The 69,835-nt window shown below is 53.6% G+C and overlaps 2 protein-coding genes across 5 annotated transcripts; both read left to right on the plus strand.

Moving 5' to 3' along the window:
* Positions 1 to 7,928: 7,928 nt before the first annotated feature.
* Positions 7,929 to 49,079, plus strand: Crhr1 (corticotropin releasing hormone receptor 1). 4 transcript variants are annotated; one of them, XM_015507179.2, is made up of 13 exons: positions 7,929 to 8,214; positions 24,755 to 24,842; positions 31,638 to 31,757; positions 36,127 to 36,212; positions 43,406 to 43,512; positions 44,252 to 44,372; positions 44,554 to 44,707; positions 45,004 to 45,064; positions 47,037 to 47,109; positions 47,381 to 47,466; positions 47,612 to 47,747; positions 47,905 to 47,946; positions 48,386 to 49,079. In XM_015507179.2, the coding sequence occupies exons 1-13, from the start codon at positions 8,179 to 8,181 to the stop codon at positions 48,524 to 48,526; spliced, it is 1,251 nt and encodes a 416-aa protein (XP_015362665.2). In that variant the 5' UTR covers positions 7,929 to 8,178; the 3' UTR covers positions 48,527 to 49,079. The 4 variants fall into 4 exon arrangements, with proteins under 4 accessions (XP_015362665.2, XP_048642292.1, XP_048642300.1 ...); XM_048786335.1 differs by lacking the exon at positions 47,905 to 47,946; XM_048786339.1 differs by lacking the exons at positions 7,929 to 8,214; positions 24,755 to 24,842 and having other exon boundaries at positions 31,678 to 31,768.
* Positions 49,080 to 56,968: 7,889 nt separating this feature from the next.
* On the plus strand, positions 56,969 to 59,044 carry Sppl2c (signal peptide peptidase like 2C). The gene has a single exon (XM_015507181.1). The coding sequence runs from the start codon at positions 56,969 to 56,971 to the stop codon at positions 59,042 to 59,044; it is 2,076 nt and encodes a 691-aa protein (XP_015362667.1).
* Positions 59,045 to 69,835: the final 10,791 nt, after the last annotated feature.

Here is a 69,835-nt window from a genome sequence, read left to right on the forward strand (position 1 = left end):
TGTTATCGTAAACCCCCATGTGCTTATTACCCAGATTCAACAATTAACAATTCATGACGAATCTTGTTTCATCGATATCCTCACCCACTTCCTCCTTCCCGGATTCCTCAGTGTGAATCCCGGACGCCACATCATTTCGCCTATAAATGTTTCAATTTGTGTCTCTAAAAGATAAGCACTCATTGTAAATACATAACCACAGTGCCATCATCACAGTTTTCAAAATTAACAACCATTCCTGAAATCATCCCATGTCTAATTAGAGTTTATATTTCCACTTGTCTATTTATAGATTTTGAGCTTTTATTTCAATTTGTTAAAAATCAAGGTCTCCTTAAGGCCACGTAACGTATTGCAGCTGGTGGCTATGTCTCTTCAGTCTCTCTCTGTCTTGTTCTGTGACTTGTAAGTGGCCAGTGAAGGCTGGGGTGATTATCTGCGTGGCCTTCCCTTGGGGGGGGGCAGTGGAGGAGGCTGGAGGGGGATCCCCAACTGCCTGGGGTTCTGCTTAAGGCCTGAGAGGAGAAGTCGGTCCGAGGCTCATATGTGACTTCCCACCAGGAAGAATAAATTGCCTGCCTGGGCTTGGGTGGGGAGTGTCCCCCTTCACGATTGAGGTGACATCAACCCAAAACCAGGAGCACCTGCCAGGTGGTGCTAAGATTCCAAAAAAAAAAAAAAAAGTGTGCCTAGTGAAGGTGCTTCTAGGGGCAGGAGCCTGTGTGGGAGGCTGCTCTGAATGATTCACATTCTCCGTTCCGAAGCAGAGAGGCTTTGACCATCACTACATCTTGTAGTTGAGAAACTGATGTGACTCCATTTTTGAAAACAGCTTCTAACTCAAAGCCTGTCCAAGGAAGGGGGCGTGACCCTTGTCCTTGGAAAAACCCACAGAGCACTCCTAAGCACATACCCACCCTGCTGAGTTGTTTGTCTGCAAATAACAAGAGAGATCTGTGGCTCCAGGGGTCCCTGACTCAGTTAGGCTAGGTGAAGACCCATAGCAACCCCCTAGCAACCACCAATCAGCATGAGACAGGGAAAATACCTGGAATGCCAGATGACCCCCAAGTAGTTTATGGTGGTTGATAACATGTTGGGAAACCATGTAGTTTATCACGTACACCCCTCGTGGCCTAAACCAATCAGTTCAAATGAATCCCCCTCTTGTACTAAGCAATCACCCTTACCCAACTTGTTCCCACCAGTGAATGTGCTAATCAATGTTAAGAGTTGTTGTTTGATTTTCTCACGGTATGGAATGATTTGCTGTGTGATGTTGTGATGCATAGAGTATCCCCCTAAAACCTATAAAAATCTCACTGAACAAAGGACCGGGACTCACTCCCTGGGACCACTGTGTCAGAAATGGTTGTGAGTCCAGGCTTGCAATAAAGACTCTTGTGTGATTGCATCAGATTTGGCTCCTGGAGGTCTATAGGGGTCCCACGAATCTGGCATTACATAGTGACCTGGACATTGCCCTGGTCCTGGAAGTTTGAGGATGCGTCTTCAGACATAGGCATGTCCCCCCATGGATTGAGCTATGCTCACTGTTCCTTTGTGATATTACCCCTTTGCCCTGTTTGGGATAGAATGGTCATGAAAATGCCCTTTGCATGTCCCCTTCTCTTGCTCTGCCTTTGGGTGTAACCTTCCTAGATGCCAGTCAATATGCTGACAGCAGGCATCACAAGCTAGACTCAGCCCCCTGAAACCTGACCCCTTGCCTCATTTGAATGGCTTCTCCTCAATAAAAGGGTTCAGCACATGCTCGCAGGAGCTCTCTCTCTCTCCACGGACCCCTAAGGTCAGAAAAGGAGCCATCACAGGACCCCAAAGGAAAAGGAATCTCTGTTTCTTGTGTGGTTATTTTGTGCAGCCCAGTTCACCTGGAGTGACCCTGAGGGTTTTAGTTGTGAGGAACGTGACAAGCCTGGGTCTCACCCCCTGGTAAAGCTGGCCATTGACTGAAGGCATTGAGTTGCATGTGGAATCAGTTGAGACCCGACTTTGCCAGAGGCTGGGGCTGTGGGAATGAACCAAACCACCTTTGCTCTCCAGGAGCAAATAAGCACACTGTGTATTTAACCTTAAGGCTTCAGTGGACCTCTCTGTAAATTGGAAAGAGCAGCACCTCATCTGATAGAATGGTAGGTTGCTGAGGGCCTCCTAGCTCTAAAATGGGATTTGATGAAGAGGGGAAAAGGGGACAAACTATATCTCTAAAAGAGATGGGGGGTCTGAGCTGGGCAATAAACTGGGGAGGGGTGGGAAAGGTTCTCTGAAGGGTCTCAAGCCCTGGCTCTCCCAACTACCAGCTGGTGGCCTCAAGCAGGACACCGCCCACCCCCATTGTCTCCCCTGGGGTCCTAGTGGTTGGAAATATTGAGGTCGGGAAATGTAGCCAGGGGCTCTAGCCTACCTGCAAATTTCAAGCAAAATAGGATATCTAGGTTTGGATCACAACCTAGCCCCAAGGCCAAGTTTCTGCTGTCCATGGTACCAAACTACTGACTCAGCCTGGTTTCCTATGGCCGCCTTGAATCAAATAATTCTTTTTTGTGGAGGCTGTCTTGTACTTGGTAGGATGTTTAGCAGCATCACAAGACCTACTAGATGACAGCAGCACTTCCCCAGCTGTTGCAACCAAAAATCCTTAGTTATTGCCAAGCCTTCCCTCCTCGTGAGGGGACATAAGCACCCTGGGTTGAGATCCTCTGGTCTAGGCTAGAGGAATGCTATTTCTCTATAAAAATAAGTGGTGTGTTTTCTTACTTTCTGATTTGTTCTTCCTTCCAGAATGTTCCCAAAGTGCCTTTCTATCACCCAACGCTTCTTACTTCAATGCACTTCGTTTTTTTAGTTGTCAATGAACCTTTATTTAATTAATTAATTTATTTGTGGTGCTAAGACTCAAACGCAGTGTCTCATACAAGCTAGGCAAGTGCTCTACCGCTGAGCCACAACCCCAGACCTTCAATGCACTTCTTAAAAATTAAAAAAAATAACCACCACCACCAACAACAAACTTCAGTGGCCCTCTCAGCCACACTAATAAACGTGAAAACATGGTCTTAGTGCTCTCACCCATGAGTGATACAAACTCAGACTTGGGGAGGGGTGGAGGAAAGGCTGATAGGTCACCTCTGTGGCTGAGTGGCTTCCCTTTGCCTGCTGTCATTGTCAGCTGCTGTCCCATGGCTTGCCTCCATTCCTCCCTTTTGCCTACCTGCTGGGAAGAGAAAGAAGGCAAGATTCATCTCAGAGCCAGGGCCTCCTCTAGGTCACAGCGTCACAGCTCAGCTCCCTGAGGTTTAGGCTCAGGTCGCCTCTCCACCGCATGCTGGAAAATATCGGGAGTAGGAGTCGGAACGGGGCTGCGATCCCATCTGGGTGCAGGCCAGTGGTGTAACCTTGGGCAAGCGGTTGCCCTCTGAACTCAGCTTCCCCATCTGTAAAGCGAGGCTGTTAACACCTCCATCATGGAGTTGTTACAAGGATTAGATGGGAAAATATTTGTGAAAGAGCTGTGGAGTACAGGCTGCCACACAAATCCTAACCACCAATACGATCTGTCCAAAACCAGAGAACGAATAAGGTCAAGACCCCTCTCCAAAGGCTGGAAGGTCCACATCCTGCTCCCTGGCAGCTGTGCCCGGCCCCACCCAGTCCTTGTACCCCCAGCTGTTGTCCCATGGGCCAGTCTCCTCTCCTGTCCTTGTCCCTCGGGCTGTCTTTGTAAGGGACCCTCCTACCTTGAAAGTCTCCCTCTCTCACCTTCCCCTGTCCACATCCATCTCCTTCAATACCCAACTCCCATCCTATCTCTTCCAGAAAAGTCTTTCCTCTGACAAAGGGGGTGGGATTAAAGCCAGATGACCCCCTTCTCTCAACTGACCCCTATAGCCCCATGCCAAAGTTAAAGGCAGGGCTGGGCATATCTCAGTGAGCAATAATAATGACAACAATAATAATTTATCATATTTAATAATAAAGCTAACAAACACATTGGAAGCCCTTTCTCAGTGCCAGGCTCTGGGCTAAGCACTTGACATATTTTAATTTACTTAACAGTGCAGGGTGCCCTCTGGGATTGAACAGGTACCTGCCTCTCCACCTCCAGACCCCAGCCCAAGCATCACTTCCTTGATAGACCCTTCCCTGGGAGCCCCAGGCAGAATTAATATTGCTGCCTCCATGCCCACAGTTGACCTAATTTTGCTAGCTTTTAATTATTTATCAAAGTGGTTTTCTCCCATTCCAGGCAGTGAACATCTTGAGGGCTAGGAACCTGGTATATTAATCGTTATTAGCCTTGGTGTCCAACAGTGACTGGCACATAGTTGCTGCTCATTAAACGTTTATTGAATGAGTGGAGTAATTAACACCATATCCCCCAAGGTTCATGGGATTTTAAAAGCTGCTCCCTTCATGGGATCATTTTCCTGGCTTCATACATCCAGAGCAGTGCTACCGTGGGCATGATCTGCAGCCTGGCACTTGCCTGCAAATTCTGTTGTCGATCTGTGATGAAGTAAGTGCAGAAATTGAGAGGGGATATTTAGAAATTTTAAAGTAATCTGATAAAGTAGTTTTAGGCCCACTGAATCTACGGGTTTTTTAAACTGGGCTTTTATTCTGTATGTCTTTATTTTTTATTTCATTTCCTAATAGTTCATTCCTCCTGCATTTTGCAGTTGTATCAGCTGAAAGGGATGAGAAATTTAGAAATAAAGAACCTGTAGTTACTGCCCGTGGTCTGAGAAATGCTGTTTGTTCCATACTGTCCATCTTCACAGGGCCTGAGGAACCCCTCCGGCGGGAAGCTTCGACGCGGTCCTTCTCCCTGGACCCCTTCATCATTTGGTCTCACATCTGTCTTGCCTATTGTTCAGAAGGGCATGTGATTGGCTTCTATTGCTGTTTGGATTCCTCCTATCTCTCTTTCTTCCAAAATGGCAGGTTAAAAGAATGAAAGGTGATTCCGGTCTGGGTCTAGGCAGGAAGAGGAGAGGGCAGGAGAGAGATCAATTGGAGGAAAGTTTGGGAAAGGTCAGTCTGGGAAAGAATATTCAAAGGGAGCTGAAGTCTGTCCTGAGGGCAGTGAGGAGAGGCTGCCCACAGAGACCAGCCTGAGCCATCAGGCTGCTGGGGCTAGAGTGGCTGGGCAGAGAGGGGAGGAGGGCATTCGAGGGCAAGAAGGGGGGCCAGCGTAGACACCTGTATCTTCAGTAGGCAGAGCAGATTGGAGCCAGGCTCTTGAAGGTGAAAGGAAGCCCTTCCCAGGCAAATGAAAGGGGATATGGAACCTTTTACAGAAGGCTGTTCAACAGGAGCTCCTTCTAACCCCCCTGCAGCTGTCAAGGCCAGAACTATAAATAAGTAAGTCACGGAAAGAGGCTGAAGCCCCCTACCCCCATCTGGGGGGCAGATGGAGGGTAAATCAGGGAAATAATATACCAGGGGGAATGTACTAGCTGTAGATGCCACTTCAGGAAGAGAGAAGGTCTTATACCCAGCCTAAACAGGCAGGAAGAGCAAGACTTGATTACAAAGAATCGATGGTATTAGCATATTTAAAGATCATGTCAAGGGGAGAAGGATGGGCTCAGAGAGGCAAAAGTTAATGGTGTTTATTAAGCAAAGGGAACCAGAATCTCAGAAAAGTGCAGAAACTGGAGCTTTCTGATCTCTGGAGCCCATGCTCCAAGGTGAGTGGGGAACAGACCTCCGCAGGACTGGCAGCCCTCCCTGATGACCAGCCAGCCTCCTCCAATCCCACAGTCCACTGCTTCTGGGGCCTTCCAATGGAGAAATTTGCTTCTCACAAACATTGCCTAGAAGAGAGACCAAGCCACCAACACGGGAGCACCTGGTTCACTCCATCTTGATGACAGCTAGGTGACTACAGTTAACCATCATGAAGCTATTGCCATGTGCCAGGCATTGAGCCAAGTCCTTTACAAATAAGTCATTATGCCCTAGCAGGTAGATGTTCTTGGGCTCACTTTATAGATAGGAACATTGAGGCACTGCTAAATAATTTAAATAATTTTTCAGGGTTAAGCTTGTAAGTGTAAGAATCAAGACTTAAGCCCATGCTGTCTGACTCCAGAACCAGATGCCAAACTACCCTGCATTCTGCCTTTCCTTCTTTCTTTCTTTTCTGCTTCTTGGAATTGAACTCAGGGGTGATCTACTACTGAGTCACACGCCCAGCCCTTTATATTTTTTATTCTGAGAATGGTCTCACTAAGTTGCCCAGGCTGGCCTTGAACTTGAAATACTCCTGCCTCCATCTCCAGAGTCCTGGGATTACAGACATGGGCCACTGTGTCTGTCTGCCCTGAACTTAATTTTCATTGCGAATAGTAAATTGGCAATTTAGTTGGTCTGTAAGTCTCTTCTGGGTTTGATTGACCAGCTCTGGGGCCCTAAGCAAATTGGGTTTTGCAAGGCTCAGAACTATGTGCTCCATCTAAATTATGACATCAATTTGGCTAAGCCAATGTGACCAGTTGGCTTCCTGGTCAATGACCTCTCACTTCAATGCCCCAAACTCTTTTAGGGCCCAGACCTCCAAGCACTTTGAGGTGGGAATCAGGAAGGGGAGGACTAGGCTTATCATCTATGGGGCTTTGGACAGGTCACACCTCTGTGTGTCTCAGTTTCCTCACCAGTAAAATGTGTGTTGGATAACACGACTGCCTGCAAAATCTCCAGCTCCAAATAAGGATCATTTGGACCCATGAATGCACTGGCTCTTGCTCAAAGTGCCAAGATGGGGGTGGAAGGGAAGAGGCGGGGGCCTGGTAAGATGAGGAATCCAGGGCAGCCAGGCTGTTTGATTTCAAAACCAGCTGTCCGCCACTCTGGGACCAGGCTTCGCCCAAGGTGCCTCTACATTTTCTGGGGCGGCTGCCATTGTTGCTGGGACCTACGCTTTGCGGGGTAGAATGAAGATTTCCCAGGGCCTCTTTCTTGTCCGTTTTCAGATCTGGCTCAGGAAGAAAGAGGGAGAAGAGAGTCAAAAGTTCTATCCACCTAGAAGGGATGGAGAAGGCAGGACCTGCTTCTCAGAGCTGGGGTGAGCTGGGTAGCTAGAGAACCAAATCAGATGAAGACCCCAAGATCTGGCCGGACTGCTGACCCTTACCCTGAGGATTCGACCGAGAGGGGGCGCTGTGGCCTCCTCCACGCCCAGCCGACTGGATTCTCAGCGGCATTCCCAGCGTTGCAGCACATTGCGCGCCGGCTTCCCCCTGGCAGCTTTCGGGTGCCAGCTAGTCCTGCACGGCAGGTCACCTTCCCTTTATTTTGAGGGGCTGCCCCTTGTCTGGACCAAACTGAGCAGGTACTCAGCTTGTAAAATGAACGAACGAATAAATGAATAAGGTCTCCTTCCGCAGAGTTCTCGTGTCTCAGTAGGCACCAGGCGTGTCAATGCCAAAGGTGCTGGGTGTCCAGCCCAACGCCCCTGCTCAGCTTAACTGGGGGCGGCGGTGACCTTCTGACCGGTTGCAAGGCGGGAACTGCCCAAACGCAGTTCCCAGGTTCATCTGGTTTCCGCAGCGGCTTAGCTCAGTCGAGCTCGCCCTGTCCCCCAATCCCCAATGGCCTTGCTCTCATAAATTCACCTGAGTCTCCCAGTCCCCCCCGCCCCAGATCCCTTGGACTCCCCTAGTCCCGACCTCCAGCCGGGCGGGAGGCAGAAGGCCGGAGGCTGCCTCCTTCTCCCGCCGCCTTCTTCTCCAGCCTGTGCGGCGGCCACCACCACTGCCAGTACACCCCATCGACTGCCGCAAACCGAGGTGCAAGGCAAGGTGGTCAGCGGGGCGAAGGCTCAGGGAGCCGGCCGGTGGAAGAGCGGGGAACCCAAGAGGCTGAGAGGGCGGAGGGGGTGGGGGCGAGGCGCGGAGGNGGTGGGGTGGGGGAGGGGCGCTGGGGAGAGCAGGGCACAGGTCCAGGGAGGCTGGGGCAGCCTAACTCCTTCTCCACGAACCTTTGCAGTCAGGCTTGGGTGGGTAGAGGAAGAACTCCGGGGAAAAAAGAAACCGTGTGGCGAAGCGCCGGGATGTTGGCGGAGGAGGGGTCCGCCCACCCGGGGAAGCCGCTCTGTGCCGAGATCGCCGCAGACTTTGGGGCCAAAGCTTGATTCCACCTCCCACTCCTCCCATGCAAACCCCAGCCCCGGCACTGGAGGCTCTGGAGGTGCGTATCCCTCTTCATCCCAGCACCCTCTTGGCCGCCCCGGGTCCTGGTCCTGGGCACTTTTTCCTGACCGGTCCCTCCGCGAAAGCCCCCAAGTCCAACAAGGTAATAGTCGCCTGCGCGACTGGAGCCCTTGATTAATATCGCAACCTCCGATGGAGCCGGTGCGCGGATGCGCCGGGTACCGCAGCCCCGGCGCGCAATGCTGGCTCTCCAGCCCGCCCTGCGGCTCGCGGTTCCGGCGCCGGGAGTTTAGGAAAGTCGCCAAACGGTGAATGCAGCATCCATTGGATGAAGTTCGGGGGCGGCGAGGGGCTGTCCGCGAGTGGTGGAGCCCTGGGAAGGACTAGGCTCTAGTGACAACCGCCACTTGCCGGCGCCGAGCTCATCCCTGAGCGCTGGGCTTGCTGGTTGCAGACACGTAAGCTGTTGGCTGCCGAGAAGGTGGGCGTGTGGGTGGGTGGACCTCCTCCCAGCCGCTGGGCAGCTCCACTTGCGACTCACCGGACTCACCCGGGGTCGCCTCGCGCGGGTCTCAGGACTCCGCAGGGTCAGCGTGGACTGCCTGGGCCACAAACACAGACATCACGGCGGCTGAGTTCAGGGTATTCAAAAGCGACTCCAAAGACTTGAGTGGATTTGGGGGAGGGTTATGGATTGACAATTTTCTTTTACATCGTTATCAACCAGCTGTGCAGTTTACCTGCTCACATAGCGGTTTGAGTTAAAACCATCAAGATTTAAAAATGCAACCTCTGTGGGTTCATCCGTTGTGACTATAAGTTACTGAGGCTTTCCCCGGCTTTCTCTCCTAGCCAAATATTTACAAGTTATTTTTTAAAATAAATGAGGGTTGGTCTCACTGAACACACATCACCTCCTCTACCCAATACCTGAGGGCTGAACCCAAGATTATTTTCTAGGTGATGGGTCACCGTCAAAGGAAGTAGGAAGAAAAACATCCACGGAGGTTGAATAGATGGCATTGAGTGGGATATTTTCCCAAAGCCTCCTGTGTCTGGAGGCTTAGTCTAAATTCACAAATAAGAATCCAATGTTTTAAATGGATTCTAAGGATTGAATAGTGGGTATTTTTTTCAAGTTTACATGGAAATAGAGAAATGTTCTTTTTCAGGCCTTTCTTAAAATTGTGTGCAAATTTCTGTTTAAAATGATCACATTTTCTTAAAAGAAAGTCTTTCTCCCTTCCCCCCTTTCTTTCTTTTTCTTTTTTGTGGTGTGTATGTTGTTCCCACTAGATGGTGGGTTGTGTGCCCCTGATGTCTGGCCTGATGGACTCAGTAGGTACCCAATAAATAGGGAATGAATGAGCAGCAATGAGTGAATGGAGTGCTTATGTATAGCATGTTCAAATTTCTGGGAATCCATCTAGCTGCTTTGTAAATATTAAGTCATTTCATCCTCATAACAGCACCAGGAACTCGGAATTCTACCTGGGGCACAGAGAGGCTAAGTAACTTGTTGAAGGTCACAGAGCTGTGAGGGACTGAGTGGCAGAGCCAGAATTTATACCCATGCATTCCCACCAAAGGCTTTGTTTTGTTAGCTCTTACCAGTAAATATTCTAAGCCACTTAAATCACGCTCTGAACCTGTGCCAGAGGCAAAAGCAGGTAGTTTGGACTGTTTGAATATCTGAATCTAGGGGATTTAGGATTAAGCCAAAATCCAGCTCTGTTCCCAACAAGTCAGCCAGTGTTGGGAAGGGATCCACTCTGGGGCCTGTAGAGTGGGCTTCACACTGTACAGGTGTGAAGAGCATGAGGGAAAGTGTTTGTGACAGGTGGGGTGTGTGTGCACATGTACATGCATGTTCATGGTTGAGGAGGAGACAGAGGAGACACTGTCCCAACCCCCAGGGAGAGATGGCATGAGCACCTCCATGGCAGCCACCCGCCAACTGCCACTCTTCCTGAGAGAGATCTGTGTTCTGGTGACAGGTGACCATGATGGGTGGAGAAGGCCCAGGCCTAGCTGGGCTCTTAAAGGAGAGAGAATGCCGAGGAGGCTGCGGGTTTTATTGCTGCCCTTATTATAAAAACAACTTAACAGCATTAGGCAAAGTTTGGAAGCCGCAGGGGGGAATTACTGTGCCCTCACTCTGCTAATTTAGCTGCTGTTATGTTATAGAAATGATTCTGGTGGGTCCTTTTCTCAAGCACAGGTTTGGGCACAGCTGTGGCTGTGGGGCGGCCCTCTCACTGCTGTGTCAGCTCAAATCTGTCCCCTATAGTTCCTGAACCTTTAGAGGGAGACTGTTCACGCCTGTGTATGGCCCGTGAGTGGACGTGCTTTGCCATCCTGTACGGGTGCCTGTTTGGGCCATTTTCAACTTATTTCTTTGCTTACATGGTGTGGAGCCAGGTCTCCAAGCGGAACACTGCAGGAGGCTTGCGTAGGGCAAAAGGTGCTGGGGGTGGGCTTGGGCTGCTGTAGGGTGTGGGACAACTGGCCTGGCCACAGACTAGGAGCAAAGTTGGGAAGGGGCCCGAAAGCAAGACCAAGCCCTTCTGATGTGACATGACCAGCCCTAGGGAGGGACAGCACAGTGCTCAGGGAGCATATAGATACTGACCCAGAGCCCGGGAGGATGAGCTCAATGGAAGGGCCACGTCTCACCCTCGCTATCATTTGGCTCCTTGGAGGGGAGCAGCAGCCAGCTGAGGTCAGCCACACTGAGGAGTTTGGGGTCAGAGGTACCCTTTGGCACCACCCAAGTGCCCATGATTCTTGCCAAACCCAGGAACCTGAGCTCCAGGCGTGGTGTGGACTAGAAGGAAGGGTTAGGAGCAGGGCTGAGGATTTCAACAGCTAAAGGAATGGAAAGACTATTACGCTGGGAGCCAGCAAAGCCGACTTTGGTTCCAGCCCCGCCTCCAACTGACTGTGTGACTTTAGGTAGGTCATCTTCCCTCTCTGAGCTGAAGTTTCTCTATAAACAGGGATTTCAAGCAAGACTCCCTGTTCACATCACTCCCTTTCACATCTCTCTGAAAGGTCTGTGTTTCCAAACACCCTTAGGGCTGTGATCTCTCATGGCAAGAGCCATGGGCAGCTGATTCCATTCCCAGCTCTGCCTCCTCCCAGCCAAGGGAGCTTGGTGCATGGTACTTGGACCTAAGTGCTCTTTCTGGGTCTCTCCTACTGTCATTCCCACTTCCCAGCACTGGGCCTGGTGATGGACCCTGGGACCATTTGACTCAGTAATCATAGAAATGAAATCAAGCCAGGCGAGCAAACATGTAGGCAAAGCTTTTATTGGGGCTTCCATTTAGGAAAGGAGCCAGCTCTGGCAAAAAGACATCAGGCCAGGTCCCCGGGCGGAAGGAGGATCCTGTTTTCTTGGTTAGTTGCAGGGGCAGGAATACTCATTGTGCTCAACTCAAGCATTTTTCCCTGGGCTAAAAGATAAGTCACTGCAACTGTCTATAAGCACATACCCAGGGTATCCCGAAATCAACGATGCAAAGTTGACATTGGTTGAGGGTGACACACACCAAGCCCCCTGGGGCTGCTGTCAGGCCATGAGCCAAAGATCAGAAGTTCCTTTGTTCCTATGGTGGTCTTTGTCTCAGGCCTAAAGATTTATTGCACATAGTAGGGTTTAAGAAACATTTGTGGACTGGACAGATGAGTTTTATTGTTACTTCCTCCATTTAATATTGTGTAATTGGAGCAAACCTATCACTGTCCCCACAGGATATGGATGTCACATCAAAACTGAGAAAGCTGAGAGGTGCTTAAACCACCCTAGCAGAAAAGCAATCTCTAACACAGAAAAGACTAGAACTCCCCCTTAAGCCCACTGTGGTTATTAAAAATGAAAAAAGAAAGCAACAAACAACCAGTTCAGCACCCCCAGTGATTTGGAGTCGCCCATGAGGGTGGATCTGCAGTCCTGAAGCTCCAGCCTTTCGCTGGGTGTGGGGAAGGGCAGGTTGGCAGGAGGTAGTCTGGGCCTTTCTAGCTCTCTGCTCAGTGAAAAGAGGACTGGGGTGATGTCTCCCCCCTGACTCCCTCCTAGCCATTCACAGTCTCAGCAAAAGGGAAGATGAGCCCATTTAGGAGGTGAGGCCAAGTGGAGATTTTAGCTGCAATTTTATAGTCAAAGAAAGAATTTGTTAATTATAAATGAAGTTCCTATCAGTAATACTCCTCTTGCCAGGCACAGTGATGTAGACTTGTAATCCTAGAGACTTGGGAGGCTAAGGCAGAAGGATTACAAGTTCAAGGCCAGCCTCAGCAATTTAGTGAGACTTGTGTCAAAATTAAAAACAGAAAGGTCTGGAATGTAGCTCGGTGGTAAAACATCCCTGGGTTCAAGCCTCAGTACCCAAAAAAGGAGAAACCTACAGGGAGGATAATGAGAAATGATGAGTTCACTGATGTGAACGATCATTTTGAAAGCAACTATCTGGAGTCTGATGGCCACTGATGGTGGACCACTTGTTTTCAGAGTAAGTGGGGTCTGCTCCAACACAGTGGTAAAGCAGGCAGGGAGGGACACAGAGGCGGCAGACTGTGTCAGTGTGGACAAGTGCTTCCTTTTCTGTGAAAGGGGCATGGCAGGGTTTTGTTCTGGGAGAGGGGTCCCTGCACACAGCCCACTGATTCAAATGCTTTAGCCAAGCATGTTCTTTGGCGGCTGCCCGTCCAGCAGCTAGAAGACTGTTTCTGGGATGAGGGAAGGTGTTTATGGGTGCTCTTCCCCATCCCACCCCCTGGCCCTGCTGGTGCAGCCTCCGGAAGTGCTGAGAGGTGGGGTCTGTGGAGTGTGCACCCCCCCCCCAGCTGTCAACCTGTTTCCAGCCTCAGCCAGTCTGGCTGTGAGCCAGCACACCCAGGTCAGAGCCCAGAAGAGAAACTGGCCAGACTGGTCCAGCGGCTCTTTCATGGCTACTGAAGGAGAGGTGGGGATTGTTCTCAGCTGCCTGGCTACAGGTTGGAGTCCACCCACTAGAGTGCTAAGAGGTATCGGGGCCATCGGGAGGCATAGCGAGAATCTTGGTTGAGCTTTTACGCACTGGAAGTTCCTGGCCTTTAGGAGAACTGAACAGCTATTGGTGAGTGTCCTGGTAGGACACAGAGCCAAAGAGTGAACAGCTAGGACCAGAGGGGGCTGTGACAGTGCCCTGGTGGCCTCCTCGGCAGGCTGCATGAAGAGCTCAGTGGTCCTCCTGGTTCAGAGCCACAGACACTGGTCATTTCTAGAGCTGCCCTGCACACTGTGGGGACAGAGCTGGGTGGGCAGCCTATGAGCAGAGAGGGTGGTCCTGGGACGAGGGGTGAGCTGTGCAGGCGCAATAGAAAATCACTGGGCAGGAAGGGACTGGCTGAGGGAAGGTCCCGGGCTTTCCAAGGCACGGCCCTCCCAAGGCCGGGCTCTCAGAAGCAGCAGCCTAGCCCCATGGAACCCCTTTCTCTCCATTTCTCACAAGAGCCCCCAACCCGCCATGCAGAGGCTGATTCACAGGGTGGAAGGACCCCCCCCCACTTTGCCCCTGCTCCCCACTGCCCCAGGGCTGGGTCCCCACTCTAGCAGCAGAGGACAGAAGCCATAGAGCCTGCTGCAGTTGTGGTCCCAACTGCTCCCTAGGGAGCATCCCCCTGTCTGTTTCACACACACATACACACACACGCACACACACACACACACACACACACACTGGGAGTAAGCTACTTCTGCAATGTTTGTAATAGCGTCCCTCCTTCTGCCACCCCTCAGAGTCCACTACGTGGTCACCACTTCTCAGCACAGTCAGCGCTCCGTGGGCTGCTGGTCCCTAATCCTGGGCGTGACCAGTGCCCTGCCGTCCCCCATCCTCCCCCTGCCCATTCCCTCCGGGCCGGACCAGCTTCTCGCCGCAGGTGCATCGTTTATGGGGTGGGGTGGCTCCCATTGCTGAGCCCGCCGTGTGACCCCACTGAGTCCTCTGCACCAACCACCCTATAGGTGAAAGAAGCAGACCCTAGAATCTTGCTGCCATCACTCTGCTCTCCTTCCTGCCCCAGCCTCTCCACAGGGAGGTTCATTTGGGCCTTTGACCGGCTGTCATTCCTGCTGGGACTTCTCTCCCTAGTCTCCGCACCAGGTCTCATCTGTTCACCACACCCACCAAAGTCTTCCTGAACCATCTGCTTCCTCCTCCAGGAAGCCCTTTGGTCTAAGCCACTTCTTTCCTAAGTGTCTCTACCTGTTCCTTGTCCCCTCCCCCTGCTGTGAGCCCCAACTCATGGGGAGCCTGGGCATTTAAGCCCCAGGGGGGGAGGCCTTAACACTCTGATTGACCAGACCCTATGAGGACCCCTGATTGCCTGCATCTAACCCAAGCCCCTATTCCCACTATAGATTCTTTTTTTTTAATTTTTTTTAGTTGTGGATGGACACAATACCTTTATTTAATTTATTTATTTACTTTGATGTAGTGCTGAGGATCGAACCCAGTGCCTCATATTTGCAAGACGGTGGGGTGGGCTCTGCCACTGAGCCAGGACCCTAGTCCCCCCACCATAGATTCTGAGCTGCGCCTGGGCCAGGAGGAGTCCCTCAAGAAATAATAGACCCAACAGATTCTGTGTGCTCAGCATCTAACCCAGAACTGTGCACACATTAGGTGCACAATATTTACTGAATTTAATGAAGGGTCTCTCTGTGCTCTAGTCCCAGATGAACATCCATCTGTGCACGTGGAAGTGCTGTGGCAACAGGAGACACACAAAGGACTAGCTAGACAGACAGGGCTCTCTGTCGCAGCACGTGGGATGACTCTGAGGCTTATCTAGGGTTAGGCTGCTGACACCATTTAGGGACAGTCAGAGATTCCAGGCCAGCTGTGTTCTGCCCTGGCATTTGTTACACCGTGCTTTGTGTGGGGCTCTGAGCAGGGTGGGGAGACATCATGGAGGGAGACTAGGGGCATTGAGACAAAGGGGCAAGAAACTTCTCAGAAGCTGGGGTCCAAGCAGGTTGGTGGCAGCCCAGAGCTCCCTCCGCATCACTGCCCTGGTGCTGCTGGCTACAGGCAGGAGTAGCCAGGCCAGCAGAGGTGGCCCGGGGCACCAGCATTCATCTCTCCTCCATGGTGCCTTGTGCTCCAGTCCATACCCACAGCCCTCCAGCTCCCTATGGGTGGCAGGGGGCAGTCTTTGGGATCCTTTCTGACGAAGTGGTTGGGCTCATGGCCTGACCATGAACGCTCCTGCCAGGCTGTGAAACACAGGGCCCAGGAGTGGCCTGGCTTGTGCTTACCCCTGAAGATAGCACCCTTGGAGGAAAGAACACTGTCCCCAACGCTGACAGGGCAGAGGTCCTGGGGTTACAGCCAACCCTGGCACTTCCTGGATGGGTGGCCTTTGGCAAGTCAAACAACCTCTCTGGGGGTTTCTGTGTCCTCTTTCTCGATGGAGATCAAAGGAGGAAATGCCTGTGGGGGACTTGCCCCCACTGAAGGCCAAACAGTGGGACCTGCCGCTTTCATGGGCAGGGTCCGCTGTCCTCCCCACTCTACTGGGGAGAGTGGGGGAGGCTAAGCCCAGCTAGCACTCAGACCCCCTCACCCCATGAGACCTTCCCTCCTGAGCCAGCTCCTCTGGCTGGGGGATGGACCAATCGGCCAAAGGCCACATGTGGTCCTCCTGCACAGCCACCCAGTGGGACTCGCCTGGCAAGTGTGACAGCATCTGAATTGGTCTAGACCCTGTTCAAGGAGATGAGTTTATTGACAACCTGCTTGGTTGTCACAGCAAGGACAAATTCACATCCAAGTTTCCAAATGCTTACCCTCAGCTGTTGTGCTATCACCGTGAGGACCAACAGCAGGCGGTTCACACCCGGCAGGCCTGACCCGCCAACTGGCCCTGACCGCCCTTTCAGTAGCCCATCTGAAACCCTCTTTTGGGGCCAGAATTCACCGCCTGAATCCCTGGTTCACTCTCCATGAGTCTGGCTCTCAGGCCACGTCCTTTGCATATGTGTGTCTCACTTCTGGGTCGTAGGGACTTGAGTGATGCTGTGATGGTGGCAGCTGAGGTGGGGCTGACTGCAGTGGTGGAGCCCATGCGGGGAGGGAGGACTTTGGTTTGCTCAGAATCCCTCTTGATGGCAGGATCTGGGCGAGACTCCTTCTTATTCTCTCATTCACCCTCACCGGTCACAAAGGTGGGGATAAGACTCTCTGCGTTCATGGGTCACAGGACCCTAGTGAGGCCAGGGGAGCCTCTCCTTGGGGGCAGGCTCACCAAAAGCTCCAAAAACCCAGCCCTGCATAGGTTCTGCCCCTTATCCCCAGGTTTTCCCAAGTCAGCTGCCTCCTCCAATATGTCGGAGCTGCCCGCAGCAGCCTGTGCTGCCTGACCCCCCAACTTTGGCTGTGTCCACAGGCAGATCTTCTCACCCCTTCCTGGTCTCCCATGCACACCCCACCCCAGAAAGAGCCTGGAGGTGCTGACCAGGCAGGAGCTCCCATCTGGCCAGGAAGAGTCCCTCCATTAGTCCCCTGCCCTCAGACTGAGCCAGGCCATGGGGAAGGACTAGTCCAAAGTCCTCTTGAAGGCTCCTCCTTCTTATTCTTTCATTCTTTCCAAGGTCTCCCCAAATGTCTTCCTTCCTCCCTGTGTGATGGGCAAGCAGGTGAGTGACTCCAGAGCTCTGCAGCCCTCCCCCAGGATTTCCCAGCAGCAACACTATTGACACATGGGGCCAGGTAGTCCTTTTGGGGAACAAGGGGTGCTGTGCATCATAGGATGTTTAGGGGCCTCCCTGGCCTCTAGCCATTAAATGCCAGTACCCCCCCACACACACACACACACCATTCATAGCCACCAAGGCTGTCTCCAGACATTCATGCCCCATGTTCCCTGGAAGGCAAAATGGCCCCTAGCTGAGGCTCACTGAGCTAGTTCCGTTATCCTCAATTCAGGCATCATTTCACAATCACCTGGCCGAGCGTTAAAAAATATAAGGACTCCTGAGCCCTCCCCCCCACCCACCCCCCGGGGCCTACTGAACTGAAGTCTCTGGGGTGGGGTCTAAGAAATGGAATTTTCTTTCTCCTAGGTCAGAGGCTAAGTACTGTCCAGAAATTTCTAGGTTTGTCTAACTCACTTTTACAGGCAAAGAAACAGGGCGAGGCCGTTGCCCACCTTATGATTGTTCTCACCTGTGCCCTGCATCTCTGCTCCGTGGACTTGGAGCCAGCAACCCCTTTTCAACTCCCTCCCCAGGTGTTGAAAGGCAGTCACTTCTCCAGGAAAAACAGCCACAAACCCTTTAGCGTTTTCAATCAGCTTCCCAGAGGCAGACAGATTCCCTCTTCCTTCCTGGCTCTCTTCAGATCTCTAGAAATGCAGCTGCTTCAAGGGCATCCTCCGCCCGCCACACCACAGTCCCCCCACTTTGCACTTGTGGCCGAGCAGCCAAGGCTGACAGCCTGCAAGGCTGGTGTCTCCACAGCTGTTCCCACACCTCAGCTCGGTCTCCCAACCCCTCAGGGAGGGTTTCCCAGAGGGGGAGCCACTCACGGGTCACAGTTGGGCAGCTCCAGGGGGAGGACCGTAGCCCTTCCTGAGCCCCCCTGCTGATAGGGCCTGACAGGCGGGTGTGTACCCCTCAATTCCCACTGCCAACTCTCAGGAGGCCAGGATGCAGCCAGGGGGCAAAAGAAACCCATAGCCACCTGACCTGAAGGATCCAGGCTGGGAAGAGGTGACCTTGGGGAGAGGAGGGGAAGCAGCAGGGCACTGCCAGGGGTAGGAACCAGGCCAACCCCAGGCCCTTCAGTTACCATGGTAACCCCAAGGACCAGTTACCATGCCCATACACATCAGCTTGTCATCTGTACAGTGGGGACATGGTGAAGGATCCCTCTGAGAGGGACTGAGAGGATTAAATGAGACAATTCACAGGGTCTGGAATTGGGCAAGTGGGAAGGAGGGAGGAAGAAAATGGAGGTAAGGGAGGACCGGGAGAAGACAGGGAGAAAGAGACGGTGGGTAGAAGAGGGGCAGGGAGGCCCAGAAGGCAGGAGCCATGGAACATATTGGTGTGAATCTGAGTGAACCCAACCAAAGCAGGTGGGGATGACTGCAGGAGAGGCTGGGAAGGAGGCCAGATGGGGTTGGCAGTGGGCAGTGGGCTCCATCATGGACGGGGAGGTATGTGCCATTTTGTGGGTGGCCGCCAGCTCCTAGGAACCGACTGGTGGTGGAAAGTGGTGGTTCATGCCCTGGGTAGACAGAGGACCAGTCAGAGCATTTGGGGGCAGAAGGGCTGAGTCAGGAAGGAAACAGCTTATCACTGGACAGAGGTGGCTTCTGTGGCACTTAGCATGCACTCAGCTCCAGTCTCTCTGAGAGCTTGGGGGTGTAAATGTTTTAGCCCTATGAGCCCCCGTTTGTGGATGGGGAAACTGAGGCAGGGAGACGTTAAGTGATTTGCCCAACCCCACACAGGTAGGAAGGAGCCAATGAAAGCTTCCAGTGTGGATCTCTCCCGCCCTGAGTTTAAAGGGCTGAATTTCTGCTCTCCTGTAGGTGCTCAGGCAGGGCAGAGTCAGACCTGGAAAAGAACCCTGGGAACAAACACAATGCCCTGGGCACGTCACACTTGAAGAAACTGAGGCAAGGAAGGGGGTGCCTTGGCATAATCTCAGAGCAAGTTTGTCAGAGTCACAACGGGACCTGCCCCCACCTACCCACCGCAGAGCACTTTTTCCTTTAGCACAATCTCCTGGGGGCCAAGGTGGGGGCCATGCACAAACCCAAAACCCAGAGGAGGAGGAAGCTCCTGCCGGGGAGGAGGGAAAGAGGAAATGAGCCTCCAAATGTCCTGGTGCGACCCTGTGGCCTAAGGGGGTAGAAAACAAAAGGCCATCTGTTCATTCACTCACTCAGTCATTCATTGATTCATCCACCAACATGTAGGAGGTCTACACGGTGTCAGGTCTCTCTGAGGGAACAAAGGTAACCTAACACAGATCCTGCCCTTGGAGCTTACAACTCAAGTGGACATACTCCTGGGACCTTGAGTGGCATGTGTGAACTCAAGAGCTGGGGTCAGGCCTTCTCTGCCCCTGGGGTGGGTGAAGCAGGTGGCCCACAGGTCCAGCCCTGCCATGAGCTCTCATTAAGGGACAGAAGTGAAGAAGTAGGGATAGAGGGGTGGTAGGCAGGACACACCCTGAGCCCAGAGCCCCAGGGAGAAGACCTGGAGGTGGGGAGCACCCAGACACACCCCCTCCCTTGACTGTAGGCAGGAGATTTTCTGTTCCATTTTTTCTCCCCTGTAAAACAGCAATTTAAGTTAATTAAATGTAACAATAAATTATTTCTTGTCTGCCTGGAATAATCTTTCACCGCTCACACACTTTGGGGGAAAGAACAGGCTCTTTGACTTGGGGTGGGGGCAGGTTGTGGCTGTCACAAAAGGAGGCTGTGGGAGAAGGGACCTGGCCTGGGGCAAGATGAGAAGGAGCTGCTTTGGGGTCAAAAAGTCTTACACAGTCAGGAGGGCAGAGAAAGGCCAGAGGGTATCGCTGCCCTCTGTCCCAGCTGGTCTTTAGGGGACCTCTGTATGAATCAAAACAGGCACCCCTGAGGGTCTCAGCTCTGCCACGCACAGCTTGCAATCCTGCCCCCGCCGACCCCTCTGTGCTGAGCAGAGACTGCATTGGCAGGTGGGTCCTTCCCTCATCCTGTTGGATCCGTTGGGTTCGTGACTACAGATTTATCTCTCAGAGGCAGGGACGGGTTTTGAAAAGTCAATTACACATTTCATTTCTGCAAACCAGACCCTGGGTTTTAAATGCAGCAGGGGAGACAGGTTTGTAAGGAAATCGTGATTTATGACCCCTTCTCTCTTGCACATCCAGATTCGCTGCTCTTGGCTTTGCTTTAAGACAGGCTCCCAAACACAGTGCACAGCACGGCAGCCAGAACCCCCAAAGCCCAGGACCCAGGAACCTGGCCAGCAGGTGGCAGTGTGGGCTGGGGGCCTTGCGACTAGGAGAGTCACCAAGGAGGACTGTGATCTTGGACACACAGGGTGTGTGTGTGTGGGGGGGGGTATTCAGGGGCCTTTCTGGGCCCTGAGTCTGGGTTCCCATACTCTCTCACACCAGGGAAGACAGCAGTTCCCAGCTTTATCCCCAACTTACTAAGCTGCTCCCTGAGCAGAGGACTCCAGCCTCTCCCTCTCCCTCTCCAGATCAAAGTTACCACACCTACAAACGACTATGCCTATGAGCTCCAACCGTGTGCTGCTCTGGTGTCCACCCTGGCACCCCAGGCCTGTGCATCCAGCTCAGCCCTGTGCCTGAGACCCAGGACCCTCCCCGTGCCTAGGAGGCCTTCTCTTTCCTGTCTACCCTGCCCACCCTCAGGCTCACCCTCTCCAGAAGCCCCTGCTCCCCTGCACTTGGCTGTGTCCTCTGTGTGTGTGTCCACATGTGTGAGTCTGTGTGTGCCGTCCTTGTCCTCCTCTGCCTCTCTGAGTTCCTTTCCTTTTTTGCATACAAGGTACCTAGTTAGCCCTGGATTCCTTGAATGTAGAATCACAGGCCTGCGAGGGGGCTGGGAGATTGCTAAATCTGGTGGTTTTAAAAACAAACAGCCAACCTTCCTTTTAAGCTGAAAAACTCCTCCAAAAGGCATCAGAGGTGAAGGCGGGGAGCATGTCAGAAAGGTGACCAGCCTCTGCCCCCCAGGAGGTGATAATGACCTTGCTGACATTGGCGGGAGAGTTTGAATTTCAGGAGCATCTCTAGCCTCTGCCTCCAAGAGTTCCACATCCCTGTGATGTGGGGAGGTGGGGAGGTGGGGAGGGGACTCCATTGTCCCCGCCTCACAGAAGAGGAAGTGGAGTCCCAAGGGCTGGGTGACTCACCCAAAGTCACACAGTAGTGTGGTGGGACTGGGCTCAGAACTCAGCAGGAGGGTGAGGAATTGCAGAGGTCACTCTAGCACTGTGGCCCTGATTCTGTCCGGCCAGCTCTGTCCTGCTCCAGAGGGCCCTGGGGTTCTGCCAGAGCTAGCTGTGAAAGGGCAGGAAAGGCAGGACCTTCTCCCTCTTCCTCAGGGCACTTTTAGAAGGTGTGTGTGTGTGGGGGGGGGAGCCTCAGCTGCCTTGAGATCACCCCTCCCTCCCTCTGGTGGCCCTTCAAGACCCTCCCCAAAAGGTTAATCACTGAATTATCCCATCAAAGAAAATTGCACTTTTGTGCCTTAAAGACCAAACTAAGCTTCAGCATCAGAGTTATTTATGGTCTCTAATAAGCATTTTCCGGGTGTGATTAACCTTTATGCCAAAGTCACGCTGGGAATTGGGATGGCAGCTTGGATTCTGTGTGGCCTGGGGTAGGGGTGCGGGCGTGGGCAGCAGCTGAAGCAGGCAGCTGTCAGACTCCCGCCGTACCACCCACCCCTCCTGGGCTCCTGAGCCACTTCCCCCTCCAAGGGCAGCTCTCCTGTCTGTGCCTTGTGCTGACCTGGCCAGGCCAGAGCACCACCCATCTCGCTCCATTCAAACATGGGTCACGTTGCCGGATCCCAGTCCTCACTTGCTGCTCAGAACCCCGTCACCCTCAGCACCTCAACGAGTCCAGCTATAAAATAGGGAGCCCAGGACCCTGTCTGCTTTCTGCAGCCCAGTGCTGCATCTGTGTCAGGTCCCCATGGTACCTCAGACAGTCACTTTAGCTGAAGCTGTCTTTGAGCTGCAGTAGGCCCTTGTCTGTCTCAGACTTAACCTTCAAGATTTGGAGAGGTGAGGTTGGGTAGGATGGCATCAGCCTGTAACCCCAGCAACTCAGGAGGTCAAGGCAGGAGGATTGCATGCTTGAGGCCAGCCTCAGCAACTTAGTGAGACCCTGTCTCAAAATTTTAAAAGTAGGGAATGCTGGAGATGTACTTCAGTGGTAGAATGCCCTGGGTTCAATCCCCAGTACTAAAAAAAAAAAAAAAGAAAGAAGTCTTGGAGAGATTTAAAATAAGACAGAAGTTTCATTTGGGGCTGCCAGGCTGGGGTGCAGAGTGGGGATCAGCTAGAGAGTGGGTCTAGAGGCTGGGTGACAGGGCAGTGTGACAGGGCAGCCAGCCTGGTTTCCAGGAGGTGTTTCCAGTTTCCTCTGATTTGCCTGCGACTCGGCTGAGTGTGTAGGTGAAGTGGCATCGAGGGTGAGACATGGAGGGCAGGATTTCCTGGTCCCCTTCTAGAAGAAGCCTCTGGCCATAGCAGCTGGGCTGCTCACCTCTGGGGACAGAGCAGAGCCTGGGCCTCCACCGAATGCTGAGCAAGCCCAGCAGGTTTGTCCTGCGGTCTGCTCTCTGTTTCTCTCCTTCCTTGGGAAGGAGCCACTTGGGAAAGTGAGGGTAAAGGTATTTCTCACCTCTCTGGAGACTGCAAAGTTGAATTACTGATTAATAAAGTGTCGGAAGTTCCTTGGGCTATAGAGATGAGTGGGTTTGTCCCCATCTCTGTTGAAGCCCAGGAGCAAGTGTTAGCTGACTCCAGCGCCATTCAGTGAGTGTGCCAGGCACAGGGCAGGCCTGCAGGGCGGGGCTGCTTGGGAGCCTAATGCTTGCTGCAGGAAGAGTGGAGGACAGAGGGAGTGAACAAGGCCCACCAGGGACTCAGGTTGACATTGAAGGGACAACATGACCCTGCGGACCATTGGGGTCAAGGGGAGCTTCCTGCAGGGGTGGCAGGAGGACAGGCTCTGCCCAGGAGAGGAACTGCTCCATGACACCTGGGAGGGAGGGCTGCAGAGCCTGATGTCATCATGGGGACAGGAAGGGGAAGGAATGGGTGCCTGTGAGGGTGGAGAGGTCCTGGGGGTGGGGAGGACAGTCCTGGCTGGTGAGCATAGACAGTTGGCCCTTGGAAAAAGACATACAGACAGACACATAGCTAGAACCAGACTCAGCTCACTATGGGCAACTGAAAGAAAATGATATTCAAGTTTGCTTTTAAGGACTGAGGGAAGGCCCTGAGGTCCAGAGAGGATGAGCAGGGCCAGGGCAGCCCAGGGGAAGGGGGCCTGGGCAGCAGTGGGTGGGGCAGTGGGTGGATGGAAAGTTGTGATGGGGCCAGGGGTTCATCGAGGGAGGCATTCTCCAGAGCACATGCTAAGGCAGGAGGTGCCAAAAGCCTCTGTAATCACCATAAATAATATCATGATATTATTACTGATTTTTTTCCCTTTGCCCCAAGCTCTAATGTAACCAGTACTGTCACTGAACCTGTATTTTTCTTATTTTGTTCATCATGGATTTTTTTGTTGTTGCATTAATTTCGATTTTTTAAAATACTGCATTAGGGCTGGGGTGTAGCTCGTGGTGGAGTGCTTGCTTGCCTGGGATGCACAAGGCCCTGGGTGCATTAAAATATGACATATCCTGACTACTAAGGGTTTTGACACCCCTTAAATTTTGCACCCACTTCACCCTAGTCCAGGTGGGGCCACTCATGAGGGCTGCACACTGAGGGAGGGCCCCACTGCCCTGACCTTAGCTAGACTAGCAAAGGGCATTCCACCCTCCATCTCATGCTCCTGCTGCAGAATCCCAGGGTGGGCTCCAGAGCTAAGAGTCTGGCCCTGAGTTCAGCCGTGCATTTCACAGCAGGTGCAGAAATGGGCTGGGGCTGAGACATCTGGACAGAGGGACGGGCCCAGAGGAAAGAGCAGGGGAGCAGAGCAGGGCTGGTGAGGAGGAAAGCAGTCTCCGGGTTCAGCGTCCTGCTTGGAAGCTCTGTAGGAGGGTAATTTAAGGAGGCTAGCCCTCCAGTTGAGGGGTTCCCGCCACTCCCCCTGTCCCCAGCTAGGCTCAAATTCTGGAATCAGAGTGGGATGGAGCCTTAAGGGAGGTTAAAGAGCAAACAGGGCAGCCATCTCTCAGATGTGTTCATCCTGTCCCCGCTCTGCCTCAGTTTCCTCATCTGCAGTTAGGCACAGCTGCTCTGGCCCCAGGAATAATTAAGCCATGGTAGATGTTAAAGGACCTGATACACAGCGAGGCACAATTTGTAGTGACTGGTAATAAGCCAGGTGGGAAGCAGAGCCCAGGAAGCAGCTCATTAAACAAGAGGTCAGGAGCACTGCTGCTCTGGAGCCAGACAGGTGTGCTAATGAGGGTCTGTGAGCCCATAAAGCTAGCAGCAGCAGGCAAGTGGGAGGGCATATGTGTATGTGTGTGTGTGTGTGGGGGGGGGTGCGTGCATGTGTGCACATGCACAGGAATATAGTTGGGCCGTGCTTGGGATCCATGGTGATTGAGGTGGCTTCCTCCAGCACAGCCTCTGTGCTACAGGCTGCTCCTCTTACCACCCTCTGTTCTAGGTCCCCTCTAAGCAGGCAGCTCCAGAGCTTCCAGACCAAGAGGATGCGAGTGAGCAGGGCCAGGAGACTAGGGGCAGGGGCTGGGAAGAAACTGGATGTAGGAGGGGAAGGGGGCAGAGACAGGAAACAGCAGACTGGGCTGCTCATGGCATCCACCTAACCGTGTCCCTTGCCTCCCTGTGCCCACAGGCCCTTCTCCTCCTGGGGCTGAACCCTGTCTCCACCTCCCTCCAGGACCAGAACTGCGAGAGCCTGTCCCTGGCCAACAACATCTCTGGTGAGTCTTCTGCCCACTTTTGCAAGATGCGAGGTCACTACAGTGTCCCCTGCCACAGAACTCCCAAAGTCTGTGCACAGAACCATGCCTGGGGGCAGAAACGGCAGAGAGACTTCCCCTCCAGGACTCTAATCTATTTTTATGTCTCCCTACTATCTAGGAGGATGCTAAAGCTGGGTGTCCATTGGTGAGAAAGAGAACTAGTTAGCCAGCAGCCTGTGCCGTGGGCAAGTACCCCAAGCAGTCACCTCCCTGCTTTAGGATGGGCCACAGGGGAGGGTGTCCCAGCCCCTGCTGCCAGGCTGTGACTCGAGGACATCAGGTGAGGGAGAAAGATTGTTGCTTCCTGCTGCTAAAAGTGCCCAGAGTCACCTCCATGGGCTGCTGACCGTGCTCCAGGCACTATTCAAGGAGTACACAGCGACCTTCTGAGGGAGCTTGACACATAAAGAAACTGAGGCACAGAGACATACTAGTAAGTGCCGGATCCCAAGTGTAGCAGGTGGCCAGGCTTCTGGACGTGCTCGGAAACACAGGGCTTTAGACCTCCCCAGTGGGAACTATTGTACGGATGCAAATGTTGCTCATGCCTAGAACTTAACCGCTTACAAGGGGCTTTTGTATTATTATCTTATTTCATCCTCACAAGAGTTGAAAACCTGACATTCATCCAGAAGGGAAGATTGAGGTGGGAAAGAGTTCTTAGGTCTCCCAGAAACACACCATCAGTGGCTGGGACCCAAATCAAAGTCTTGGGGCTCCCAAGGCCAGGCCTTCGCTAACTTTGGGCATCATCCTAGGAATGTCTGGTACCAGGCAAAATGCAGCAGTCTCCTACACCTAGGGGTCCTTGGGAGGGTTGATGTCTTGTAGTGATTTAGTTCCTCCTCAAGGCTTTCCTTGATTCATTAGCTGAGCACCTACTCTGCAGCAGGCCCTGTGCAAGGGGGTAGGGGAGCTCCCAGTCTCTAGGTCTCCCGTGCAGGTACTAAAAGGCAGAGTGAGAGACACACTGGCCAAGAGAGGGACTGGAGTATGTTAGCAGATCAGGAGGCATCAGTTCCTGCAGCTGGGCCTGCAGGGACAGGAGGCTTCTGCAACTCAGAGCAGCTGTCACCTGGCCTGCTGTTCCTTCACCAGACAGGGCTGGGGGAGAGGGGTGAGTACTGGGCGTGGGCAAGGCAGACTGACTTCTTGTGCTGGCTGATAGGGAGGGCTCGGGCATGTCCTGGCTAGGAGGAGGAAGACAGGCAGCCACAGAGGCAAGCATGCCTTTAACCCCTTGGAGCCAGGCTTTGTCTGATGGTAAAGGGAGAGGTGACTCCTGCCTCCGGACCTGTCAGAGGTCAACAGCACTGAGTTTGTGGATGTTTCTGCAGAGTGCCAGGCCACTACTGGGTATGATGATGATTGCCTATGCCAGCGGCTTTTAAAGGTGCTCTCTGTATGTAGCTAGAAAGAAGGGAAGGTCCCTGTCACCAACTGCTTGTGACAGTGGAGGTGGCAGGAAGGCAGGACAGGGTTGGGGTGAATCCTAGCAGCCTTCCTAAAGGACAGGGGTTTCAAGGTGAGTCTTTTTTGGGGGGAGGGGGAGTGCTGGGGATTGAGCGCAGGGCCTTGTGCATGCAAGGCAAGTGCTCTACCAACTGAGCTACATCCCAACCCATCAGATGAGTCTTAAGAGAGATTCTGAGAGCTGGCAAAGATCCAGCACCTGAGCCAAAGCAAAGGTGCACTGGGGACCAATAAGTGGGCTTGGGGGAAGGACCAGCGCTGGATGAGGAGGGAGGGACATTAAGCCTGGGGAGGTGCTGGAAGCCCACAGCATCAGGCTGCAAACTGGCAAAGCTGGACTGTGGGGAAAGGAGATTCACGCCCAGTCAGCAAAGAAGGAGATGGGGAGGGAGGAGGCCCAGGGGGAGTGACTGGGTACCAGGTCAGGCTCCATTAACTTGCTTGTTGTGTTCAAGAGGAGTGACATCCCCGAGCCCATGCAGGTGTCACCTGTCCTTGGCAGCAGCGGGCCTTGATGAATGGTATTCATTCCCTGGTGACTTGTACTGGGTGCCCCCACCCCCAGCCCAGCCTGCCCGGCTTTGTAGCATGCAATCCATCACCCTCCAAACAGCCTCTGGTAACGGGCCATTTGTCTTCTGATGCCGAGACCTACCCAGAGCGATGGGCATTGGTAGAGACAGATGGTGAGGGTGGGGCCAAGGGGCCGGGACAGATGGATGGGCGTCTGGCTGGGGCAGCTGGCACTGAGCCAGGACTTTTGTGGGGGGGCTCTCACATGCTTCATGCCAGGAGCAGGGAGAGGCTGGTCCCCAGGGCTGAGGCCCATCATGTGGCATATCACAGACTTGGCAAACTTAAAATCATGGCATGAGGACGACCATGCCAGGAAGTGATAGAATTGCCAACTAACAACATCACAGACAAATGGAATCAGAGTTGACGAGGACCTGGGGTCATCAGTTCCCATTTCTTTCTTAAGGAAGTGAATGATAGTAATTACTTAGTGCCCACTCTGTGTTTGTTGGATATGATTCAAAGTGCTTCATATCATCCAGTATCACAAAAATATAGCCAGGAAGAATTTTTACCTGCAAGAGGAAACTGAGGCACTGAGGGATTGAACAACTTGCCTGAAAACACACAGTTACTAAGCACTGACAGCGAGATTTGAGCCAAATGGGTCTGATTTCAGACTTAACTACCAGTATCACATTATGTGGCCACTCAGTGATCCATGGTGCTCAGAGTCCAGTGTAGTCAGCCATCTGGGGGTACAGGGCCACCACTGAAGTTTCCCATACTAATACTGGATTTGCGCATGGCCCCAGTTTTTTCTTAACATCTACTATATGCCTGGCACTACACAGAGAGAAGAGTGTGCAAACCCCACCAGGCCAGGAGGGTCTGTGGCATCTTTCTTCTCTGGCCAACCAAGAAGGAGGCAGCTCAACCATTAGGTGGCCAAGTAAAGACCAGGGCTCTGACTGCCCTCTGCTGCCCTCTGTATGCTGTGCCACCCTGGCAGACAGATGTTCTTCCCACTCATCCCAGAGGTACATTCTTCTGAATGTGTTTCAGAGGTTGCTCTAGGGCCCCTGGCAGCTGCCACTCAAGGCAGCCTTTAAATTCAGCCTCCCCTGGAGTTAAGCCAGACAAAGGGATGGGCTTCCCACCTGCCAGGATGCTGCCAAGAACCCCTGCATCTTGTCCAGAAGCCCTGATGGGAGACAGGAGTCAGGTTCCAATTTCCTTCTGAAATTAGAGCACAGTTGGACCCTAAGCCTAATGGGAAGGGAACTGCAAAAGAAACTAGGGCCCAGTTGCGCACAAGCCACCTTCAAAAGGTCTCTATTCTTATGTGAATGAGGGTGTGAGCCACCCAGTAATAAGGAGGTCAACACCTTAGGTACAATAAGCACCCTCCTGCCTCAGGGCTTTGTACTTCCTGCTCCCTCTGCCTAGAGCATACTGTCCCAGCTATGCTCCTTCCCTCGCTTCCTTTAGGTTTGCAATTAAGTGCTATTATTTTATAAAAATGCTAAATTAAAACAGCACTGTCAGTCTTTATCTCCCTATAGTGCTTAGTTTTACTTCATAGTATTTCTCACTGGTTAACATATATGTTTGTTTGCTTATTGTCTCCCCCCAAGTGGGATGCAAGTACCATGCCGGCAGGGCATTTATTTTATTCATTACTTTACCTCTGGTCCTTGTTATTTTTTAGGTGTTACCTAAGTGCTTCTTGAATAAAGAGCAGTCATTCTCTTCTGTCTGTGCCTTAACTGACCAGGAGCTGCCGGAGGAGTTGACTCCTAACTGCAGCTCACCTTTGCGCTGTGGCTGGCCAATGGGCTCAGCTAGTGGCAAGGCTGGCTTACTCTGAATCAAACTGCTCCTCATCCCAGAACTGTGACGTCCAGGTGTAAGAATAACCCCAGGAGGGTAGAAGAGGCTGGACATTTGTGACAATGGGACCTGGAGGGGATGTTGGCCCAAGAATCCAAGTCCAGCAGCCCTGAAGGTCCTTATTATGGTCACCAAGCTGTGACATGGAGACTTCCTTCCTGCCTTCTCCCTTGCCAGCTGGTAGATGGACACCCTCCCTATCTTCTGAAATTATCTGTCTTCCTGGCTTTCCCTCTGCCCCTTCCTCTCTTATCCTTAGTGTCTTTTTTTTTAACTCTCTTCCCCTCTTTTCTCTCTCCCCTCCCTTTCCCTCTCTACCTGACTTGGTTTCTTCCCTCCCACCCCTCTTTTCTCCCCCTCAAAGAGTGGCTAGGTAGATTGAAGGAATGGCCTGAATTGCCTAAGGTAAAGCGCCCTTCACAGTGCCTGGTATACAGTAGTGTTAAACAAATGTTGTTGGTTCCCCTGCCCCGAGTCCTGTACACCAGTCCCCTAAGGGACACCCCCCACCCCGCTCTCGTCCTTCCCGGATGCGGTGTCCGCAGGGCGGTGAGCTGAGATCTTGTATGTGCCACTTGTGGGACTGCGCCCGGGAACACAGTGCTGGAGGCCCTCTCTTGCTGCCTCCTCCCTGCCTTTGACCTCCGGGTCCCCTTTCCATCGTCCACTTTTCCTTTACTCCCTGTTCTCTCGCTGCCTCTGCCTCCTCTTGTACTTCAAAACCACAGGCCAAACTCCTAGCGCAAGTTCAGCGGCTCTTTCCACAGCTCTGCCGCAAAGCCCCGCCCACCTGACTGACCACGCCCCTCCGAGGACCACGCCCACCCATCTTTGAGTCCCAGACAGGCGTGCTGGTCTGACTCTGGAGCAAGGGACGTCTTTGTCGCCTGCCCCTTGCATTTGGCTTCTCTTCTTCGCCCCTGCAGCCTTCCTTCCTCTCTTCCTGCCTCGCACATAGATTTCTACTCCATCCAGGATTTTCTGGGCTCTTAATGCAAAGGCCCCAGGCGCCACTTCCGTGCAGTATCCGTACAGTCTACTTCGAGCGACTGGAGGCGCGGGCTGGGACCCGAGGGCAGCCCCAGGGAAGGCAGAGTCTTCTCTGAGAGAATGTGCGTTAGGCATGTTCCAGACACCAGGGCTTTGCAGAGTGCTGCCTTCCTCACTCCCCCACTGCTCTGCGATGCCATCAGGAGGCTCAGCTGCAAAATAGCACCCTCCTGGCTCACCCCAGCACCTGGCCTGCCCCAGCTCCAGCCCCTCCAGTCCAGATTTCTTTCTTTTAATTAAGCCACTGGTCTTGAGGTCTCTGCCCCCTGAGCCCTGATTTGCACAAATGCCCCATGAGTAGCTTTGATCAGAAGGAAAAGCCAGCATTTGGTACCCATGCAGCTCCGCACTGCCCTGATCCAGCAGGGAGAGGAAGCCAATTTAGCCCACTGCTGTTTCCTGAGATTGGAGACAGGCTAATTTGGGGAGGAAATGGCAGACAGGCCAGCCAGGGCTTGGCAGCTGCTGATGCCCAGTACCAAAGAGGCTGTCCCCTACCTGTATGGATCATGGCTCCCTGGCTTGTCTGTACATTTTGTGCCAGTTCCAAGTTATTAACCCTTTCTGCCATGATGGGACAATGGGTCTCAGCAGGACTGGTGAACCAACCTCATGCCCAGAGGGGTATAAAGGCAGAGAAAGAGGGGAAGCACCAGGGGGGATGCCAGGACGATGCAGGGGTGCTTAGCTCCCACCCTGGAGACTACTTCCCTCTACCCTCCAGAAGTGTCACTGAGGCCTCAACTCTACCCCAACACACACACACACACACACACACACACAATGTCTCTCCTTTTTCCCCAACCCCCCCCAAATTTCTTTATCAGAGGAAAATATTAATGTTTGAAGGGGCCTTTAATAATCTTTTTCTAGTTCAACTGTTTATGAGTCTTCAGAATCACAGACCCCATCGAGCATCTAATGATAGCCGTAGCACCCTTTCTCCATTAGAACGTGTATACGCCAAAGTTTTCATTATATTCTAGATCTCTATGAACCCCTGAGATTCCCAATGGATGGAGATTAAGGATTTCTGATCTCAAGCCGGGGGTGTAGCTCAGTGGTAGAATTCTTGCCTAGAATGTGTGAGCCCCTGGGTTCAAGCCCCAGGACTGAAAAAAACTGATCTGATCCAACCACTTCATTTTATTCTAGAAGAAAACACTAAGGCCCAGAGAGATTTGCCTATGGTCATGGAGCAAATTAGTGGCAAAGCCCATTCTGAGCCATGGGCCCAGACTCCCAGTTCAGTGCCCTGAAGGTGTCCCCTCCCTTTTCTCCACATGGGCCCAGGTCCCAGTGCAGACCAGAGCACAGAAACCAGGAGCTCAGTAAGTGCGGCTGTCAGACCAGCTGGTCGACCTGGCTGTGCTGCATCTTCCCTGCAGGGTTAGGGCAGATGTGGTTTGGTTCCAGAAATACATGAGGAGCCTGGGTCAGGAGTTGACTGGACCTGTTCCAGAGTGTTCCTGTGAAGTTTTGGAGCTCTAGTCTGTTACCAAGGGTGGGGTCAAAAGATGTGTCCCCAAGAACAGGAGACCTGAAACACACCCAGCCATCTTCCAAATGCCAACCAGGACCTTAGATTTCAACTCTACTTCCAGCCATCTCTGTTTCTCCTCTGCTCTAGAACTCATGCTGGCTCCAGACTCCTTCCCCGGGTGTCTCCTCTCATAGACAGGCTCATTTCTGCACCCGGGGCTGTTGATTTTGTCCTGTCTCTCTGTGATTGGGAGCAAGTGGGGGGAGGGGAAGGGCTGTGGAGTGTCTTCTGCCTGGAGAAGGGATCCTGCTCTGCTCACCAGCCATCTCTGTCCCCAGGGCTGCAGTGCAACGCCTCCGTGGACCTCATTGGTACTTGCTGGCCCCAGAGCCCTGCAGGGCAGTTGGTGGTGCGGCCCTGCCCTGCCTTTTTCTACGGTGTCCGCTACAACACCACAAGTAAGAAGAAGGTAGTGGGTGGAGCATCTGCTGGGGTGGGGTGGCGTGGGAAGAGCTTGAAAGTGAGGAAATAACAAGCTACAGCCATACTAATAATACCTTTTGAGGGTACCACCACCACTGCAAAGCCCACTCTGTGCTGACTCTCACAATACCAGGCAGCACCACCTGGCATAAAGCTAAGCCTTCGAAGCTCAGAGAGGTTAGGGAACTTGCCCAAGGAATGCCAGCTGGTAAGGGGTAAAGTTGAAATGTCTGTGTGACATTTTCTCCTATAGTTGGCCATCTTTGGATTAGTCTATTGAGACCCACAGCAACCCCATGAGGTAAGGCAGGGATCTTTCGAAGAGCCCCAACTTTGCAGATGATAGCTCAGGGCCCTCCAACCAGGACATGGGGCAGGGGCTTCACTGCCTCCCAGGGGTGCAGTGGGGCAGGACTGACCCAGGGCTGTGCAGATACTTGATCCCCTGTAAACACCGCGCTCCCCTGAGGCCCCACACATTTGCGCCAGGCTTTGCAGCTCCTTGCTATAGCACCTGCCACCCGCAGAATTAATTTGCTCTCTCCTGTCAATGACTCAGATCCCTGCATATGGAGAGAAGAACAGCTGCAGACCAGGGGCCCTGACTCACCCGAGAGAAGCTGGGGATGGGGTTCCCTGCCTTGGCCTTTGGGTCCAGTAGGCCTGAGCCCAGAGCCCCAAGAGTATGCCAAAGGCGACTGCAGATGCTAGTGGTCCACTCTAAGACTTGTTGCATGATCGCAGCTCATATTTTTCCCTCTGCTGGGGAAGATTCCCCTCTGAGGATTGAGGGGGCTGGATGACCTGGTTTCTAAGGCTTCTTCCAGCTTGAAGCCCTCCTGCCCCTTTTTCCTTTACAAGACAGAATTAAATTTGGGGGCTATGCCAAGGAGGCGTGGGAGGACTGGGAGGGTGACTGTGACCCTCTCCCGGGGGCTGCTAGGGCAGAACAGGAGGCTGGAACAGCCCTTCCAAGCCTCTGTGTTCATCTGTAACCATGTGCTGGCTATGGGAGGGATCAGGGAGGAGAAGAAGGACTGGGAGGAATGTGGGGACTAAGGAGAGCAGACCCAGGTAGGAGAAGAGGAGCAGGGCCTAGGAGGCCAAGGAAGCCAAAGAGGAGAGTTTGCATCGCAGTGGGCCAACCTCCAATTTAGGAGGGCTCATTTTGAATAGTGAGATTGAGGCACAGAGAGATTAATAACCTGCTCGAGGTTAGAAAGCTTGGAGGCAGAGTCAGGCCCAGAGAGCCAGAGCCTGCCCAGTGCTCCGCGTACCATGCTGAGATCTTCAGGAGCTCCTGGGACAGCTGCAGTTCCGAAGTTGGCATACTGGCACATCTGGCCTCCCCTACAGCAACACCAGAACCTGCTGGTCCCAGCCTCTCTGATCTCCAACCGTAGTTCTGAATCTGAACCTGTTGCCCTCACTTGGAATGCACCTTCTGTGGCTCCCGTTGCCCCCGAAGTTGAGTCCCTCCTCCTGCGTGGGCCTGCGAGCTCTTGCAGACATGGTCCTGCTTATTTTTGCACCCAGTCCTGGCTGCTCCCCATAAGCACTCTATACTCTTGTCCCCCAGGGTTACTTTACATGCCCCAAATAATCACCGTTAGGCCTTAGTGCTGGGCAAGTGCTACTCAATTTGCTGGCCCTGCCTTCAGTGGAAACCAGGAATCCTGGGTTCCAGTGCCAGCCCATCTGTCCCTCTGCCCTGGTCCTCTCTGGGCCTTGGTTTCTCTACCTGCAGGATGGGGTAGAGAAAGGCTCCTTGCTTTTCCTTCTGTGACTCCAGGAAAGAAGCAGGGGCCCCTTGATGTGGGGGACATTTCCGGGCAGGGCTGGAAGATCCCCTTTGCAGGTTGTCCCAGTGCCAGATGATGAGGAATGTGCCTGCCTGTGCCATCAGGAGGAGTGGAACCAGAGCTGCTCCTAATCATTAGGCACTAATTAATTCATTTACTGATGAGGTGTTGCCAGGATTTCTAGGCTTCTCCTTAATGCCCTCCCTCCTGCTCATCGGATCTTCAAAGGGATGGGAAACATTTCCAAAAATATCCATTTTCCCGTGATTCTTTGGGAGGACTGCTCAGCACAGCAATTAAAGACAAGGAGGTCGCATCCTCCCTGGCAACGGCACCCAGCGGGTGGGGCCTGTTTTCCTTCGGGGTCACCTCCTCTCTCCAGGTCAAAGCCTGCTGCCTAGGATGGCCCGGCCCAGAGAGGGATTCCACATGCCCCACCCCCTGTGTGGGGTGCCTTCCCATTAGCTCCACCAGCACCTCCTTTGATCAGGACAAGTGGCACATTCTGAATGTTATATAAGGTAATATAAATATTGCTCCAAGACAATAATAATAAACATCACAGCGATACCATATGTCAGGCACGGTTCTAAGTAAAACCCTGCACCAGTGAGGTGGAAGTCATGAATAGGACGGCTCCATCTCATGAATAAGGACACTGAGAGATTGAGTGACTGGCCTAAGGTCACACAGCCAGTGGGGGTGACTCCAGGGTCTGCAGGAAGCCTGCCTGGGTGGAGGGCTCAGCTCTGAACACTCTTTCATGCTGCCTCTCTTAAGGCAAAAACTGCATGCACAACCCCCTGCCCCCGCGCCCTTCCCACCAGGTCTCTGCCCCCAAGCCCCTCTCTTTGCAGACATTCCAGAGCAGCCTCTGGTCCCAGGCAGTTCATGTCCATTGTAGAGATACTGCATTCCCTTAGTTCCTGGCTTCCCAGTCCCCAAAGAACTTTCAGAGCACCCCATCATGGTGCCCTCTGCCCTGGGGGAGCTTAGCCCTCCTTTAGCAATTAGGAGAGCCCTGCCGCCTCATTGTCATTTCTGCCCAGGGCTGGGCACTGCACCAGACCAAGGTCCACTCACAGAGAGGCTGGGCAGAGCTTTACAAATCCACCGAACCCCATTTCCCTTCCAGTTCCGCGCAGCCAGAGCGCTACTTGGGCTAGAAAGGAGGCCACCGCCTTTCAGTCCAGGAGGCCAGGTTGAGGCTCCCTCTCTTGGGCTCAGCATCAACTTTCCTGCCCCACCCCCCAGCATCTCCTTCTGGTCCTGATGCTGCCAGCAGAGAGGCAGCTCCAGGCTAATGGTCCCATGGGAACCGTTGGAGCAGCTCCCTTTTATAAATGAGGAGAGGGCTCTGGCTTCCTCCCAGAGCTCTGTCCCTATGGGTTTCCAAGCCCAAGGACCAGAACTCAGCAGCTTCCCCAGTCCTCCTCCAGCTCTGTGGGTCAGTGAGAGCCGCAGAGAGGCCTGCAGAGGCCAGCAGAGATGGCTCAGGGCTCATTCTCTTTTGCAGTCAGTGAATTAAGTCAAGGAAACAGGATAAAGCTACTGATGCCAGAGAGGGATCTGGGGTGGCACAGGAAAGCCTCACCAGCAGAGGAGGCAAGACAGAACTTAGAACCCTTCTGTCCCTTCCCTTCTGAATTTATGACCCTGGTGTCCAGGGGGAGGGGGTCAGGTAGAAAGCCCAGTAAAAGGGACCCTTTAGGCAGCTCTGTCCATCCCAGAGCTCCAAAGCCAGGCAGCAGCCCTTAGGGTTTCTTGGAAGGTGACAGTTTGGGGCTCAGTTCTGGCTGATGGCTGCACAAACACCCACCCTTCCCAGACCATGCTCCTGCCTTCTTTCCCAAGTGCCGCAGGCCAGGCCAGGAGCAGTTGTAGCAGGTTCTAGTGCAGTAAGATCACTACCAAGCAAGACTCACCCGGTCACCTGGCATTTTCTGTCCAAGAATCCTTCCCCCCATGTTCCTACCACATGACCCTCCAAAATAAAGCCTGCTTTGGGGCAATGCCACCAGGGGACCTTCCTCGAGACCTTCCCAGTGAGCCCCCACCCCACATGAAACCCTGTCACACAAGAACCACCCTTGGAAACCTCCACCACCCACAGTCCTACAAGGAACCATGTCATTTAAATCCACTTGAGCTGTCACCACATACCTTCCCCCAGATCCTGCCCAGCTGTGTGAGCACTGACTCAGGGACCTCATCCTCCTTTTCTGCTGTGAACCCAAATGGGAGCATCTCAGAAGAGCACCCGCCATGGAATCTGCCACCTTATCAGGGCCTAGAGGGAGGCACCCAAGGGGTAGCCATGCTTGTTCACAGGCCAGTTCTGTGGCAAGTTCACGTCAGCTTAGGGGCAGAGCCGTGTCACCCAGAGGCAGTGGCTGCTGTAGCCCTGTGGGAGATGAGTGGATGGGCAGGAAATGGGATGATAAGAAAGGCTTCCATCCAGAGGCCCAGTGCTGGCCCAGATGAATGGATGGACAGACAGACAGACAGATGCCAAGCTATCACAGCTCTCTTCTTTTTCCAGACAGTGGCTACCGGGAGTGCCTGGCCAATGGCAGCTGGGCGGCACGTGTGAATTACTCTGAGTGCCAGGAGATCCTCAGTGAGGAGGTGAGCTGAGCTGGGCAGGCTGCCACCCAAGGGGTCGGCCAGGAACCCCAGCGTGAGCTGGATGCGAAGTGGCCAGCTGGGGCCTGGGGGGCAGAGGTGATGTCAAGGCCCTGCCCCAGGGAACATGACCGGCAGCTGCTAGGCAAGCTATACAGGGACAAGTAGGGTCCTGGTTCCTTCCCCCTCCCCCCGTGCCCACTGGAGGCTGCCTGCTGGGGGTGTAGTTAGTTCAGACTACAGACATGGTTGTGGGGTTCGCACGCATTTCTACCCCACACACCTGAGCAACACCAAGGTCCATGAGGACTGTCAGAACCAGACATGGAAGTAGGGATAGTGGTGCCATTTTAAAAATCCCCGGAGATCCTTTTAAAAATTTAAGTGTTTTGAGTAGATATTGCTTACACATAATACAAAATTCAAAAAGTACAGATGGGAATACAGTGAAAAGTCTCCCTCCCACCTCTGTCCCCAGCCAGTGGATTCCCTCCCCAGAGACAGCCGATTTGCCACTTTCTTGAGTGTTGTTCTGCACGTACAAGGAATTACGTGTGCGTGTACTTTTTTGGTTTTTACCCAAATGTCACATATCATACATGTTCCTTGACACCTTGCTTTTTTCATGTAGCCATCTATCCTGGAGACCCTTCCATGTCATTACAAAAGAGCATTTTCATTCTTTTTACATTTGCACATGCCCCATGGTCCATCTATGCCATAACTTACTGAACCGACCTTTATTCTCAGTCTTTGGTCCTTACAAACAGTACTGCCATGAATTCTCTCTTCCGGTGACATTTGGCAGAGGCACGAACGTCTCCATCCAGTGTTTCTGCTACCTCCGTCCCCCTCCACCCTGTCCCTCTGTCTCTACTCCCTTTATCCACAAGTGCTGAGGGAGACGGGGGTCATGGGCTGGAAGAAATAGAAAATGTAACCGAAAAGCAAAGTGAGCAGAAAGCAAATGGCAGAAGGGAAGCCATCCCAAGCCACCAGGGCCCCTGGCTCCTGGAGCGAGGAAGAGGCTGGTCTAGGCAGTCTTGAGGATTTCATTGCCTTCAAGATCTGAGTTGGAAAGGACCCTGGAGACCTTCCATCCCATCCTGAGTTTCCCAGCCCTTCCTGGTGGTAAGAAATCACACAAGAGCACTTGTTAGCCGCAGAGCTACGCCGAGCACCCAGTAGCTCAAGGTGCCCAGGAGGATCTGGGAATTGGTATTTTTAACAAGTGCCCCAGGGGAGCCTGCTGATGGGGCCAAAGTGGGAAACCTGGATCTGGTCCAACACCTTCACTTCACAGAAGGGGAGACTGAGGTCAGGGAAGTGGAGAGGCTTGCACAAGGTCACGTAGCCAGAGCCTGGAACCCGGGGCTTCGGAGTCCAGGTACCTGAATGAAGCAAGGTGGTTGTGGAGAGGACATCTTCCCCCCCGCCCCCAGCCCTGAGCACTCTCATAAGCCCCTCCCGGTTCCTTGAGCTGCTCAGCAATCTCCTTCCAGAAGTTGCAAAGGCAGGTCACTGCTTAGCCTAAATAATGACCAGCTCTTTCACAGTACTGCTCTGGCAGGGCGGCGGAGTTCCTTGGGGTGCAGAATGAGGGGTTTCCTGCCATCTCAGATTTCACAGGTCAGACCTGGGCTGGGCTGGCTTGGCCCAGCATCCCTACTGTCACACCTGAGCACAGAACATCCTGACTGTCAGCCGACCTGGGTGGTCCTGGGGCTGGGGAAGGAGCACCCTCCTGGACTGGAGGAGGGGTATGGGGTCCAGATTAGGAAAGTTGACCAGAGGAGATGGCCTTGGGTGGGTGGTGGGGTGGCCAAGAACCACTCAGAGGGATGGAAAACGCTCCCTGGCACACAATAGAGGAGATGAGACAGAAGGAACGGGGCTTGGGCTCAGAAAAGCAGATCCGTGCTGTGGTGGCTCTTGAGACCATTGTTCCTGCCCAGTGAGGGTGGCCGTGGGGGAGGTGCAGCTGGGATAGCATCTGTCTCGCAGGACAGATCTTCATCGCACCCACCTGAGGTCTGAGAGCCCTGCTGGATCTGCCATGGCAGAAGTCTCCAGCTGCCCCAGACATCTCCAGCTGTCCCACCATCGGACAGAGGGGCAGACAGTTGTGCCTTTCTTGGACATTGTCAAAGCTGCAGTAACCAGAGTTGTTCTCCTACCCCACCCCCGCATCTGAGCCTCCTGATTGTCAGGGTGAGGTCTTCAGGGTTCCCCGTCTCTCCTGCTCTAACTTAAGACCCTTCCTTCTAGTTGGCTGATGGAGGACACTCAGCAGCCCGTTTCCCCCCAGCTCTCTTCAGAGACTCCAGGGCAGGAGGTTGGTTGCCTCAGTCCTCCCTTCTCCATGTCCTGGAGGTCCCACCTCTGCCTGGGACCTAGGACTCTCCCTCTCTCCACCAGCAGGTTAGGCCAGAAAGGAGGAGAGCATCATTTCTCATGAGCACCCCCACTTTGGCAATATAGTGGGAACAGCATGGCCTTTGGGGGCAGACAATTTGGGGTTTGGAATCTGCTTCCAATGTTGCGTGTGATCTTTTATTTTTTTTTTTTTTTTATTTTTGATACTGGAGATTTAACCCAGAGGCACTTTACCTCTAAGCTATATCCCCAGCCCTTTTTTTTTTTTTTTTTTTTTTTAATTCGAGGTGAGGTCTCACTAAGGTGCTGAGGCCGGCCTCAAACTTGGGATCCTCTTGTCTCAGCTGGAATTACAGGTCATTGTGTGTGATCTTGAGCAAGTGGCTTCACCTTAGTCCCCTACAAGGGCTGAGAATAATTCAGTGGCTGTCCCCTGGAGATTAGGAGGGTGCTGTCTTGGCCTATGGAGGGTACCCACTCACCTGCTACCTCTCTGCCTCTCACCACCGGGGAGATCAGAGGAGGTGGTGGTGTACACAGGAAGGGATGAGAAAACCGTGAGTAGCAGGGACACCCTTTCTCTGTCTTGGTGGAACTGGCCTGCTTGCTTAGCTACTCTGGAATCAATTAATTTAATTAGTGAAAACACCATCCCTTCTGAGCCCCTCCAGATGTTGATAGGCTCCTTCTCCTCCCAAGAGGCTTAGCCCCTCCCTCTTGGAGCTGCAAAGAGAAAGTTTCCAATTGGGTGAGTGGCAGGCTGGGCTAAGCCCTAATGAAGTACCAGCGCCCCGGGGTGGAGCAAGTCTGTGAAATGGGACACCCAGAGTCCAGGCGCCCACAGCCAGGACCACCATGGGACAGGTCCCTGATTGGAAAGCCTGATTCATGTGTGGCCCAGCCAGGGGTCGGCAGCAAGTCCCCAGCACCACTCTGCACCAGTTCCCAGTATCAGTCCCCCCTACACACAACTGTGACCTCTACTGTGTCCTTCCCCCCTGTCCCCAACTCTCTCCTGCACCCTTGAATGCACTCAGTGCCCTCCCTTATGCTCTGCTGAGCACATGGAATCTGACCCTCGTGCACATCCTGGAAGGACAGGACTTGAGGACAGTAAAGGTACTTACTCTGGGGATCTGGGGATCTGGGCCAGGACAAGGGTTTCTGAAACATGGTGCTTAGGAACCACGTGGGCTTCTTGCTAAAATGAAGATTCCAATTCTGACCATCTGGAGCGAGGCTCAAACTCCACTCTTCTCAAGACTTCTGCAAGCTCCTGGATGCTGATGTCGCTGGTTCAGGGACCATGCTTTGCAGAGCCACGGATTGGGAATCTGCTAGCAAGATCAGGGGAGCAGTGCAGGAAGCCCAGGTGGAGAGGAAGAGACAATGTGGGTGGGCAGAGATGAAGAGATGAGGCCAGGGTGAGTGGAGGGAGCGTGGAATCCTCCTTGCTGCCATCCGGTCAGGCATAGGGACCGGTCTGACACCACCACCATTTTGGACTCGATAGTGTCTTGGAGACTCTGCTCAAAATCAAACAAGCAGTAATTGCTTGTGAGATTCTGGTCATGGAGGGCATAGCACAGTGGTCTCTGCCCAGTGCCCCTCTGTGTCACCTGCCTCAGGGAACCTGCTATTCTTAGGTATGCAAACTGGATGCGACAGAGTGCTGGTCAGCCCCCTGTGGTTGGCTTTTCCCATGTCCTTTGGACATCCAGCTGCTTCTGCAGTTCTTGGTGGCTGTCCCTGAAGCAGTCACTGTGTCTGGGTGTCCCTGGTCATCTCTTGGAGGGTCATTGGCTGTCCCTTGGGATGTTGCTGGTTATTCTCCTCAGGTGTCATTCAGGTGTCATTGGCCACCTCTCAGGGTATCACTGGCTTTTTCTTGGGGGAGGGTCACTAGCCATCTCTCAGGGTGTTGTTGAGTGTCTCTCAAGGAGCAGTCAGCTCAGGACCGTGCTGGCCAAATTTCTTGTTGGTGGTGGAAATTTCTAGGTGTCTCTGGCTGTTCTGTCCGTGTGTCAACTGGAAAGATTGGTCTCTCAGAGTGTTTGCGACTGTCTTAGTCTGTTTTGTGCTCCTGAGACACATACCCGAGACTGGGTAGTGTATAATGAACAGAAATGTCATGGTTCTGGAAGCTGGGAGATCCAGATGGGGGACTGGCACCTTTAAAGGCCTTCTAGCTGCATCATCTCCTGATGGGAGGGCAAAGAGGGTAGAGGAAGCAGGTGGGGCCCACACTCGCCCCTTGTAGGAAGCACCCATTCCCACGATGACAGCAGCAACCCATTCACGAGGGTGATGCCCTCAGCTCCTGACACCTCTGATAGGTCCCACCTCAAACCCCTCTGTCCTGGGGCTCAAGTTCCCAACCCATGAACTTTGTGGGACACATCCATATCTCAACAGTGGTCCTCTGTCGAGTATCTCTGGCCCTCTCTTAGTGACACTGCTGTCCCTCTAGCCATCTTCTCCAGCTGTTTCTCACTTGTATCAGGCTAGAGGTGGCTTGAACTCAGCCAGACACATCTCAGGAAGTCACATGGAACCTCTGTCCCCCTGGAATGGTCCCTGTTATCACTTTTCAGCCCGCTTGAAGAACACTCGGGAGCTCCCGCGCCCGCTGCAAAAGCCCTCAGAGGATTCTGGGCCCAGCATGAAGGAGAGCTCCCCAGACAGCACCTCGGTTGTCCATCCCTGCTTGTCCCCCAAGAAATGCACAAAGTCAGGTTTAAATTGCTGGCTGAGTAGCTTGGGCCGGTCATCCAGTCTCTTCGATGGGAAAACAAGGATGCAATGACCAGTCTCTGAGTCCAGTTGTGAGAAAGAAAAGCAATGACATTGGAGAGGTGCCTGGCTCAGTGCTCAGCATCCAGTAGGTGCTTAATAAATGACTCCTCCCTACCCCAAACCAAACAATCTAGGCCTGCCCTGATGGGCAGAGGCAGGGCTCCTAACAGATGGGCTCCCTGTGACTCTGCTCACTTGTCCCACCTGGGCCTTGTGAGTGAAGCCAGGATGTCCTGCTGTTCGTGGCTCTGCAGATGTTGTCATTACCCAGGGGCTTCTCAGCATGGATTTGTGGAAATTTTAATAAAAGGAAATTAAGTCCCAGCTGCAGACAGGCTCTGATGTGTGTGTGTATTCTGGAGCCTCAGGGTTGTGGCATCTGCCAGAGGCGCTTAGAGACCTCTGCATCTGCAGTGGTGGCTCAGGCCCCCTCTTTGTCCCCACCTTGTCCCTCTGTCTCTCCTGCCCTGCCTCCACGTACACGTCCATGGGTCCCAGCCCTTTTGAGGCTGGAGTTGCTAATGTGATTTCGTGGCATGTCCTTGAAAACCTCTACCCTAAAAACAAGTTCCTTCCTGGCCCCGTGAGCTCCACGGGAGGATGTCTCTTTGGAAGGGGTGCCGAGGGAGGGGAAGCGTGGGCGGGAGGGCATGGCCCCTCTGGGATGCCTGCTAGGTGTCCCTTCTTGTGTGTGTTTGGGCCTCGGTTTCTTCATCTGGAGAATGGGTGGGGCTGCTGCCTTGGAGCAGCTCTGACATCCGTGGATCCTGTACTTCTGACAGGAAAGTCCGTGAAGAGCCAGGAGCTCTGCGGTGCTCTGAAAGGCTGAGCAGGGCCTCTGCCAGCCTGTCCTTTCTCGGGTTTGCATATGGCCAGTTCCTGTGTGTCTTAATCCCCTAGCCCCACCCCAGACCAGCAAAGGGTAAAGGAGGGGGATGCCAGCAGGGACCCTCTCTCCAAGCCGCCTGCTTCCGTCTCCCCTGTTCCTTCCTCATAATCATGGAGCCCAGCTGTGTGCCAGGCTCTGGGTTTCTAGGCCCTACATTCCTGGGACCCAGAAAAGGGTGAGTGGGGGCTGTGCCCTCAGCAGGGCAGAGAGTGAGCCCTGGGCACCAGCCAGTCCCTCGTTGTAGGGCGGGAACCTGTTCATAGTCTTAGCCCCTTGATCTGCATGCGCAGGTATGAGGCAGTTTGGAGGTTGGAGTGGGGCGACCTGGAGGGAGTCCACGTACTTCTGGGGCTCTTTCTATAAAAGAAGTTACAGGTGCCCCTCTGACCCTTCCCTTGGGGTCACCTTGAGGGTCTGAGAACATAACAGACATGAAACCCCTCTGTGACTGCTAAGACTTCCTGTTCTTGGAGCTTAAGATTACTGGAAGGATGGGGGCAGTAGTTTCCTTCTGTATGTTAAATTAATTAAAAAATAAAATTAGGGAATTTGAGAGATCCCGTTCACTTTGAGAAGCCCTGGGCCAGGGAGAGGGAAGGCCCTAGGAAGGGAGCCAAGGAACCTAGACAGGTTTCCTTGGTTGCTAACGATTCTGATCCACAGTGCTCTCACCCCTCTCCTGGCAAATAAGAGCTGGCCGCAGCTACAGAGAGACTTAGGAGTGACCAGGAAGATGGTGACACAATACAAAAATGGGTGGAGGAAAGAGGTCTTGGAGAGCTGAGGTCTCTGCACCCACCAGGGCCACCAGGTGTTAGGACAAGATGGCAGCGTGGACAGGTGTGAGCTTGGAGCTCACTGTGGGCGGCATTCCCGGGGTGTTATGTAGAGATGCCATTTAACCCAGATTTTTCCCAACAGCACAAAGCAGTAGGCAGAGCCTGGGATTCAGGGAAGACTGGCTTCAGCTGGACAGTGCTGCTCCAGAGCAGTGCTCAACACCCAGGAGGGCCTGGGGAGGGGGCACCCCAGCATTTCTGCCCACTCTGTCCCCGCTGCCCTGAGCGCTTTGTCCAGCGGGTGCAGGGGCATGGCTATGCAGGAGCCTCACCTCCGCCCCTCTCTTCTGCTTCAGAAGAAGAGCAAAGTGCACTACCATGTCGCCGTCATCATCAACTACCTGGGCCACTGCATCTCCCTGGTGGCCCTCCTGGTGGCCTTTGTCCTCTTTTTGCGACTCAGGTGAGAAGACCCTGGCACTGCCTGCTGCTGTCCCTGGGTCCTCGAGCAGGGCAGGGGAAGTAGGATGCAGGGCAGCCCTGGGCTTCTGGGAAGGGGGCATTGCCTCTGCCTTCAGTGGGAAGAGGGTGGCATACATGGGGGTCTTGGGGGTCTTGGAGCTTCAGGAAGAGCCTGTCCTGGTGGCCTGTCCCTCTACAGAAACTACTGAAGGGGGCAGTGAGGAGGGACAAAGCCCAGGCTTCCCTGTGTCGCCCACACCTTGGCGGGTCTGTACCCATTTCTGGAGACTGGGCAGGTGGAGCCCTGGAGGTGGGGTGCCAGGAGTGACCTCCCCTCTTTAGTTTCAAATGAGCCACGGCCGTGGAGTGGGGGCAGGTGGGGAGCAGCGGGGGCTTCCTCGGAGGCCTGTCGTATTTGCTGACCCTCTACTCTCAATCCTGAAAGGGCTGGAGTGGAGGGGCACCTGCCAGGGAAAGGGGCACCCACAGTGAGCCCGGTCCACAGAGCATGCCCTGCCCTGCCCAGGAGCTCACGTTTGGGTGGTCACAGTCAGGAAGGGCCCCACAGGGCATGGAAAGAAGCTTGCTGCCTCCTCTCTCTGTGACAGCCAGCCAGCCCACTCTCTCTGAGCCTCAGTTTCCCCAGCCACACATCTGGACTGCCATGAGGCTGGCGGCCTGTCCCTCATTCTCTCTCTCCTCTTGTCATTCTGGTCATCTGCCTGCCCCTGCTGTCCCAGGAGTATCCGGTGCCTGAGAAACATCATCCACTGGAATCTCATCTCGGCCTTCATCCTGCGCAACGCCACGTGGTTTGTGGTCCAGCTCACCATGAGCCCCGAGGTCCACCAGAGCAATGTGGTGTGTCCTGGCAGGGGGAGCCAGCATGGGGACAAGCCCAGGATCAGAGGAGGGGCCCAGGCCAGGCCTCGTGCCCACAGAACAGGAGTGGGATCCTGAGGAGACCCCAGGTCCGGGTGGGGTGCTGTCACTGCCCCCACCCCACTCATCCTCACCTGTCTTTGGGGGGGGGGGCGGTCAGGGCTGGTGCAGGTTGGTGACAGCTGCGTACAACTATTTCCACGTGACCAACTTCTTCTGGATGTTTGGCGAGGGCTGCTACCTGCACACGGCCATTGTGCTCACCTACTCCACCGACCGGCTGCGCAAGTGGATGTTCATCTGCATTGGCTGGGGTGAGCGGGGCGGCCCCCGCCCCAGGCCGGATGCTTCAAGCCCTGCTGCCCCCTCCTCACCTGGAGTCAGGCCAGCGGCCGGGGCCTGGGAGCTGGAGGCCAGGTTGGATGGTGGGGTGTGCACCCTCCTGGGGGGGGGGACAACAGGACCATCATGAAGGTGTGTGAGCTCATGCTCAACCCCTGGTAACCCCACCCCACTCTAGGCCCTGGGCTGCACTGGGGTCCTCCAGACCCAGCATCCCCCCTCCCCAGGTTCCCCTGAAGGGCTCTGTGACTGCCTGTCTCTTCCTCAGGTGTGCCTTTCCCCATCATTGTGGCCTGGGCCATTGGAAAGCTGTACTACGACAATGAGAAGTAAGTCACCTGCCTCCCCTCCCCAAGCCCTGAGGTCCAGGCTCCCAGCCTAGCTCCATCAGACCCTCCCCAAGGACCCTGGGTCATTCTGCCTCCCTGCCAGACCCTGGCTTCTGCATCTATAAAAGCAGAGAGTTGGGGGCTGGATTCAATCCAAGTGTCCCTCCAAGTGCTCTGTCAGAGGTGGCTGGAGAGGCAGCAGCCTCTGGGCTCCTTCATTCCTCTTGCGCTTTAACAAGAACGTCTCTAGAGCCAAGCTTCCCAGGTTCTGAATGTTGGCTCCACCAGTAAACATAGGTATATGACCTTGGAATAATTACTGCTCTGTGCCTCAGTTTCCTCATCTGCAAAATGGGCATCCCACTAACAGTGCCTACCTCAAAGGGTCCTGGTAGGACTAGCATGTGTGATACATAGTAAGCATGTAGAAATAGAGCCTAGCGTGTTAGTGTATGCTATGTTAATGTTTTGATTAACACTTGTTTTAACAAAGATTCCATGGATTTATTGGAGATTGGTCCAGATGGCCTCAGAGGCTCTTTCCAGCTCTAAAGCTTTGGAGACTCTTGTTCCCAGTCACCCTAGAAGGGTGACTTCCGCTGTTGCATGGAGAAAACTAGATAGCTGTGTCTCATGGAGAATCACCTGGAAACTCTAAAAAGCGCTGATTCCTGGGCTGACCACAGAGAGAAGGATGTCGTTGGTCTGAGTTGTGACCTGGGCACCAGGGTTTTTTTTAACTGCTCAGTGGTTCCAATGGGCAGCTAAGATGGAGAAAGAGGCAGAAAAGGCGGGTGGATCAAACTGGTGAGGGGAAGAAGACAGAATTGTTGCCAACAAAGCATTTTCAGGATCCACTGACCATCTGACCAGGCTCCAGGTGCCTCCTGCTGCCCTCGGCCACAGAGGAAGCCAGCACACCCTCCCTTGCTGGGAAAAGGATAAGGAGACTTGGAATGGAGAAGAAAGTGGGTCTCAGTGGCTCTGAAGTTCCACCTGCTGGCCAAATATAGACACTGCAACAGAAAGAATGGGAGTTGGAGACATCAGAAAGAACTAGCAAACCAGAAGACCTGACCCTCCGACAGCTGGGTTTGGCTTGCGTGGTGCTGTTCAAAAACTTGATTTTGTAGCCACCTTTAAAAATCAACAGGTTTCACATAAGATCTCAATTTCTGTTTTATGGGAGCAAGATGAAGTCTAGCCACTGTGGGTCTCTGCCCACAAGGACATAGGGCTTCCAGTTTGTCCCACCCACTCCCTGGAACTTGCTGGAGGGCAACTCAGGAAAATGCAAAGCAATTTTGTCTCTTGCAAACAGGTAGTTCCTGTGAAATTGTCCCCATTAAGGTCATTCATGTTGCAATTTAAATAATTCAGATAGAGCCTGGCACAATGGCACACGCCTGCAATCCCAGCAACTCTGGAGGCTGAGGAAGAAGAAGGATCGCACTTCAAAGCCAGCCTCAGCAATTTAGCCAGGCCCTAAGCAACTTAGAGAGACCCTGTCTCAGGAAATAAAGATGGCTGGGGATGTTGGTTATTTATTAAGTGCCCTTGAGGAATTGAAGTTTTTTAAAAAAAAAATTCAGACAGATTCTAACTGTCAGTGTCTATTTCAATAGCACCATGCTCAGCCACAGCCACCACCAGGGGACCACAAGGAGGAACAGAGGAAGCAGTGCTCTGTTGGGCCCCGGCCTATTCCTGGGCACTCAGTGGTCTTCTCCACCGTCCCTCCCTGCCAGGGTCTGCTATCACTTTCCATCTCAAACAGAGGCTGCTGTCCACACTGCAGGTGGGATAACTGAGGCACTGCAGTCAACTGGCTTGATCTTCTGTCAGGATTGGAATTGGGGCACCCACATCCTGACTGCCAGCCCCAGTCCTGCCCTGGCCAAGCACTACCCTTCCCTGTGCCACTGAAGTGGATCCAGATGACGCCACCCCCCCTTCCTCTGTGACCTTCTAGGTGCTGGTTTGGCAAAAAGCCTGGGGTGTACACCGACTACATCTACCAGGGCCCCATGATCTTGGTCCTGTTGGTAAGAACCTTGGCGGGGGGCTGGACAGGGCACAGTGGGAAGGGGCAGTCAGTACCTGCTGTGGACAGAGAGGACCCTCTGCCCAGAGATGGGGACCACTCAGAGGAGCCCAGGCCAGGACTATGTGGGTGTTAATGAGGGGGAAGGAGAGCAGTGGGGGACATTGAGGCCAGAATTGAGAAGGCTGGGGACCTAAGCTGTCCCCTCCACCCACCACGACATCCTGCACACATCCATGCCCCCCGTCTCCATCCGTGTGCTCAACTTGCAGATCAACTTCATCTTCCTTTTCAACATCGTCCGCATCCTCATGACCAAACTCCGGGCATCCACCACATCTGAGACCATTCAGTACAGGTACCAGTCCCCTCCCCACCCAGGGGCTTCAGAGTGCCAGCCTCTGAGCAGGTCTCTCCTGAGACCTGCCACCTCCCACCCCAGCCAGAGGCCCAGCTCCCTCCTGGACAGGCTGTGACTCTGGGTCCCCAACCCCCTACCCCAGGAAGGCTGTGAAGGCTACTCTGGTGCTGCTGCCCCTCCTGGGGATCACCTACATGCTCTTCTTTGTCAACCCCGGGGAGGACGAGGTCTCTCGGGTCGTCTTCATCTACTTCAACTCCTTCCTGGAATCCTTCCAGGTACGGGCCCTCCCCTCGCCCCAGCGCTGGAGGGCCCTCAGCGGCACCTGCTCCGGTGGGGATTCTCCTGGGAGGAGGGGCAGAGCTGGGGGCAGCCTGGAGTCTGGGTGGGCCCCCTACCCCTGCCCAGGCCTCTGACGTCCCCCTGTCCCCCCAGGGCTTCTTCGTGTCTGTGTTCTACTGTTTCCTCAACAGCGAGGTGAGAACCCGAGTCAGAGCTGGGCTCAGGATGCTGAGGTCCACGGGGGCAGGAGGGCTGGCTTCCTGCTCCCAGGTCCCAGTAGGATGCTGCTCAGAGCCCCCGAGGGCCTGCCTGTGTGTCCAGGCACCCTGTCCTTATGCATTGGCATTGGGGGGCAGAAAGCTGGGCCAGGAAGCCCTGGGGCAGGGTTTGGGGGGGGAGTACAGTGGGCGGGGGGAGGGGTGTCACAGGGCTGAGGGGAGGGATTTTGCATGGCAAAGGCCAGGTGGCACCTTGATGCCAATTAAGAAAAGGTGTTCTTTCCTAACTTGAGAGAAGTGTCCCAACAAACATGGCCGTGAGAACGTTAGTGACATGAATGTTTCACCTGTGCTTGTGTGAGGGGATCCTGAGCCCCCAGTCAGACCAGACATCATGCTCTGCTCTGTTCCCACAGGTCCGCTCTGCCATCCGGAAGAGGTGGCACCGGTGGCAGGACAAGCACTCCATCCGTGCCCGTGTGGCCCGCGCCATGTCCATCCCTACCTCCCCGACCCGCGTCAGCTTCCACAGCATCAAGCAGTCCACGGCTGTCTGAGCTGCAGGCCATGGAGCGGCCCCCTGACATCTGTGGCTGGGAGGATGATGGCCCCTGTCTGTGGAGGCTACCGGCACTTTCCCACTCCCTCCCCACCCGGAGCTGTGGCCCCTGAGAGCCCGGGAGGGCCCCTCCACCCAGCAGTTGTTCTAGGCTTCTGAGTGGACAGCGGCCTATAGGACTGGGCTGGGCTGGGCCCAGTTCTCCCTGAAGAACGACACTGGAATGGAAATGGGAAGCAGGAAAGCCCTCAGCAGCACATGGGGCTCCCCAAGAGCTATCTTGTCTCAGAGCACAAAATGGCCAGCCCACTGGAGAGCTGGGGTCCTCAGCAAACTGGGGAGGCATTCACTGCCCAGGGCATCCTGGGAAACTCTCATGACACATCTATTCACCATCATGCCTCCAAGCATTAGCCTACCACTGAGAACCAAGGTCATGTCGTTTGGTCTGGAGCCCTGGGTGTATCATTAGAAATTGGATCACATCATCAGATATTGGGCCACATCACTAGAAACCAAACCCAAGCCGCCAGAATGTCATCGGCACTGTGGCGCTGCCACCAAAAATGCCCTGCCTTGCTGCTTGCACCCTTGGACACTTACTACCTGTGGGACTCTCCGGCTTCCCCTCTCTTCCCCACTGACAGTGTCCTTGTCCTGACTCCTGCCACTTGCTGCCCCTGGGAGTCTCCCATCTGTGAGAAGATGGGGGCAGGGGTTGGAGTGGCCTGTGAACAAGAACCAGGGTGTGCCCCAGCCAAGGCCAGTCTCCTTTTGAGGAGGGAGAGAGCCCTTGGGGCCTACAGCTGCTGGCTTCGGGACTGCCTCTGGGGCAGGGTCACCCATTGAGCAAAGGGAGAAGGGCCCCTCTCTGCCTGAGTGCTCTAGAGCAGGACAAATGGCTTACCTGCCTCCAGAGTGTGGACTGGCCCACCCCCACACTGGACCCCCGTGTCTAGGGGACTGGGCAGCTAGGTCAGGGCTCTGCAGTGGGGAGGCAGAGGTGCCCGCTGCGGGGGTGGCTAGTGTAAATAATAATATTTATCTTTTCAACCAGCATCTGAGAAAGCCTGGACTCTGCCAGGGACAGGGGAGAGAGGGTGCCTGAGAGACGCAGATGCCGGGAAACCCTGATCATCGCTCAGGGCTGCTGGAGGGGCAGGGGTGGGGACTTGGAAGGAGATGGATCTGGCCTGCTCTTAGTAAGGAGGTGAATCAGGGAGGGAAAGGACATGATCAGTAAGGTTGGGAAACTTTGCGATGGCAGGGGACAGGTGGAACAAAGGCATGGCCACGGGACCCTACAGGAGAGGGTCCAGCCCCAGGGAGGAGCAGAGCTGGGGAGCAGGCAGCGGAGGTAGGAAGCTGGGGCATCAGACTAATTTAACTGTGGTGCCCGGAGTCGGCCGCTCCTGCAGCGGGTGGGGAGGCCCTGTGGGAATTGCTAGGGTGTCCTTGAAGGACATATGGGGTGCCCTGTTCTGCCAGTTCCCCAAGCTCTGTGCCCTTAAGTAGAGAGATAGGGACAGGGAGACTCAGGAGTCCCAGGACAGGGATGGGCCAATGGCTCCCAGAGCAATTTAGGGTGTGAGGTGGGGTGCCCTGCAGGGAGTAGCCCTGCTGGCTGACAGGAGGGACCAGGCTGACTAGTGAGTGTCAACAGCCACAGCTGAGCTGTGGAGACGGGGTTCTCAACTTGCCTTTCACACAGTGTGGCAGTGAGGAAGCAGAGCTTTCCCCGGATGGGAGCCTGAGAGGGCTGCACAGACTAGCCCCTTCCTGCTTGGGCCCCTGGTTGCCCCAGCTGTCGGGGAACCTTCTATGGGCTTCTCTCAGTGTTGGACCCTATGGGAGGGGAGAGGGGAGCAGCCATCCAGAATGGATGCTGGGGACACCTCTCAGAGCCCCTGACCTTGGAAGGCCATGGGGCCTGGCCATGGGCAGAAAAGCCCAGCAGGCAGGGCTGGTCCAGAGGAGCCTGGGCCCTCCCATCCAGAGACTGTATTTGGGGGGGGGGTGCTGCTTTAGGGCACAGTGGGGAACGTCTGAGCCCCAAAGATCTGCAGCCCCCATGCCAGGGCCGGAAGCCCAGAGCTTCACCCATCTGCAGCAGGTGTGTTCCGGGCTTCAGGGTTAATGCAGGCCCAGACCAGGCCACTCTGCTCCAAGGTTTGGCTTGTGGGCCGGGGAAGGCCCCATGGGAGTGAGCAGGGTGTGGCACCCCTCACAGCAGCAGCAGGATGGAGGTCACTGGGGTCTCCCCAAGTCCTGAGTTCAGGCCCCTCCCTTACGCCCTGAAGAATTTTTCTCCACACCACACCCAGGGGTCGATGCGCCCTGAATGTACCCACACCTGAGCCCATTTCTCCTTGAGACCCTGCTCATAGTCATAGAACGGACACACTATTCTTCCAGTTCAGCTCCCCCTCCCTGACAGACAACACAAACCCCTCCCTGAGGTCTTCATTGTCCCTTCTAGGTCCCTGTGCTGGCCGCCCTGGGGCCAGGACTGAGGAGCAGGCCAGATCTGGGGAAATCAAGTATTAGGGAGGGAGGTTAATCAGGGCCATTGGTAGACTGGTTTTGCAATCCACAAAATCCTTCATAGCGTGTCTCGCCTAGTCTTCAACTAGCCAGGGAGGTAGGAACCAGCCCATTTTGCAGCTGAAGAAATTGAGGCCTAGTGACCCCCTGAGATGGAAGCCTTCTGGCTCCAAGTCCAGGGCTCCTTCTGGCCCTCAGGTGACTGGAGTCCTGGGGGCCTTGGGCTGGGAGGCCAAGACTGACGAGGCAGGTCTGGGGCCAGAGGGCTGAGGAGGCCACAGGGTTTTGGATTGATCTGAAACGCGTCCCACATGAAGATGTGACCCGCCACGGCTGGCCCAGCCAGTGTCCAGCAGCTGAGGCCAGCTGGCAGGAGCAATCCCGGCTCTGAGTCTCTGGCATCTCTTCCTCGCCTCCTCCCACCTCCCACCCCTCCACTCTCTAAAATGATGCTGAGCTTCAAACCACGTAGCCCAGGCCCCCAGAAGCCATGGCAGCCCTCTCTGCACCCCAGGCCATCTAACCCTGTGAGGGAGCCGCTGGCCTCCAGCTCAGAGGTGTCTCATGGTCATCTCATCCAGCCCCAGCTCCCAACTCATCTGCCCAGTGGGCCCAAACAGAGCAGGTGCTCTATACAGCTCATCCCCAGCAATCCTGAGCAGCATTGTGTTTTGGAGCATCAGGTCACACACATGAATCTCATCTATTCTTCCTATTGCCCTGCAAAGGAGATGCTATTATCCCCCATTTAACAGGTGGCAGAAGTGAAGCCCAGAGAGGTCAAGAGACCTGCCCAGGGCACCCAGCAGTGGCATGTCTGCATGAAAACCCAAGGTGGCTTCACACTGCCTGCACAGTGGTATAGGACACTTTGCAAGGTTACCCTCTCTGACCCACTGCCTCCTCCAGTACCTTCCCCAGGGACATTTTTCTGTTTTCCAATCTGTAGACAAACAGCATTCAGAGATGAGTTGGCCATAGGATCTGGAGCCTATACAGCACAGGCTTCAAGTGCCCCCAGTGTCCCCAGGTCATCCCAGCTCCACCTCTCAACATGGCGTCCTGCCTTTCCCTCTAGCCCAGCAACCCCTGCAGATACCGCCAGACAGGCTCAGGGTCAAGAGAGGCCTGGGCCCTGTCCATTTCTCAAAGCTCTTGGTGACAGAAGCACCAATGAGTTCATCATTTGGATGAAACTCCAGACTGCCACCCAGCCCCTTCTGTCCCTCCAAGTCGTTCTGGACAAAACCCTGCCACCCTGCTTCATTGTGCACTGGGCCAAGGCAGGTGAGGACAGGGATGGGGGCTCTTAGGGACCCAAGGAGGCTGGTGAAAACTAGCTGGGGCACCCACCTAGGGTGGGCATCATAGTAGGTAGGCCCGAGCTCCTGCTTCTCTCCCCTTCATTGCTGGGGTGGGGGAGGGAGCAGATGGCAAGCCAGTCCCTTCCCAGGTCTGCACCACCTCCAGCTCATGCCTGGGCCAGCAGGTTGGGGCAGAAGAGAGGCCAAGCAGCAGGGTGCTTTCCCTGCCTGCCTAAGCGGATACCTACTGCCCCTGAGTGGGTGAAGATAAATGTTCCAGACGCTGCCTAGGTCCAAATGGAAGGCAGAGACTTTGCCACTGGTCTGCCCTAGGCAGCCCCCTGAGAGTTCAGGTCCTGGCCGAGGTGGGGACAGGGGAGAGAGCAAAGCAGCCAGTGCAGGGGCTGTCATCAAGGTCAGGATCAGGAGTCTGCAAAGTCTTACAGCAGGATTACAGCAGGAGAGTGGACCACAGCCCCAAAGGGCACCAGCCACTCGTGTGAATGTAATGATCAGGGCACAAAGTGGCCACCCCGAAGGGCAAGCCCAGGGCTGATGGGCTGGGCTGGGGTAGGTGGGTGGGGGTTCTGGGGAAGCAGTGACTGAGGCAGGGACCGCCTTCAGCAAGCTGGGTCCCAGGAAGAGACATGGAGGGAAGGAGCCTTCAGAGAATCCTTTGAGCCTGGGGCACCAGGAGCCTAAGGGTAGATCAAGGAGGAAGGACAGGAGCAAGCTCTGTCGAGGGTACCCATGTTTCCTTTCTCTCTTCCTTTCTTTCCTTTTTCCCCTCTCTTTCTCCTTCCCTTCCCTCATTCCTTCCATCCATCCTTCCTTTCTCTTTCTCTCTCCCTCTCTCTTTTGTACTGTGGATTGGACCCAGAGCTACTCTACCACTGAGCTACATCCCCATCCTAGTTTATTTTATTTTGAGACAGGGCCTCACTAAATTGCCCAGGCTGGCCTCAAACTTGCCATCCTCCTGCTTTAGCCTCCTGAGAGTCTAGGATTACAAGTATGTGACAAGGTGCCAGGCTGGTTCCCAAGTTTGCTGAACCCCCAAGTTTGGGGACACATGCCGGCCTGATAGGATTCTGAGGAACCACAATGAGACCTGTCCTGAGGACTGGGCCAGCCCAGGGGATGAGCCGGTTCTTGTTTTTGTTGTTTTGGGTGTGATAAAGCACAAGTTGTAAAACTTACTATTTTAGCTATGTTAAAGTGTAAAATCCAGTGGCATTAAATCCATTTGCACCCCATAAATCTGTTCAGTTGTTATATAACAATAAAAATATACTCACAATGTTGTGCATTTGTTTCCCCAAACGGAAACCCCATTAGCAGTCACTCCCCAATCCTCCTCCCCCAGGCCCTGGCCCCCATGAATCTGATCTCTATAGATTTGCTCTTATATTCCAGATAAGTGGAGTCAACCATTTGGTATTTGTCCTTTTGTCTGGCCTTTTTCACTTACCATAATATTTTAAGAAAATATTTTGTTTTGGGGCTGGGGTCGTAGCTCAGTGGTAGAGCACTTGTCTAGCATGTGTGAGGCACTGGGTTCGATTCTCAGCACCACATATAAATAAATAAATAAAAAGTTCAACGACTAAAAAAAATTTAAAAAATATATACATATATTTTGGTTTTTAGTTGTTGTTGGACACAATACCTTTATTTTACTTTTATGTGGTGCTGAGGATCGAACCCAGCACTCCCCATGTGCTAGGGGAGTGCTCTACCACTGAGCCACAACCCCAGCCCCTTACCATGATATTTTCAAAGTTCACCCACATTATAGCATGTATCTACCCACTTCTCCTTTTCACAGCTGAGGACTTCCCACTGTGTGGCTGGACCATACTTTATCTATTCAACGGATGGTGGACACTTGGGATCTTTCAATGTATTTCAAGTCTTCCTGCACAGTATTGCTATGAGCATGTATGAATTTTTGTTTGGACGCCTGTTTTCAATTCTTTTGGATGCACACCGGGGAGTGGAATTGCTAGGTCATGTGATGATTCTCTGCTTAACCACCAAGTTGTTTTCCCCAGTGTCTGCGCCATTTTGAATTTCCACCAGCGGTGCATGAGGGTTCTTGTTTCTCCATACTGTCACTTGTTACTGTCTGGGTTTTTTTGTTTTTGTTTTTGTTTATAATTTCTATCCCAGTGGGTGTGTTGGTCCTTGATTTTTAAAAGACCCAAAAGTCCCTGCTTGGGAGCAGGGCCCTGAGTGAGGGCCTATCCTGCTCATCATAGCTGGGGGCCAGAAACGGTTTTAGGGTCACAGCCCTCAGCAAGGGGCTTCCCGACCAGAAAGCATTTAGGTGCCCCAATTCAGACAGGTGTGCTCCATAGGGACACTGCCTTAGGCTACGATGAGACCTATCCAAGCTGACCCCTCTCCCAATCATCTCCTGACCAACAGTAAGAACTCTCTTGAAGGGGCAGCCAGCAGCTGGGTCCTGCCCACTCTCCACACCAGCTGGTGGCACGTCATTCAGCTCTGTTGGTTTTCTGATGTGTTTTTGACAGTTCAATTGTCATTGTAATTATTGCTTGTAATCTAATTAAATGTTACGTTAATGGATAAATCAGAAGTACACAAACGAGGAGAAATGTTCATTATGAAAATTCAGCGGAATGCTTTGGAAGCCACAAAATAAACGAGTCACAAAAAGCAGCTGTCAAATTAGGTGTTGGCAAGACAAATATATAAATAATTAGGGGGGAAAGGGCTATCAAAATCTAGATGAGTCATGCAGACTACTTTGCAAGGTCCTTTAAACTTGCTCTCCACTTCAGAACATCCAGAAACCCAGAGCCCAGAGCAGAAAAAAAAATGTGGAAACAAACAAAATCTAGAGCTGGGTGCTGGAGATGGCGTTTCCATGATGAGATGTTCCCAAAGAGAGTGACTCGGAATTGGAAAGGATGGACACACTGTGGACGAGGAAGATCACCACTTGCTCTTTTGAGGTTAAATTAGCATGTGTGTCATCTGTGGAATCGTGTTCCCAAAAAGACCTGGTGAAGTCCCCATACCTGCGAGTGTGAACTTATTTGGAAATCAGGTCTTTGCAGAGGTAATTAAGTCAAGATGAGATCATTCAGCTGAGCCCTAAAGCCATTGTCACTAGAGTTCTTATTAGAAGAGGCACAGGGACAGAGGGGGGGGGGGCAAGCCATGTGGCACAGAGGCAGAGATTGCTACCAGGAAGGCAGTGAGGCTTGCAGCCACCACCAACGAAGAGACAAGAGATATTCCACCCAGACTCAGAGGGAGCACCCCGCTGATGTGACATGTTGATTTCAGGCTTTGTTTTAGACAAACCCCATGGATAGGAAGCTTAAACAACATTTATTTCTCATAGTTCCAGAGACCTAGAAAAAGCTCAAGATCAAGGTGCCGGCTGATTCAGTCCCCAGTGAGGGCTTCCTCCTGGTTTGCAAAGGGCCCCAACAGAGATCATCTCCCTCATGTCTCTTCTACAAGGGCACAAATTCCATCCTCCTCTTGACCCAACTACCTCCTAAAGGCCCCACTGCAAATGCCATCACCTTCAGGTTAAGCTTCAGCATGTGAATTTTGAGAGGACACAACATTAAGTCCATAGCAGACTTCTGGCCTCCAGAACTGTGGGAGAAACAAACATTGTTTTATCCATCTTGTTTGTGATCATTTGTTAAGGAAGGTCCAGAACTGAAACAGAGCCAGCATCTGGGACTCCTGACTTCAAAGCCAGCTCTCACCATTATTTGAGTTCCCTCTTCCTGACTGGAAGTCTACCTAGCGGGAACAGTGGCACAGAATCCAGTGAAAATGTTTCATTTCCAGTGAAAATGTTTGAGCAAAATCCAGTGACTTCACCAGCGCAAGAACCCACACCCTTCCTAGCTGGGGCAGTTTAGGTTTTTCTGAGCCTGACTGTTACTCATTCGTGATTAGGTGGGTTAGGGTAAGGTTAAGCTGCCATAACAAAGAGGCCCTAACAAGCCAATGGCTTATTATGGAAGACATGTATGTTTCTGGTGGGAATGCTCAGTGAGCATCAGACATCCAGGGACCCAGCTCCCTTCACTTTCTTTCCATTCCTTAGGACATGGTCCTCCTCGTCATAGTCAAAACCAGATCACTGGCCTGTCCTTGTTTCAACTTGTGAGAAAGGGACAGACAGAAGGGACGAGGAGCTCCACAGTCTTTCATCCAAGGTCTCCAAGGGCTCACATCATTTCTGTTCAGTTTCTACTGGCAGAAACTGAACCATTCTAACCACATGAATGTGTGCCTGGTGGAAAGAGGGACAGATTTTGAAGGACAGCTTGAGGTCTCAGGGCTAAAGAGTGGGACCCAGACGACATCTTCACCAGGGCCAGTATTGGGGAACACAATCTTGGAAGGGACCCTGTGCCCTGTGCCAGTGTCCTCGGCCAAGGATCACGCAGCTTTATGACTAGGTAGGTGTGGCCCTGGTTTCCAGGATGGGTGGCCAAGCTGCTCTGTGACAGAGAGCCACACCCAGGCCTGGCAGGGGAGTTAGGCTGTGGGCAGCTGCCACCCGGGGACAACACAGTAGGTGGCTGAGGAGGATGGCGTGCCTGGGTTTCCTCCTCCTGGTAGGCTCACTCCTCCTCCTTATCAGCACCATGGCCCAGGGGGAGTTCGGTGTGGTCCACGTGGTGTCCGAGAACTGGAGCAAGGACTACTGTATCCTGTTCAGCTCCGACTACGTCACCCTACCCCGAGACCTGAGCCACGCCCCCCTCCTGCCCCTGTACGACGGCACCATGGCAGCCTGGTGCCCAGGAGAGGATTCCTTCCACCAGGCCCAGCCCAGCTCCCCCAGATCACAGCCCCTCCGCCACACCACCGCCATGGTCATGAGGGGCAACTGCAGCTTCTACGAGAAGGGCTGGCTGGCTCAGGGCCGAGGCGCCCACGGGCTGCTCATTGTGAGCCGGGTCAGCAACCAACAGTGCTCAGACACCACGCCAGCATCCCAGGACCCCCGCAAGCCCCTGCCAGACCTCACCATCCCTGTGGCCGTGCTGCGCTACAGTGACATGCTTGACATCTTCAGCCACGCTCGCGGCAATGCCATCATCCACGTGGCCATGTACGCGCCCCCGGAGCCTGTCATGGACTACAACATGGTGGTCATCTTCATCCTGGCTGTGGGCACCGTGGCCGCAGGAGGCTACTGGGCCGGCATGACTGAGGCCGATCGGCTGCAGCAGCTCCGGGCCCGAGGAGGAGGGGGGCCTGGAGGTCACAATCAGCCACAAGGAGCAATAGCCGAGGGGTCTCAGGGAGGTCAGGAGGATGAGGAGGATGAGGATTCGCCAGTGGACTTCACACCAGCCATGACGGGCGCCGTGGTCACCATGTCCTGCTCTATCATGGTGCTGCTCTACTTCTTCTATGATTGCTTCGTCTACGTCATGATTGGGATCTTCAGCCTGGGCGCCGGCACCGGCCTCTACAGCTGCCTGGCACCCCTAGTGCGTCACCTGTCCCTGTGGCAATACCAGTGGCCTGGCAGTCGGGCCTATCTGCAGATGTCCCTGCTGCTGCTGGCAGGCCTGTGTGCCTTGGTGACCCTCCTCTGGGTCAGTTACCGCAATGAGGACCGCTGGGCGTGGCTCCTGCAGGACATACTGGGCATCACCTACTGCCTTTTCGTCCTGCGGCGCGTGCGGCTGCCCACACTCAAGAACTGTGCCTCCTTCCTGCTGGCCCTGCTGGCCTTCGATGTCTTCTTTGTCTTTGTCACACCCCTCTTCACCAAGACTGGGGAGAGCATCATGGTGGAGGTCGCTGCAGGCCCAACAGATTCTTCCAGCCAGGAGAGGCTACCCATGGTGCTCAAGGTGCCCCGGTTGAGCTTCTCGGCCTTGACACTATGTGACCAGCCCTTTTCCATCCTTGGCTTCGGTGACATTGTGGTCCCCGGCTTCCTGGTTGCCTATTGTCACCGCTTTGATGTGCAAGTCTGTTCTCACCAGGTCTACTATGTGGCCTGCACCATGGCCTACGCCGTGGGCCTGCTGGTCACCTTTGTTGCCATGGTTCTCATGGAGATGGGCCAGCCGGCCCTACTCTACTTAGTGTCCATCACCCTGATCACCAGCCTGGCTGTGGCTGCCTGCCGCCAGGAGCTCACCCTCTTCTGGACGGGCCAGGACAAAGCCAAGGTGCCTGCCCAGCCTGGGGCAGGGCTCTGTGTTGCCCCGGTGGCTGGCTCCAAGCAGAAGCAGGAGGGCGCAGCGGATGGCCACCCCGCTGGCGAGTTTGAGGTGGTCAACAACCAAAGCACAGAAGACATATACGTCAACACTGGGGAGGACACAGCTGAACTGTTCACCATTTCTGAGGATGAAACCATCAGTCCAGAGGGCCACAGTGACAGTTCTGAGGGCTGGAGCGATGCCAACCTGGATCCCGATGAGCTGCCCCCCAACTCTCCCAGGTCCTCAGAGGAGCTGATACCATCGATGCCAGTGATGCCGGTGGCCATGCTGATCCCACTCATGCCGCCACCCCCACCCTCGGAGCTGGGCCATGCCCACACCCAGGCCCACGACGCCAGCCTGCCCTGGACAGGGCTCCACAAGAGGAAGGGCTTAAAGGTAAAGAAGAGCTTGTCCACACAGGCTCCCCTGTAACTGGAGGCCCTGGGACCTTGCCTCTACAAGGGCCGGCAGAATATTGCAGAGCAAAGCCACGCGTGGCAAGAGAGAGATTGGGGCATTAGAGAAATTCCATATCCACCCGAGGAGCCTGTGTGTTGTTAGGACTAAAGCGTGAAACCGTCGCGGGACAAGTCTGCGCACGGCCGGGGGTGGGCGGTTCCTTGGGAGTCGGTGCCTCTCCCAAATCATGCCAAGGGGAAACTGAGGCCTGGAGAGAACACATGACTTGCACAAGTGCACTTGGCACATCAGGATTTGCTTCCAGGGCTCCCTGGGCCGCTCATTTCCCTCCCCCTGCCTGCCCAGACCTGCAGGTCAGCGTCAGCTCCTTAACCTGCCAATCAGCCCACATTCCGACCCCGCCACTCCCGGCCCCACTGCCCATTCTCCCTTGCTCAAGCCAATGGGACCATGGCTGTTCCTTGACCCGTCCATGTCCTCTCCCCCTCTCTCCGCACATGCTGCTCCCTGGTTGGGATATCCTTCCCACCCCAGACAGAAATACCCCAAACCAGACCCCGGGCTCACTAGAAAACCCCTCAGCATCCTTAAGCCTGACTCACATTGTTCTGCTGAAGGTCTCTGATCAAGTCATCCTGGACACCAGCACCCAGCCCAGCACACTCCTGTATGCAGCCACCCACTCCATCCAGAGACACTGAGTATGCCCTTGTTGTGTGCACCTCCTTGTGAGGGGCCCAGAAAGGGTGGAGGTCCAGGACAGACAAATATCAACCTGAGCGTTATCTTAAAAGAGGGGCAGGAGAGGTTGGAAGGGTTGGGACTGGGGTGGGGGACCACGGGACCACAGCCCTGGTTCCCATGCTGCCTCACTGACTGGGCAATGGACAAGCCTCCTTGGGGCTAAGTAGTCTCATCTGCAAAATGAGACTTACAATACCATGTCCACCTGGAGGCAGGGGCATGGATGAGATGGCCTCCAGGGATCCTAGTTTCGGGCTCTAGGTTGTGTGTAGGTGTTGCTTGATCCGAGAAAACAGACTCAGGGTGGCAGACGGCTTCCTGAGCAGGCCGTGCTGGGGATGGGGGTCATGTCCCCAGAGGCTGTGCATCCTCATCTTGTCCATGCCTCAGCTCAGGTGTCCCCTCCTCGGGGAGGCCTTCCTTGTGACCCTTTCTGAAGGCTCCCAGCCTCAGTCCTGTCACCCACCATACACCTTGCTTCTTGGTTTTCTCATCTTCCCCAGGAGAGCTCAGCTCTGTGAGGGTGGGGACCTCATCCCTCTGGATCGTCTGGTAGTTTCCAGGCTGGACGGGGCCTGGCCTATGCGAGGTGCTTGGTTTATATTTGTTGAAGGAATGAATGAACCAACAGGGGAAGGGCCAGTCCAGCCTGAACTGTGGAGGAAAAGGGATGCCAGGAGAGAGGGCCCTGCTGCCCACCCTGCTTCACAGGGGTCCTGTAGGGCCTGGGTCGGGGTGGAGGTGAGGCTCAGGGGGCCTGGGTAGGCCCAGGGGTGGGAGTGCGGGAGCTGAGGCATGGGTGCAGGGGGATGGATGAGAACAGGGCAAGGCCCCCCGCGCCAGGACACCAACCGGAGGTGTTGGCAGCCCCTCCCACTGGAGCCAGCAGCCATCTGGCCTGGACAGAGGGGCCGCCACAGGCCCTGGCTCACCCCCATCCCAGGCAGCCTCCCCACTGCTGACCTGCGTCACGGAGCCTGCCAGGGTAGGCTACACCCCCACCAGGCTCAAGGGAAAGCGCTGGGCAGAGCCCAGGCCCCTTGTCCCCCAACCCTCAGAGTCAGAGTGAGAGGGAGGAGCTGGCTCCCCAGCACTCACAGTTGAGGTGGCTCTGAGGATGCTGGCCTGAGCTCCCTGGGACCCGGCCAAGGCCAGCCTCCAAGGACAGGAGTCTCAAGGAGGGTCTGGGAGGAAGACCCCCACTCCGCATCCATCCCGAGGCCTGATGTGGAGGGTAGGGAAGAGCCTGGGTGGGCCATGCGCCCCCTCCCCATGACTAGATACACGGTATTGGGCAGTGGAGTTGAAGCAGGAGTCCCAAGTCCTGATCCGGGTGGACAAGAACCCAGGGTGCAGTAGGTGTGGGGGCACCCATAGCTCTGCTCCTCACTGGGAAATTATCCTGGTCACGTAAACATTGGTCCCAGACAGGCTAATGCCCGTATGAGGGCAGCCCAGCTCCAGAGCTCCCCAGGGGCTCCCTGGGACCTCAGCTAACCCACACTGGGGCCAGCTTCTCTCTCACCCCTCTGCACCCCTCCCTCCCTCAATGTCTTCCCAATATCACTGCCCACAATTCTCTTGAGCCTGATTCCCAGGGACCAAATCTAAAACAGCTACAGCTGCCTTCTAGGTGTGAGCCTGACAAAATTATCTAGATTCCCCCCAAGCCCTCTGCTCACTCTGGAAAAGGTGTGTGGGGAGGGGGCTGAGGGTGGGGCCTTCCTTTGTTCTGATGAGAATATTCTGCAGCAGTTCTGCCCAGTCACAGATGGGGTGAGCAGGAGCTCTGTGGACCCTGCAGCCTGGGTGTTTAGACACAGGCCCCCCAGCATGGGTGCATGGCAGGGATCTGTGGGACACCCACTGACGTACAACTCCTGGACTCCAGCCCAGTCCTGTCCTGGCAGGCCCAGGGCCGTGGGTACCAGGCATCTGCAATTTGGAGGTACTCCTGTGCCCACCCCAGGCTGAACACCTCCAGAGACTGGGCTTAGTTTCTTATCTCAGTTGATCCAGGGGAAGGTGGAGGAGAGGCCAAGTGCGAGTGCAGGGTCTGGAACAGCCATGCTCCCGCCCTGGCACACACATCCTGTCAGGTTCTCTGCAGGCCCCTGCCGCAATCTGGCTAGGCACAAAATCACGAGCCATTCAAGCAGGAACAAACTTTATTTTTTGAAACTGCGCCAATGTTCTGTACGCCCCTGGGAAGATCGCCGATCCACCCTCGTGGCGTTCTCCCCGAACCCCCAGAGGAAGTTCCTCCCCCGGAACTCCCTCCTACTGTACTTCCCCAACCAATGGGAACTCTCCAAGGGTCCCCTAGCAGGCGAGGTGAACAGCAGGAGTCCAATATCCATATGAATGTAAATCTTAACATAATCGTATCATCTCAATGGCTAGCTGGCATCACCTTTCAACCAAAAATGCCATGCATCATATACTTGGCTGACTCTTAGCAGGCCCCTACCCAGGCCCTGGGCCCTCTTGACCATCCCTGGAGGAATTGAGCCCATTTCACCAACCAATCACCTCCACCTCTCCCCCATATTCTAGAATGCTCTTACCCCATGGCAGAAGTTTCTTTTTTTGTTCATTCTGTAATGAGCCTTGCACATAGGTGCTCAATAAAATGTCTGTTGAATGAACCTCAGGGGCACAAAATATCCTTATCTATGTAACGGACATAACCACATCGTGCCTCTCAGGCGGTTGTGTTAAGTATGGAACCATCAGGAAGAGCTGAGCCCCCTGCCTGGTGCAGTCAGGGCTCCAGAAATCTCAAGGTGCTGTTGCTGCTTTCTGGCGGCCCAATGTCACTGCCTGACCCTGCCTGGAGGTCTCCTAGCTGTGCGCCCTGCAGCACTTTGCCAGGCTCCTTGCCAGGCACTGGGCTGAGTCCAATCAACTGGTCCAAGCTGCCACCTGCCAGAGGTGCCCAGAGCTGCAGCCTCCATCAAAAGGACACGGGACGCTGCATGTGAGCAAGTTCACACGTGTACCCCTGGACACACACACACACAAACATGGACGCACATAGAAACAGCATGGGCACATGTCCATACCACACTCAGCATGTGCACACACCTGTACCTGTGCTGCACACCTGCATATAGACCCTTGTGCACGCCCCAGACATGCATGCACACACCTGAGTTCTGACCTGTGCCCTTCAGATCTGCCCACCAATCCTTCCCTGGGCCCATGACACAGTGGGGCACTAATCCCTAGATTCCCACCCCAAGGGCAGGTGGTCTAGGTCCCTACCCCTTCAAGAGAGCTGCTCTGAGGAATGTGGTGGGCTGACAGCTTCCTCCAGGGGCTGCCTCTGCTTTCCAGCCTGGCTCATCCTTGGGAGGAGGCTAGGGGGCAGGGAGGGCAGGCAGGGGCAGTGGCAGTGGCATCAGAGCCTGGCCATTTCCACCTAGCATGGCCGCCTCTAGCAGGGGGTCTTTGATCAGGTCCCTGTGCTGGTGGAGCCTGCACCCCCATCTAATGGTGTCCCCTGATGGAACCTGCTCCCCACTTTGTTTGTGGGTTCCGAACTCCATTTCGACCTCTGCTTCCTGAGGGCCCACCCAGCCTGTGACAGGTGAAACCTAATGTGGGGCCCTGGAGACCACACTCAAGGCTCCAGGTGGCTCAGCCCAATGCTGGGACCGTTTCACTCAGGCTCCCAGCATTTCTCTCTGGCCTCTCATCCCATCAAGATTCTTCCACGGGCCTTGGCTCTGCTTCTTTTAGTTAATGAAAGTGTTGTGTGCTGGAGTTTCTGGATTCCCTGGGACATGAGGATCAGCAAGGATCTGTGGGGTGCTCTAATCCACAAAAGCCCAAAGAGGGTCAAGGCCTGTCCAAGGTCACAGTGGCCGGTCAGCAGAAACAAAACACAACTCTGGTCTCCTTCCACTCAGCCCAGCAGCTGGGACCTCACCCTAATCCTTACCTCCTGCCCGATCCATGCTCCTCTGAAAACACACCACCTCTCAGGAAAAGTCTGGGTCCGCTCTCCTTGCTCCATCTCCGTTCCATAGGTTGAGTCCCCATCCTTGATGAGATGTGGCTGTGCCGCCTGATAAAGAAGTTGTGTGATTCAGCACCAAGCACCTCCCCAGCTAGGGAGGGAGGACAAGGCCAAGCCCTGCTTTCACTGCCATGTGACACCAGACAAAGGAGGCCATCCCTCTGTGCCTCGGTTTCCTCCTCCATAAGAGAGGCTGCAGAGACTTACCTTGAGGTTTGTTGTAAGGAGTACATGAGGCTATGTATGTGTATGAACAGCTACTTGCTCAGTGCTTTTAACAGGTCAGAAATATGGGGTACTGCATCACATGACGCCCAGGATTAAAGCCAAGGTTTCCAGGCCAGCACCATGCGCCTGCAAATGCCATCTTTCCTAAGTGAGCTTTCAAAGGTAGAGACGTCCTTGTGCCTCAGTTTCCCCTGCTCATGCCACGTCGGATGTGCTGGTGGGTGCATTTCAGAGCCAGGAAGCCCGGGTCCTTGCAGGGTTAACTGAACCAGGAAACGTTTCGCGCCTTTTTCCTGCAACCCAGGCGTTTGAGCGCGCTTGTGCTGCCACCTACTGGTCAATGTGATAATAGCAGGCAGGGCACGCCTCCCGACGACTTTGCAATAATCATAACCAGGGGTGATATTTAAATAAATACGTATGTAATAAACTACTGATTAGCAGAATTACAAAGCCCTTCATGAGCCCAGGATTAACCTTTTAGAAAGTGTGCTGTGAGGATGCTGAGGTGGCCTGGAGGGAGGGTATTTTGCTATAAAATGAAGTCAACACTGCATCACGGAATGACCTGGTGTTCTGGTGCTGATCCCACCCCAGAGTGAGGGCAGCATGAGTCAGCGTTCTCAGACCCTGGGGTGACCAGTTCTATACTGTGGGTCTGGAGCTGGACAACCTCCACATCTCAGGACAAATTCTGGAAATGGTTAATTTTGTTTACAATGAACCTCCTTCCTATCAGGCTTTGCTTTTCCAATACTTACTTTCCAATACTTATTTTATCTGGGAGGTGGATCCTCCCAGGGACTCACCTCTTAGCCTCTAAGCCTGTGGAAGTCTCCCCTGTGTGAAGGTCTGTCCAGACCTCCCAACTAGGGCCTCCTCTGGTGACAGGAAGGTAGGGCCTGGGGGCGGGTTGGAGAGGCAAGCAGGCACCTGTGACATGCCAGCTGCTGCAAATGCTCTGAGGTGTGGCTCTGAGAAACGCCTTCACACAGCTCCCCCAGCCTCTTAATAGCAGAAGAGACTGGCGGACAGGAGGAGGGCTACGTAATGGTGTGACTTCCCAGAACCCTCAGAACTGAGCACAGGCCTTCACAAGGTCACACAGCGGCAAAGTCAGGACAACCAAGAACCAGAAAACAAATGTAAATGGATGCCTTTCAGAGGTTGCTTCATGAAGCCCCAAGCTCCCCCCAATACTGGGTCTTTTTAAAGCAGGAAGAGAGAAAAAACTTCTTCTTAGACAAAACCCTAAGCCCTGGTCCACCATGAACGCTGGCCTGGCCTATCTCTGGTTCCTGACTCAACCAGATACTGAAGAGAACTTGGGCAGGAGAGCTGCACCCCTGGGGGGCCTTGTCTCCATCCACTGTGATAAATTGATAATGTCCCCTGAAAAGATATCCATGTTCTAATTCCTAGCACCTGTGCATGTCAGCGTACAGGAAAGAGGGAAGTTAAGTGAAGGATCTTGAAACAGGGGGATTGTCCTGCATTATCCTGGGGACCCTGAACATAGTCAGGTGGGATCTGGGGGATTACACGTAGAGAAAAAAAGACACTGTGGCGGAGGCAGAGACCAGAGTGATGCAGCCGTAAGCCAAGGATTGCTGGCAGCCACCAGAAGCTGGAAGAGACCAGGAATAGATCCTCCCCTGGAGCTTCCAGAAGGAACACAGTCCCATGGATCCCTTGATGGCAGCTCAGTGGTACTGATTGCACACTCCTGGCCTCCAGAACTGTGAGAAAACACGTTTCGGATGCTTGAAGCCACCAAGTTTGTGGTCATTTGTTACAACAGCCACAAGAAACTTGCACGTTGTTCAATAGATGTCCACGGCCCAGGCCGCCACATGTCCAGCACTGTGCATAGCAATTGAATGTCCCTGGAGAAGACCAGATGAAAACAGGACCAAACAACCAAGCTCCCCTAGTCCATGAAGTGTTCCCATCTGCCAGGCAGAGCCCAGCACAGGGCAGCCAGCAAAGGGAGAGCAGGAGTCGGGGTCTCAGCTATCGGTGGGTAACTTCTTTTTCCTGTTTATTATATTTTAAAAGAAAATTGGAAAGTAGGGAAAAAAACACATTGAATGAACTTTTGGTTTATTTCCACACAGGTTTTTTTTTCCATTCATAAGGGTTTTATTTTCCATTTTTAAAGATTGTAGTAAAACATGTGTAACATAAAGTGACCATATTTCAGTGTAGGGTTCAGCAGTGTCAAAAACTTAATGACGCACACTGTCATCATCAGCCAGCTCCATCACTCTGGTAAAACTGAAATTCTGTCCCTGTTAAATACTCGGTCCTCCTCCCCCTTCACCCAGCCCTCTGCAGCTGCTATTTTCCTGTTTCCATAGTGCCTCATACAAGTGGAATCACACAATACTTGTGACTGGCTTATCTTGCTTATCATAATGTTCCTGAAGTTCTTTCAAGTTCTACCATATTGCAGAACTCCTTTCCTTTATGTGACTCACTAATATTCCACTGTATTCGCGTACCACATCTTGCTTATCCATTCATCTGCCAATTGGTGCTTGGATTCCTCCCACGTCTTAGCTGTTGTGAATGATGCTGTTGCAGACATTGATGCACCAACTCTCTCCCCAAGACCCTTCATCAAAAGAATGAAAATTGTTTTGAGTGTACATCCAGAAGTAGAATTTCTGGATCGTGTGATAATTCTGTTTAATTTTTTGAGGCTGTGCCATGCTATTTTCCAGAGCCTGTGCCATTTTTCATTCCCACCAACAGTGCACAGTATTCCAATTTCCTCACATCCTCGCCGACACTTATTATTTTCTGGTTTATTTATGTTAGTGGCCATCCTCATGGGTGTGAGTGGTAACTAGTGTCGCTTTTGTCTGCGTTTCTGGAATGGTCAGTAATGCTGAGCATCTCTTCATGTGCTTATTAGCTGCCATGTATGTCTTCTTTGGGGAACTATCTGCTCGAAAATTCATCTCATTTTTTAATTGGGTTTTCACAAACTAATTTTTCAGAAATTTCTGTAAGAGAGATCTAGTAATTTGATTTCTGGGAAACTAGGAATATGAAAATCTTTAAAGCTTAGAATGCATTTTGCTAAATTATGTTCCAAATAATGGGCTAATTTATCTTCTATGTGTACTGTGAAATATGGAAGTGACAGTTTCACCAAAGCTTCACAGCGTCCTTGCTAACCTGATACGATGACAAACAGAATCTATATCGATTTGTGTATCATTAATAGTGAGGCTGGACTTTATCTTTGCCTTTTGGTTATCGAATTAATGGTCCTATCCTGAGGCTTAACACAGTGTCAAACACGTCACCATTTCCTGTTGATCCTAGACTGGAAAAATCTCTGGAATCTGTTTTCTCCTTTCCATTGTTAAAGTCTTACCAGTGACTGGGAAAGGTAGGAGAGAGAGGGTGCTGGGGAGAGGCTGGGCAACAGGCACAAAGCTACAGATAGCGGGAATAAATTCCAGTGTTTTGGGTTTTTTTTTTTTTTTTGCAGAGTAGCATGACTATAATTAATCATAAAACATTTAACTTCAAGCCAGGAGCCACAGTACCCTCCGGTCTGTAATCCAGCCTCTTGGGAGGCTGAGGCAGGAGGATCACAGATTTGAGTCTAGTCTCAGCAATTTAGAGAGGCCCTCAACAACTTAGCAATATCCTGTCTTAAAATAAAGAAAAAGGGAGGCTGGGGATGTAGCCCAGTGGAAAATGCCCCTAGGTTCAATCCCCAATACCAAAAAAAAAAAATTGTAATTTCAAAATATCTGGAAGAGAGGAGTGAATGTCCTCCCCACGGAGAGATGAGGTGATGGATACGCTAAGTGTTCTATATTTGATCATCACGCATTGTATACATGTATCTGAACATCCCACGGTACCCTATAAATATGTACAATTCTTACATGCCCCCTGCTTTTGCAGTGCTGCAGATCAAACCCAGGGCCTCAGGCATGCTAGGCAAGTACTCTACCACTGAGCTATGTCCCCAGTCCTTCATTAAAATATTTTGAAAAGCATCCATCACCTGGGCCATTAGGATCCTTGTTAAAGAAAAGAACACAACGAATCTTCATCGTGTTCCCCCAGCTGCGGGACTTCCAAGGCCTCCCTACTGCCTGTCAGCTGGAGTTGAAGGCCACCTGAGATCAGCCTCCCGTCCTGGCCTCCACGCCCTCTACAAGCTCCCCCGCCACCTGCACACATGCTTCTTCCCACAGACTCATCCTTGCTCACGCCTGCTCTGCTTTTCCCTCACTTGAAACTTCCTGCCAGTTCCTATCCGGGAATCTCCACTGAGATCCCTCCCACACTCTCCAGGGCCCCAGGGCTGGCTCTGTCCAAGGTCCTGGAGAGGAACATAACCAAAACACCATCCCCGACCGAGAGGATCTCACCGTGGCAGGTGGCTGAGAGGGCACACAGATATATGCTAAGCCCCTTTGGACTTCAAAGACTAAGTACCTACTCAAAGGAGCTCAAGCCAAAAGAACAGATCGGAAGGATAGAGCAATCTCTCAGAGCACCAGAGCAAACAGCCCTTCGGGGACCTTGGGAATGGAGAATTTAAAAGCTCCCCGCCTCTCCAAGCCATCTCTGCACCAGCACTTCCTCTCCTTCCCTCCCTAAGCCAGTTGCCTCTGCTCACTCATTTTGCTCTTGGCCCATGGTGGCACTGGACCCAGCCCCACCTCCTGCCTCTGGGTCCAGGGATCACCACCAAAGGCAGTACAGTCTGCTTAGCTACCGTTCAGACTCTGGAGGGACAGGCTCTGCCTTGGTTAGACTTGCCCTCTTTGTTCAGGGTCTTGTCCTTGGCCATTGGTAAGCCATGTTCCCTTGACTCAGGCATCCACCCCCAGCTTAATCAGGGAGGCTGAGGAGGGCAGGGACAAAGGCTGGTTCCTTCTGGAGATGGGTTCTCCCAAACCAGGGTCTGAATCTGAACAGGATTGCGTGCCTATTAAAATTTCAGAAACCCAGCTGTAGAGCAGCCGTTCTCAAAAGGTGGCCCTGATCTGGCAGCCTCAGCAGCACCTGGAAACCTCTTAGAAATGCATATTCCAAGGTCTCGCCCCAGCCTGGCTGAAACCTCAACTCTGAAGATAAGACCAATCGTTCATTTCTGCAGCCTTCAGGGGGATGGGATGTGCATCGATGTCAGAACTGTCACTCTCCAGCAGGGGCTGGCAAACTTCCTGCAAAGAGCCAGGTATTAAACGTCTCAGGCTTTGTGGTCTGTGGCAAGCCTGCAAGCGAAGCCCCAAGCAGCCCGAAGCAATAGATAATAGACATGGCTCCACAGTGGGCAGAACTCAGGAACCTCCGTGTCCAGGCCCCAGAGAAGCCTCCCTCCCCTGAGTACAGGCAGAACTTATGCATCTGAAGGGACATCTGTCTCACCATCAGGTTACCCTGTGTGGCAAAATGAAGGAATGTTACAGGTGTCTCCTACTCATCAGTTGCCTTTGAATTAATTAAAGAAGAGATTGTCCCAGGTGGGTCTGACATTATCAGGTGAGCTCCTTTTTGTTGTTGGTACCAGGGATTGAACCTAGGGGCACTTTACCACCTAGCCCTTTTTATTGGGAAACAAGTTCTTACAAAGTTACTTAGGGCCTCGCTAAGTTGCTGAGGCTGGCCTTGAATTTGCAATCGTCCTACCTCAGTCTCTGGAGTTGCTGGGATTACAAGTGCGCACCACCAGGCCCGACTCCAGTGAGCTCTCTAAAGACAGTTTAGAGGTCAGAGATGGAGGATGTCAGAGTGATGTTCCCTGCTGGCTTCAAAGGTGAGGCAAA

This window comes from Marmota marmota, unplaced genomic scaffold (assembly GCF_001458135.2).
Source record: "Marmota marmota marmota unplaced genomic scaffold, marMar, whole genome shotgun sequence".
Taxonomy (NCBI): Eukaryota; Metazoa; Chordata; class Mammalia; order Rodentia; family Sciuridae; genus Marmota; species Marmota marmota.

Bases quoted from the DNA above. Each gene is read 5' to 3' on its own strand.
- Crhr1 (XM_015507179.2), top strand. From the start codon at position 8,179: ATGCAAACCCCAGCCCCGGCACTGGAGGCTCTGGAG. The intron at 24,843-31,637 runs GTGAGTCTTCTG...CTCTGTCCCCAG, and splicing joins CCTGGCCAACAACATCTCTG to GGCTGCAGTGCAACGCCTCC. The intron at 44,373-44,553 runs GTGTGTCCTGGC...GGGGGCGGTCAG, and splicing joins AGGTCCACCAGAGCAATGTG to GGCTGGTGCAGGTTGGTGAC.
- Sppl2c (XM_015507181.1), top strand. From the start codon at position 56,969: ATGGCGTGCCTGGGTTTCCTCCTCCTGGTAGGCTCACTCCTCCTCCTT.